Here is a 72,089-nt window from a genome sequence, read left to right as displayed (position 1 = left end):
TGTTGTGGTCTTAATAATGTATTTAGGAATGTTGTTTATGGATAAGGAGTTATTAATGTGACTGAGATTTTGTTTAAGTAACGTGATTTAAAGAAAGGAATTTAAAACTATTTCAAGTGAAATTGTTTTTATAATATGAATTAGCTATTTGTATTTACTCTGTTTATTGCGGCGTTCACGTTCCCTACTGAGAACGTGTGCCTTTGTTTTCACCCCAAAGTTTTTAAAAAACCTTTTTCAGAGGTACAGACATGATGGCTAATTGAAAAGCTACGGACGAATAGAAGGCTTGTTTGGCTAGTTGCTTCTGGGTTTATTTCCCCTCGCCCTTGATGTCGTAAAGTGTTGTATTTTTACAGAGGGGGTGGGTTTGTATTTAAGTCTTGTATGAATAATTATTATGTATTAATATTAATTATGTGAGTATATATTTATCTGACATAGTTGAGTTTGAAGTATATACCAAACTAAAAGGAATTTCGTTTTTCTTAAAAACTATCGACTAGTTAACATGTAGAGGCTCAATATTAAATAGCTAATAAAAGGAAAATAGAGTCGTAATGCTTTATTCTTAGTACGATCATAACGTGCTAAAAGTTAAGGTGTTACACATAGTCGCAAACGGGTCGTCAATCAAAGCTCCAATTTGTGAGAAAAATAGATTTGAAGGTGGAAGTAAATAGTGTTTATTCGGGGTTAGGGCTCTTCCTCTCTTCTCTCGCGCTCTCTATCTCTCTTTTACCAAATGTGTCTGAAGTTAGAGATGGAGTCACTTTTAGGGCTAGTTAAGTGAGAGACATTTTTATCTTTTCGCCCATTAACTCTACTTAGGACCAAATTTTTAAAGATAAGTGTTTCAGTTCATATTTTAAATATTTTTTGATTATTTTTATATTTTTATTTTTCTCTTACGCAATATTAGACAGTCCTAAACGTATACAGTTAATTATAATATTAGTACGTATTTTTTAAAATAATTATATTTTTGCACTCCAAATAATTTTCTGAACTAAAATTTAATTGATAAATTTTTAAATTAAAAATTTTAATTTTAAATCCAGTCCGGACGGTTTAAATCCTTTTTAACTAAACTTTAATTACATAACTAATTAGTTAATATTTTACCGGGTCTTATAAAAAACTTGCGAGAATAAAGAGAGCGCTAGATGTTTCTAGAATTAGAGTGATTGTGATTTTGTTACACTTCCCTTCAGCTTACAATATACATTAGTGTGATTGGTTACTTGCTATCTAAATCATCCTTTCATAACAACTCTAGCTATCTTTTTAACTGACTTTAACTAACTTACTGCCTTGAGACTCTATATCCTTTCGAGAATATTAGCTATTCAACATTCCAATTTTTTCTTGTTTGGTACCAACTTTTTTTTTTCTTTCGGTGTTTGACTAACCATGTTTGTTGTTCATGTTAACCAAGGCAAAAGGGCAAGCCACCGTCCAACACTAATATTTTATTTTCGTCACAATTTGGAGGGAATTCGTGTCATGCTTTCAACCATCCTAAATATCAAACTTGTATCACTAAACCTTAGAATCCACAATCACTAAACCTTAAAATCCACATTCTATTTGGATCAAGTTTGATGATTTATCAGCCAATGATATGTATGACTTTTGGATGATTATCTTAGAATTAAACTCTTCTAATACAAATGACTTAAGTATATATATAATATATCTAATAAAGATAAGGCAATTGCAAAAGTTACTTGAGGTGCAAGATAAGCAAGAATCAAGATTACGAAGATAGACATACATTAACTAAATCGGTTGGATTAATTAATAGGTTTAATTACTCTGTTGGTCCTTATAGTTTTGCGAAATTTTCAATTAGATTTCTATACTTTTTTTCTTTTAATTGGGTCCCTGCACAAATTTTTTTTTTCAATTAGATTCCTACTGTAACAAAACCGTTTGATTTAACGGAATATTTCATTCCTAAATTGAATATTTTCTCAATTTTTTAAATTCATAAATTATGTCTCCCTTTTTATTTTGAGAAAGACAAAATTAACCCTTTACTCTTTGTCCACCTTTCCGTCTCCCTCCTCTACTCCAGCCTCTCTCTCTCACCTTCATTCTCACCATTTTCGTTCTATCAGAAAAGAAACCAGAACAACTAGCTCCTTCTCTACCATTCCCTCTTCTTCTTCTTTGTCTTCTGTGTCTTTCTCATTATAGGGACGATCGTGGCCGACTGGATTTTACAGCCATAGTCGGAGACATAGTCGGAGACAGAAGCTCTGAAATGTCGCCATTATTTGGATTTTAGACATAGATTCACATTTCTGCAGAGCCTAGGAACTGAAATCGGGAAGCTTTCTCCATCTCATGCGACAGGGGAACTAGATTTAGGTGAGAAACTAAACAAAGTTAATCAGAGCTGGAACTGGGTGCGTTTGATTCTCCTCATTGCAACCTTGCAGCGGTGAATCCAATTTTGATGTTCGTTTCTATCTGCTGGCTATAGCTTCTCTGATTCATCTCTTTTTCTCTCCTTCCTTACGTTTTCTTCTTCTGCAAGAAATCAAAAACTCGCTTGTTTATTTTCTTCGGTTGCGGTAGTTCCAGAAGGAATTGATTGTTTCTCAAGTGTAAGTTTACGGTGAGAGATATTGATTTTCATTCCCCTTTTCTGTATTTACAACTTCTTCTTCCACCTCCTTGTTCAATTTTTTCACATTGTCTTGGTTTCAGAATTGGGGGAAAACAATTCGAACTTGGAGGCTCCGATTTTCAATGTAAAATTGGATTACCAAAAATATTTCAATAATATCTGCACCTCCCTCATTTTTTTGCCATAGTCCATCTTTCGATGCTGACTCAGTGAAGGACTAATATCAAGTATTTAAGAATTAGCTGTGATTGCTCTTTAGTTGTGGTGTTTGTTATATTTTCTTATCTTTTGTGTAGCCAGTTAATTGATCAACATAGTTAATGATGTTCTAGATATGATGATATTTCAACCTTTCTTCTTTATCTTGGTGTCCCATTTTAATCTCTTTGTTTTTTAGGAAGAATTGATTGACTAAAATTGGGAATAAGGAGAAGCTGAATGTTTTAGGAGTGTTCTATTCGTATTGTGTTACTTTTTTTTTCAATTTTTTTAGTTTTTTTCAGTTCCTGTCTCTCAAGCTGTGAATTCTTAAGTTGTGTGAATTTGTAGTTTAGTTTCAGTTTTGCTTAATTGTTTGCAACTTCTGTTTATTTCTCAAATTATATTCTAAATTTATATTCTAAATTTTGTTGATGGCTATGATCCATGGATTCTTCAAAATTAAGGATGTATTGTATTGCACTCATATCTTTCAAAGAGTATTTGAGCCACGAAAATTGGAGTTCTTGGGTTTGACTGATAGTGAGCAGAATGTCATGAATGGGGTAAGTTTTCTTCTCTCTTTTCCTAATTATGAATCAAAGCTTTGTAACTCTAATTGCATATAACATAGCTGCTTAGAAGGGCTAATAGTTGGATTAATTTCTGCTTTATAAATTTAATTTCTTGACGTTTTTGGTGCTTTGAAGAATGTGTTTATACACGAGAAGTGGCAACTGAAGCCTAAGAATTTTGCATTCTTAGGTGGTAAGGTCCTAAACCTTTAGATAACCATTGAACAAAATTGTGGCTAGCCATTGATTTAAAGTCCTATCTCTAGTCTTATGCTTCTGTTTGGGAGATTGATAAACTTAGAAAGGTATTGATTTCAAGCTATGCTCTGCCTCTGACATAATCTGTAGTTGTGAACGTGTAAATTACTTTAAAAATTTAATACTAGAGTATGTTTGGTTGGAGGATAAAAATGGGTTAAAAATTTCCAGGATGATCTAAAGAACTATAATTACTCTGATCCTAAATGTGGCATGAATACACTATTTTCAATTAAGATTTAAATGTTTCTTGTTTAGTTCAAAAATTTGTTCTCTGCCTTTGTTTCAGAATGCTTTGGTGTTGGTTTGTGATTGTAGGTGGTCCAAAAGTAGCATGTGCTGGTTGTGCTGGCTTTGCGGCATTCTCAGTCGTTATAGAGAAGTTCTTAGACAGGCATGAGTAGCTACCTATTGAATTGAAGTCACCCAATTTTACATTCATTAGGCATAGCATGGATTTTCATAATGATAATCTTTTGTCCATTTGCTAAAGGGCGCACACAAAATTGTAGTATTTTATTTTACATTGATTATTGCTTATTTGTATACAATATCAATTGGTGGATGCATTCCTCCAATTTCAAACTAGATGTAAGTATGCTCTTAAGTATTAATGTAAAGTTTATTATGCTGTCGTTACTTTTGTGTGCATTCTTTTTTTGGTAGCTCTAATTCCAATTCCATTTTTTTTTAGGTTCTTAAGATAAGGTATTTTGAAAGTAAAAAAAAAAAAAAAGTACTTTTGGTACAATTTGTATATAAATAAGTAAAAGAATGATAGTGACAAAATAAAAGGGATTATAGAAATATTTTTCATGTCTTAAAATCATTGAATAGGGATTATAAGAATATCTTTTATTGAATATTTATAGTTTTATCGAATTTTCAATTAAGTCCTTATATTTTTTTCTTTTCAATTAGGTCCCTAAGGGTATAAAAGTAATTTCACAATTCACTAACATTTTTTGACGTTTAACGTTAATAGGGACTAAATTGAAAAAAAATTAACGTATAGGGACCCAACTAAAAGAAAAAAAAGTATAAGAACCTAATTAAAAATTTTGCAAAACTATAGAGACCAACAGAGTAATTAAACCTAATTAATATTGTTAGTGCTAGCTATAGTATGCATGAGTGCTTGTATTGTTGTATGCGTATATAAATGAGCATAGGCAATGTACATGCAACAATCAAATCATAATTCAATACATTTTCCTTTTCTCTTGTTATTGCTTTCTGTTTCTCTTCTGCATAATCTGCCACACACTAATGCACTAGCAATTCTATTAATATCAAAATCTTAAAATTGTTTTTTTAGCTTTAAACTTCTAGTATTTAATACTTTAAATATGTAATTATATAGAAATAAAACTAACTTATAATTGGCTAACACTAGCTAATTTTAGGGTTTAAAATTCATAATCGAAGATTTAAGATTGAGGATAGATTTATAATTTGAGATTTAGAATTTAGGTGAAACAAAATAATTTAAAAAAAATTACTAATATTAATCAAAAAAAATTAATTTCTTAATATTACTGTATATAATATTAGAGAGCTAATTTTTTTCTTAGCTAACGTTATCTAATTTTTATAAAATTATTTTATATATTCCAAATTTTAGATCTAAAATTATAATCTTTAATTCTAAATTCTAAGTTATAAAATTTAAATTCTAAATACTCAAAAAAAATAAGAATGTTAGAATTAAAAAAGAAAAAGTTAGTAATTAGTATTGACTATTCAAAAAATGATTTCGTATACTTTCTCTATGAATATTTTTGTCTAGATTTTTAAACAATGTTTAAAAAAATCAAAAATGCTATTTGTTTACTAAAATCAGTCACTAAAATTAGTTGTCAATATATTTGTGTATAAATACATTTGTAATTTAATTTATTTTCAATATATATTTATATTCCAGCATGTATTTTATACTGGTGGCTGATTTTAATGAATAATTTTGATGTACACGTCCTTAGCATAACTCTAAAAAAATATATTTAATTTTCGATTGTGTCTTTGTCCGTGTCTTTACAACTAAACACATTTTTATCTAATATCTTTGTGTTTATGTTTCAAAAGTATTATATAAATATAGTGATCGAAGAAATATTAAAAAAAACAGGTAGTTGCATGCAGTGAACAAGAAAGTTAGGAGAATATTAATATTATTGTAAAATTAAGATGAATTAATAGAAATAGAACAAAAAAATTCTAGGAGAAAATAAGAAAATTTTATTATTAATTTTTAATATGTTACTTAATTTAACATAATATATTTACACTAATATTACATACACAATATTCTTTTGAAAAGAGTTAAAAGACTAGCTATTTGAGATAGATAGCTTAATGTGTTTTATTCTCTTGTGTTATTCTTGATGTGTCATGAGATCTTTTCTGTAAAATTTATTTAAAGATAAAGATTTTAAAGTAAATAATAGTAGAATATTATTTACTTAACCTACTTACTAATTAGTGAAAATGCATTATGAAAACCATATCTTATTAATTGATAATATTTCATATTTTATTCTGATAGGACACTCATATTCTATACTTTATTTTGTATAATAATATTCCATAATATGATATCTAAAATAATAATCATTTTATAATAAATATTACTTGCTGCATCATATTTTATATATTGGAAAAAGATGAGATAAAGCTGCCGAAGAATCCTGGCCACACAAAGTTGAAGTACAATAAAAATTGAGTATATATTCATTTTGGTCCTCAAAGAATTTTAAACTGGACATTTTAGTCCCCAACTAAAATTAATTATTCAATTGGTCCCTAACAATTAACTCCGTCAGTCACTTAGGTCCTTTACTCCGTTAATTTTAACGGAGGACAAAATAGTCCCTGACAACTCTAACAGGAGACAAAGTGGTCCCTGATCTCCTCTGTTCGGAAACGACAGTATTCTCTCCCAATTTTCATCATATCTCGCATAACACTAACAGTCTAACACTGTAACTTCAAACTACACAATGCACACTCTATAAATTTAATGTTCACAAGAAAAAAAATCCTCCACGGGTTGAGTTGCTGATGTTGTTTGTAATTTTAGAAAGATTGAATACTAGAAATAGATTATGTAAGTTTAAGATTGTACCAGAAGCGGAATCCTTTTGTGTCTTATGTAAGGATAGATTGGAGACGGTACATCACTTATTTTTTTCATGTGATCGTATATGGAAGTTGTGGGGATCAATCTTGGTGGATTGGAGTGTGATTTGGGTTTGGCCAGGAACCACCAAAGAATGCTTTGAGGTGTGGATGGATAGAAAGATAAGGAAAGATATGAAGAAAGTGTGGATGGTGTTATTTTTTTCGAATAAATAACAATTTGTACCCATGAAAGATGAAAACGCTGACATATGTATCCACACTAGATTGAAACTAAACTTGTACCCATACAAGATGCCCTCCGTGTGACAAAAGTACCCTGTCTTTGGAGGGTTGGAGTGCCACGTAGGGTACTTTTGTCACACGAAAGACATCTTGTATGGGTACAAGTTTAGTTTCGATCTAGTGTGAGTACATATGTCAGTGTTTTCATCTTTTATGGATACAAATAGTCATTTATTCTATTTTTTTTGTAATATGGTGCACATGGAGATGTAGAAATAACATTGTCTTTAATAATGGAGTGTTGGTATTAGAGAAGTTAAAGGAGGAAGTTGTATAATGCACAAATTGATGGTGTCAAGATCGACAATATAGGAGTAATTGATGTACTTATGAGTGCAAATATCAACTCTAAGGTGAATAAGAAGACATATGAAGTTGATCTTTGATGCATGATTTACTGATCTATGAAAAAGGCCAATAATTCTGCAGAGTAAAAGTTGGAAGGAGAATGATCATGATTTGATATTGTATAACTGATCGGGTTCATCTTGAAGTGTCTTTGGAGGAGCTAAAATCATTATATTCTTTTGCTCCCTATTTGCTGTTTTATGCTAGTTTTTATGTTTTCTTTATAGTTATTGCTCTGTTTTTGTTACTATTTTTTGGAACTACACCCATTTTGTTTGGAATTGGGTGGAGATGTAATTATCTAAAAAAAAAAGAAAAAAAAATCCTCAACTTGTTCTCAACCAATTCATACTCAGGAAACTAATGCCTATGTCTCTCAACTAGTTGTCGTTTTCGACGGATCCTATGAATCCAGACAGTAAGTCATTTGTTAAGACTCTGAAAAAGAAGGAATGAAGCACTCGGTGTCTATTTCAAATGAGAATTTGCATATGATGTCGAAGAAGAATCTTCTCATGATGTCCTAATGTCCAACAATCTATATTGCTTATTGGAGAGTGGAGAAAGGCGTGCCCTTAGAGTAGTTGTGGAACTTGGTCTTGAGGATGTCGTAGACGTTGTCGGATTTGGAGGTGATGTTATCAAAGACGTGGAAGTGGATGCTTTTGGTGGATGAAGTGCAGAGGAGCTGGATGTACCAGTCACAAAGATTTAGGAAGTGTGTGGTCCATGACATGTTGAGGTAGGTGTGACACATGTGACAATTACACAATGGATTAATCTTGGAGCTAAAGAGGAGGAAGAAAAAGATGGAAAAGAAGAGTATGAAAGTGAAGAAGGAGAGTATGAATGTTAGGGTTATGCAAGATATGATAAAAATTGGGGAAGAACAATGTCGTTTTCGAATAAAGGGGTCAGGGATCCTTTTGTCCCTTGTTAGAGTTGTCAGGGATCATTTTGTCCCATATTAGAGTTTTCAGGGACCATTTTGTCTTCCGTTAGAGTTGACGGAGCCAAGGACCTAAGTAACTGACAGAATTAATTGTTAGGGACCAATCGAATAATTAATTTTAGTTGGAGACTAAAATGTCTGGTTTGAAATTCTTTGAGGACCAAAATGGGTATATACTCATAAAAATTAGGGTTAAATTCGATTTTGGTCCCTAACATAGGGGTTGAAAATTTGTTTCGTCCCCAACTTTTTTTTTGCTACAAAATGGTCCCCAAAATTTCAGTTTGTTTTAAAATCGTCCGACGGACGAAAATACCCCTCCCTCCCATCTTCTTCCTCAACACCCATCTTCTTCCTCAACATTAACCAGAAACCAGAAGCAGATGCACAAACCCAAAAAAACAACAATGGATCTAAGCAGCATCAAAATTCCAAATTCAAGCCAAATCAGAACTCAGAACTCAGAAAAATCATCATCATCAAAACTCAAAACTCAAAAAAAATCATCATCTGAACTCAAACAAACAACAATAAAAATAACAAGAAATAGAAGAACAACAATAATAGAAGAACAACAACCCAGAACTCAAAATCATCATCATCTTCAAAACTCAGAACCCAAAATCAGAAAAACGAAAACCCATAACTTAGAACTCAATGGATAATGGAATCAAAAGAACAACAACAACACAGAAACCAGATTGATAATCATAAGCATGCAGAAGCAGCAGAACCAGAAGAAACCAGAAACCAGAAACCGGCGAGGAGCAGTGACCCCGGCAGCCGAGCGAAGAGCGGCGGCGTCCGTGAAGACCGGTGGCGGCGGCGAGGACCCTTCCCCTTCCCCCTCTTCTTCCTGAAACCCCCCTCCCCTATCTTCTCCCTTCGCGTTCCCTTCTCCCTTTCCCCGAGGAGCAGAGCGGCGGTGGCAACGAAGAGCGGTGGCGGAGCAAAGAGCGGCAGCGATAATGAAGACCGGTGGCGGCGGCGAGGAGAGTAGAAGAAGAAGAAGAAGAAGAAGAAGAAGAAGAAGAATGTGGTGGTGCGGTGGTGCAGTGCGGTGCCGGAGAGCGGCAAGGCGGCGGGCAGCGGTGCGGTGGTGCGGCGGTCCCCCTTCCCTCCCCCCTCCCCCTCCCCCCTCCCCCCTTTTTCTCGCGCCCCTTGCTTTCTTTCTCTCCCCACCCCCTTCTCATATCCCTTTCTTTCTTCTTTTTTTTTTATTTATTTTATATTTATTTTATTTTATAATTTTTTTAATGAAGGGTAATTTGGTAATAAAAAAATAAAATTGGTAAAAATGACGATTTTAAAACAAACTGAAACTTGGGGGATCATTTTATAGCAAAAAAAAAAGTTATGGACGATTCCGATTTTCGACCCTACGTTAAGGACCAAAATTGAACTTTAATCCTAAAAATTATTACCAGGTTCACAATCACGTAGAAGGATTTTTGTGAAGCATTTTTGAGGGGAAAAAAAAAGAAGTGAAGAATATCATGAATCAATAAAATTGAACTCTTCCTTGTATCACAATTGAAACCCAGCTCCTTTTAGTATTTTATTTTTTATTTTTATGTATACTAAGAACAAAAATAAGAGAACAATTACTGAAGAATGAAAAATCACAACTAGAAGATATATGTTAGTGTGCATTTTACTGTCAAAATTAAAAGCTATCAAGTTTGGGCATTGAAATTTTAACTTCTCACATGGTAATCACAAAATATGTGAAACATTTGTTAAATATTTCACGCAACACTGTCCAAAAAAAGAAAAAAAAATTTCACGCAAGAAATCCAAGCCATTCTCCATTTTTCTTGGCCAACCTTATCAATCCTTGCCCTGTTTTGCATCAGCTCCTATTGATTTGCAGAATTCAGTAATTACCTAATATTTCAGAAACAATGATACTCAATTATGTCATGTATATTCACATTAATTTTATTTCAAATAAATGGCTTAAGAGTACCAAATTTTAAGAACAGTTTCCTGAACAACATTTTTTATACTTCTAAAATTAAAGAATCTTGAAGCCTATTTTAAAGATTTTCCGCACAAATATCAACTAGAGTTAAGGGTAAGAAAACAGCTTTAGATTCAATTATTTTAAATTCAACTTGATCTGTTAACTTTAAACTACTTAAAGTTACTTCAAATGTTTCTCAAAGTTACTTCAAACCCATTGATTTTTAAGCAATATCATATAATCATATTAGTTGAACAACATCAAATAAAGTTTAATTCATATTTAATAAATTCATCAAATAGGCAGTATATTGCATAATACCGATTCATTTATGTACCAAAATATATATTTCACATAAAATATTTTACATATTGGTGTATTACCTACTCGTTTTCATATCAAAACATATTTTCTTTCATGTAACTATGGTTTAGTTACGAGTGTAAACTAAAATTTAGGAAAAACTTTTTCCAAATTCGTTTTTTGTCCCATACTTTAGTTATCTTAATATTCTCAAACACTTGGGCTATTTTTTAAACTCATTTACCATTCAAAGATTCTTATTCTAACCTCTCTTCTAAACATAAACCTTTATGGTTGTATACTTGTATTTGCATCTAAGAGTTAGTCTCCTTTCATGTTTTTTTTTGAGTTTATATTTCGTTCGACTCTTATCCCATATCCAAAGAAGTCAAAGTTGATGACGAGATAAGAATAAGCTGTTGTTGATGGATGTCATGAGTTTGGGAGTATTTATGTTCGAGGTTCGAAGGATTGAGAAATCTGAAGTTGAAATTACAAAGAAAGGAAGAGATTAGTACGTGTTGGAATTTTTTGAATAAAATAATTGAATTATTATCTCTCTAGCATTACTCTTTATTTATTAAGATCTCCCTTGGTTATAGTATGTCAAGAGTATTTAGGCTTAGTTTGAGTAAACAACTTAATTAAACTTCTTTTAAAAAAATAGCTTAAACAATAAATATTTATATTAAAAGTGACTTATAAATAAGTTATTTTGTATTTGGTTTTGTAGTTTTAAAAGTACTTATTTTAAAAGAAATGTAATAAAAAAAATTATTATGAGAGAATTCATTTTTTTAAATTTCTCCATAAACACTTAAATAGTTTCTTAGAAAGCTACAATTTAGTTTTGAAAATTGCAACAGATATTAATACTACTACTTTTCATAAGTCAAAAGTTCAAAAAAATAACTTTTGAAACTTTTCAAATGGGCCCTTAGTGTTGTAATAGTCGGCTTTGTTCTTTGAATTTTGATCTTTTTAAATTATACTTTTGTTATAGGAATTAGATCAAGAGAGTGAGATTCCATCACCAAAAAATTTAAAAAGTAAATCTTCTGGAGCAAGTAACAAAGCAGTGTGATTTTTTTTATGATGGAAATTTGATGTATTAAGAGAGCTACATGTTAAGATATTTAAAATTGAAAAATCATGTTATGTTTGATATTTTATATATATAGGAGTTATTAATTTTGATTTCCAATACTAAAAAACTATATATTATGTCTAATACTTTATTTATGAGTTATATAATATTTTGTTCATAGATTATGATTTCTTGTTATTGTGAAATTTAAAAAAAAAATATTTACTTAATGCGGTAAAAAAGATGGTTAAATTGTCTTTTTAAACGATAAAAAATGTCATTTTTATCTGGTAAAAAAGCGACTTGTAATTGCCATTTTAAACAATTAAAATGCCATTTTAACTCATAAAAATGACCGTTTCAAACAACCATTTTAAATAATAAATATTCCACTTTATCATGGTAAAAATGACGGTTCATAAACGCCATTTTAGATAATATGAAATACCATTTTAACCCAGTAAAAATAGTAGTTTGAACCGCTGTTTTAACCAACCAAAAAATGTCATTTTATTTGAAAATAATGATGATTTGACCGTTGTTTTAACCAACAAAAAATGGCATTTTATCTGAAAATAACGTCGATTTAAACCGCCGTTTTAACATGTTAAAAAACCATCATTTTAACCATAAAAATTGTGGCAGTTTTTCAAAAATTGCTGTAATAACCAAATAGCGCTTAGAATTACGGCGGTTTTTCTTAATTGCCATTCAAAATAATAATGACAGTTCAAATCGCCATAATAACCCTAAAAAATCGTCGTAATTATCAAATTTTTTTGTAGTGAAAGGCTATTTTAGTAATATAATGTTCAACTAATTTATTCTAAATCTAAATTTTATAAAATAGACGGTACAATAAGACACAATATATAACAATTCCATAATATTATGACTCTTTATTAATCAATTGTTATTTTTTGTTTAACACAAAAGTTGAATCCACAACAAAAGGATTCCATTAACAAAAAAGTCACAACAATTTCTCTTATATAACAAAATTAATCTGAATTCATATTCATGCTATTGTGTTCATAGGCAAATTTATAAAATTTGATTTGAGTCTAATTTCATAAACTCAAATCAAGATCTGATCATAATAAATAAATAAGATAAATTTATAATTTCTCAATGACAATTATAGATGGCTCTGATATCACTTGTTGAAAATTCTTAGAATTTCTTAATCCCAAAATTATACATATTAAATCATTAAAAAAGAAATACTTGAATGCAAAAGCGTACCTGAATTCATAAGCATGATTAAGAGAGTTTGGTTGTTTTGATTCTATGATTTTTCTCAACTAAAGCCTTATTCCTAATAGGATTGAATAACAACTCTTTTGATGGAAAAAATGGTTGCAGATGTGCCTTTGATGTTTTATGGACCAAAACTTTGAAATTACCATTTATATTTGAGTGTGACGTTCATTAAACTCTAAAAATCAAATAAAATAATCTAGTTTTATTCTCATTTAATTCTAAATCAAAGGTAATAATAACTTATTTAATTCAATATTTACGATAATAAATAATATCATTGTTATATAAATTATTTAATATGAAATAACTTAATTTGTCACCATAAGTAATATGTGTATAGTCATAAATAGATTAGGAAATTATCCTAACAAAACATGATCATATAATGGCTCAATTTTATCGTTATGGAAGCCTTGTATGTGATGTGCCCGGATATGGATTCATAGGGTACAAGACAAATTTGTGGGACAGTTTTTTGTGAGTGTCAGGATGTAGAACTTGGACCGTGGGAGTTGTTTGATTTAAAATTTTTGCTGAACAAATCGGATGGTCCAATTTGGAAGAGGGGGAAATTTGAATTTCGGAAGAAGGAAATCGGATTGTCCGTGTTCTATGTATATCAGAATTTTTATATGATTGAGAAAATCAAATCGCACGGTACAATTTGTGATGAGAGAACTTTTGCGTGGTCTACAAATTTACGGATAAATCCTCATTGCAAGTATAGTTTCTAAACCTTCAAAAGTCCTTTCATACAAACGTTTTGGTTGTCACAAGTAACAAACCCCTAAATAAATTGATAACCAAAGTATTCAAATCTCGGGTCGTCTTCTCAAAGAACTGCAGGGAAGTATGTTCTTATTATTAGTTATGGAGATTGTAAATTGGGGTTTGGAGAATGAGGAGTGGATAATTTAATTAGCAATTAAAGTAAATGAAGAACAAGTAATTTAAATGGCAAGTAAAATAAATAAATGACTGTAAATAAACTTTTTGGCAAGGTATGAGAAATTAGAGATCCTATCCTAGTTATCCTTATCAATGATGATGAGAATTGAATCTTAATTCCACTTTGTTAACCTTTACTAAGATAAAGGAAGGTCAAGGGATTAATTGGTTTGATCTTCGAATCCTATTTATTTCCTAAGAAAATATTGGGATTATTGAAGTTCAATTTAATTAACAAGATAACAATTATCAATCATGTTTGAGTTTGATAACTCCTGAGTTACTAATTTCTTAACCAAGACCAAAAAGAGAAAAGTAAATCTACTGGAATAAAAATGTCTTCAGATGGGAATAACAATAATGTAAATAAAAGAAAGCAATATTAAACTGAAATACCTCAAATAACATTAATTCAAAAGAGTAATCTATAATATGGAAGAATTCATAAATTAAATTGCAACATCAAATAACCAACTAAAGTAATGGAATGAATAAAAAGTGAAAGGGAAGCTTAAAGTAAAGGAACATTGAACCTGGGATCGAGAGTCACTCCTAAAACTAAGAGAAATCCTAAATCCTAATCCTAAGAGAGAAGAGAGAGGAGAGAACCTCCATCAAAACTAAATCTAAATCATGGAAAGTGACTAAAAGTGGTGTCTCTCTGAATGGATGTATTCTCCCACTTCATAACTAAATCTAAATCATGGAAAGTGACTAAAAGTGGTGTCTCTCTGAATGGATGTATTCTCCCACTTCATAACCTCTGGTCTATGCCTTCTGGACTTGGATTTGGGCCAAAAAGAGCTTCAGAATTCGCTGGGAGCATTTTCTACAATTTCTGGTGCGTGACCTCTGTCACGCGTCCGCGTGGGTCACGCGGTCGCATCATTGGGAGTTTTTCTTGTCACGCGGTCGCGTCAGTCATGCGACCGCGTCATATGTATTTCGCTCGAGGCGCGCGGTCGCGTCAGTCATGCGGCCGCGTCGCTGCTTCTTCGCGCTTGGCATGCGGCCGCGTCGCCCATGCGATCGCGTGGCTGCCAATTTCTTCGCAAACTCCGTTTTGTGCTTTCCTTCCATTTTTGTATGTTTCCTTTCCATCCTTTAAGGCATTCCTGCCTTAGAAGATCTGAAACTACTCAACACACTGATCAAGGCATCGAATGGAATTAAAGGTAATTAAAATAATTAATTTTAAAGCATAGGAAACATGTTTTTCACATACATCACATAATAAGGAAGGAAAAGTAAAACCATGAAATTAATATGAATAAGTGGGTAAAGGATTGAATAAATCACTTAGATTAAGTACAAAATATATCATAAAATATGGGTTTATCAACCTCCCCACATTTAAACAATAGCATGTCCTCATGCTAAGTCCAAGATAAAGAGTAAGGTAAGGTTAAAGTGGTGGAATGTCATGCAATGCAATCTAATCTAAATGCAACTACCTAGATGCATCATGCAATTCTAATTTTTATTCACTTGTATATAAAGCTTGCATGTGGTTGAATTAATTCACATTCTCAATGAGTCATATATATATATAGCCAAACCTTAGGTAATGATAAAGCACTTTTACAGTTGAGATGGGAGAGAAAAATATTTTATAAACTTGCAAGACAATTAATAATTCAAGCAGAGATATATGTTAATGAGCTATTGAACCCTCACTGGATTTTGTGTTTACTCTCTAACCACTCAGTATTTATTGGATTAATCACTCTATTCTTCTTTTTATTCTTACTTTCTATAACTTTGTTTTTCATCTAACCAATCAACAATTATAGAATATAGACATACCAAAAATCATGAGGTCTTTAATTAAGGTTGTAATGGGGCCAAGGTAAAGATAAGGGTATATGTATAGGGCTAAGTGAGCTAATAAGTGAATCCTTAATTAGTCTAAGATCTCACCTAACATACATACTTTGTAAAGCAAAGCTTCTTTACCTATTTCCCATATTTTCCCACTTTTGATGTTGCATGCTCATGTTTCAATGTTTATTTTTATCCCATGTGCATTGCTTTATTTCACATTTGGGGAATTCTTTTATGTCCCCTTTATTTAAATACTGAAAATAAATTTTTTTTAATGCACATGGTAATTCAATTATTTTGATTTTACATGAGCATGCTTCCCAAAACTTTTATTTTGAATTATTTTATTCTTTTCAACTTTTCTACCCTTTTGTTTTTATCATCCATGTTCCCAATAGGTTTTTCCACATTTAAACCATACACAATTTCTATCTTAAGCTAACTAAGGATTCAACTTGAGATTTTTATTTTGTTTTTCTGCTTAAGGCTAGTAATATGGTTTATAGAATAAAAGGGGATTTAAAGGCTCAAGGGGGTGATGAGCGGATAATTTATACGCTTTTTGGCATTATTTTTAGTATGTTTTTAGTAGAATCTAGTTACTTTTAGGGATGTTTTCATTAGTTTTTATATTAAATTCACATTTCTGGACTTTACTAAGAGTTTGTGTGTTTTTCTGTGATTTCAGATATTTTCTGGCTGAAATTGAGGGACTTGAGCAAAAATCAGATTCAGAGGTTGAAGAAGGACTGCTGATGCTGTTGGATTTTGACCTCCCTGCACTCAAAATGAATTTTCTGGAGTTACAGAACTCAAAATTGCGCGCTTCCAATTGCATTGGAAAGTAGACATCCAGGGCTTTTCAGCAATATATAATAGTCCATACTTTGTCCAAGTTTAGACGATGCAAACTGGCGTTCAACGCCAGCTCTCTGCCCAATTCTGGCGTCCAGCACCAGAAACAAGTTGCAAAGTGGAGTTCAACGCCCAAACTGGCACAAAAGCTGGCGTTCAACTCCAAGAATGATATCTCCACGTGTAGACTTCAAGCTCAGCCCAAGCACACACCAAGTGGGCCCTAGAAGTGGATTTATGCATCAATTACTTACTTCTGTAAACCCTAGTGACTAGTTTATTATAAATAGAACTTTTTATCATTGTATTCGTAGTCTTGGTTACTCCGGTTCCCCTCTGGGGCCGAGACCAATGAACTCCATTATCACTTATGTATTTTCAATGGTAGAATTTATGCACTCCATAGATTAAGGTGTGGAGCTCTGCTGTTCCTCAAAGATTAATGCAAAGTACTACTGTTTTCTATTCAATTCATCTTATTTCACTTCTAAGATATTCATTCACACTTCAACCTGAATGTGATGAACGTGACAATCATCATCATTCCCTATGAACGCGTGCCTGACAACCACTTCCGTTCTACATTAGATTGAATGAGTATCTCTTAGATCTCTTAATCAGAATCTTCGTGGTATAAGCTAGATTGATGGCGGCATTCATGAGAGTCCGGAAAGTCTAAAACTTGTCCGTGGTATTCCGAGTAGGACTCTGGGATTGAATGACTGTGACGAACTCCAAACTCACGAGTGCTGGGCGTAGTGACAGACGCAAAAGGATAGTAAATTCTATTACAGTATGATCGAGAACCTCCAAGATGATTAGCCATGCAGTGACAGCGCATCGGACCATTTTCACAGAGATGAATAGGATGCAACCAACGACAAGGGTGATGCCTCCAGACGATTAGCCGTGCTGTGACAGAGCATTTGGACTATTTTCCCGAGAGGATTGAAAGTAACCATTGGCACCGGTGACATCCTTACACAAAGCCAGCCATAGAAAGGAGTAAGACGGATTGGATGAAGACAACAGGAAAGCGGAAGTTCAGAGGAACGAATGCATCTCCATACGCTTATCTGAAATTCTCACCAATGATCTACATAAGTATTTCTATCCTTCTTTTATTACTAAATTTCAAAAACTACATAAGTATTTTATATCCGCATGACTGAGATTTACAAGGTGACCATAGCTTGCTTCATACCAACAATCTCCGTGGGATTCGACCCTTACTCACGTAAGGTATTACTTGGACGACCCAGTGCACTTGCTGGTCAGTTATGCGAAGTTGTGAAGATATGTTTAGACCATGGTTCTGTGCATCCGTTTTTGGTGTCATCGCCAGGGAATCAATTTCGAACAATAATTCACAACCTGAGTAACAATTTCGCATACCAAGTTTTTGGCGCCGTTGCCGGGGATTGTTCGAGTTTGGACAACTGACGGTTCATCTTGTTGCTCAGATTAGGTAATTTTCTTTTTGTTTTATTTTCAAAAAAATTTTTCAAAAATCTTTCAAAAATGTCTCCTTTGTTTTCGAAAAAACAAATTTTAAAAAAAAATATTTTCAAAAATATATTTTTCTTCAGAATTTTTAAGAATGAATTCTAGTGTTTCATGAAACATGTTGAATCCTATCTGGCTGTAAAGCCATACCCAAACTGCTTTGGAATTGGTCTTCAACTAATCACCTCAATGGATGTAATTTACATACTAAAGCTTGGCTGGCTATTAAGCCATGCCTGACCCTTTGATTGGAGCTTTAGACTAAAAGATTCCTGGAATTCATATTAAAAATTTTGGAATCCTTATTTTTCTTTTCCTAAATGATTTTCGAAAAAATTAAAAGAAAATACAAAAAAAAATGATAAAATCATAAAAATAAAAAATATTTCATGTTTCTTGTTTGAGTCTTGAGTCATGTTATAAGTTTGGTGTCAATTGCATATTCATCTTGCATTTTTCGAAAAAATTCATGCATTCATAGTGTTCTTCATGATCTTCAAGTTGTTCTTGGTAAGTCTTCTTGTTTGATCTTTGCATTTGCATATTTTGTGTCTTTTCTTGTTTTTCATATGCATTCCTGAATTCTTTATGTCTAAGCATTAAAGAATTCTAAGTTTGGTGTCTTGCATATTTTCTTTGCATTAAAAATTTTTCAAAAATTTGTTCTTGATGTTCATCATGATCTTCATAGTGTTCTTGGTGTTCATCTTGACATTCAGAGTGTTCTTGCATGCATTCATTGTTTTGATCTAAAAATTTTCATGCATTGCATCATTTTCATGTTTCTCTCTCTCATCATTAAAAATTCAAAAAATCAAAAAAAAAATCTTTCCCTTTTTCTCTCTTAAAATTTTGAAAATTAGATTTGACTTTTTCAAAAAATTTTAAAATCTAGTTGTTTTTATGAGTCAAATCAAATTTTCAAATTAAAAAAAAAATCTTATCTCTTTCAAAATCTTTTTCAAAAATCAAATCTTTTTTTCAATTTTTTTTAGTTATTTTCGAAAATTTCAAAAATATTTTTCTTAATTTTACATCATATTTTCGAAAATAACATCATCAATTAATGTTTTGATTCAAAAATTTCAAGTTTGTTACTTACTTGTTAAGAAAGATTCAAACTTTAAGTTCTAGAATCATATCTTGTGATTTCTTGTGTATCAAGTCATTAATTGAGATTTTAAAAATCAAACCTTTTTCAAAAACTAATTTCTATCATATCTTTTCAAAAATATTTTCTTATCTTACCTTTTTCAAAAAAGTGATTGCAAAATATCTTTTCTAACTTTCTAACTTCTTATCTTTTCAAAATTTGTTTTAACTAACTAACTAACTTTTTGTTTGTTTCTTACCTTTTTCAAAACTACCTAACTAACTCTTTCTCTCTAATTTTCGAAAAAATCTCCCCTCTTTTTCAAAATTTCTTTTTAATTAGACTAATTATTTTATTTTTATTTTTTTATTTGAATTTTTGAAAAACTACTAACCTTTTTCAAAAACTATTTTCGAAAATCACTAACTCTTTTTCAAAAATTATTTTCGAAAATTCTCTCCCTCTCCCATCTTATTCTATTTATTTATTTATCTACTAACATCTCTTCATCTCACATCTCTGCTCCTATCATCACCTTTGTGTTTGGATTCTTCATTCTTCTTCACCCCTATTCCTTTTCTTCTTCTACTAACAATAAGGAACCTCTTTACTGTGACATAGAGGATTCTTCTTCTTTTCTTTTTCTCTTCTCTTTCTTATGAGCAGGGACAAAGAAAAAGGCATTCTTGTTGAAGCTGATCCAGAACCTGAAAGGACTTTGAAGAGAAAACTAAGAGAAGCTAAATTACAACAATCTAGAGACAACCTTATTGAAAATTTCGAACAAGTAAAGGAGATGGCAGCCGAACCCAACAACAACAATGCAAGGAGAATGCTTGGTGACTTTACTGCACCTAATTCCAATTTACATGGAAGAAGCATCTCCATTCCTACCATTGGAGCAAACAATTTTGAGCTGAAACCTCAGCTAGTTTCTCTGATGCAGCAGAACTGCAAGTTTCGTGGACTTCCATCTGAAGATCCTTTTCAGTTCTTAACTGAATTCTTGCAGATCTGTGATACTGTTAAGACTAATGGAGTAGATCCTGAAGTCTACAGGCTCATGCTTTTCCCTTTTGCTGTAAGAGACAGAGCTAGAATATGGTTGGACTCTCAATCCAAAGACAGCTTGAACTCTTGGGATAAGCTGGTCACGGCTTTCTTAGCCAAGTTTTTTCCTCCTCAAAAGCTGAGCAAGCTTAGAGCTGATGTTCAAACCTTCAGACAGAAAGAAGGTGAATCCCTCTATGAAGCTTGGGAAAGATACAAGTAGCTGACCAAAAAGTGTCCTTCTGACATGCTTTCAGAATGGACCATCCTGGATATATTCTATGATGGTTTATCTGAGCTATCAAAGATGTCATTGAATACTTCTGCAGGTGGATCCATTCACCTAAAGAAAACGCCTGCAGAAGCTCAAGAACTCATTGACATGGTTGCTAATAACCAATTTATGTACACTTCTGAGAGGAATCCTGTGAGTAATGGGACGCCTATGAAGAAGGGAGTTCTTGAAATTGATACTCTGAATGCCATATTGGCTCAGAATAAAATATTGACCCAGCAAGTCAATATGATTTCTCAGAGTCTGAATGGAATGCAAGCTGCATCCAACAGTACTCAAGAGGCATCTTCTGAGGAAGAAGCTTATGATCCTGAGAACCCTGCAATAGCAGAGTTAAAATACATGGGTGAACCATATGGAAACACCTACAATCCATCATGGAGAAATCACCCAAATCTCTCATGGAAGGATCAAAAGCCTCAACAAGGCTTTAATAATGGTGGAAGAAACAGGTTTAGCAATAGCAAGCCTTTTCCATCATCCACTCAGCAACAGACAGAGAATTCTGAGCAGAATCCATCTAGCTTAGCAAATTTAGTCTCTGATCTATCTAAGGCTACTGTGAGTTTCATGAATGAAACAAGGTCTTCCATTAGAAATTTGGAAGCACAAGTGGGCCAGCTGAGTAAAAGGATCACTAAAATCCCTCCTAGTACTCTCCCAAGCAATGCAGAAGAGAATCCAAAAGGAGAGTGCAAGGCCATTGAATTAATTACCATGGCCGAACCCACAAGAGAGGAGAAGGACGTGAATCCCAAGGAGGAAGACCTCCTGGGACGTCCAGTGATCAATAAGGAGCTTCCCTCTGAGGAACCTAAGGAATCTGAGACTCATCTAGAGACCATAGAGATTCCATTGAACCTCCTTATGCCATTCATGAGCTCTGATGAGTATTCCTCTTATGAAGAGAATGGGGATGTTACTGAAGAGCAAGCTGCCAAGTTCCTTGGTGCAATCATGAAGCTAAATGCCAAATTATTTGGTATTGAGACTTGGGAAGATGAACCTCCCTTGTTCACTAATGAACTAAGTGATCTGGATCAACTGACATTGCCTCAGAAGAAACAGGATCCTGGAAAGTTCATAATACCTTGTACCATAGGCACCATGATCTTTAAGGCTCTGTGTGACCTTGGTTCAGGGATAAACCTCATGCCCCTCTCTGTAATAGAGAAACTGGGAATCTATGGGGTGCAAGCTGCTAAAATCTCATTAGAGATGGCAGACAATTCAAGAAAACAGGCTTATGGACAAGTAGAGGACGTGTTAGTAAAGGTTGAAGGCCTTTACATCCCTGCTGATTTCATAGTCCTGGATACTGGAAAGGAATAGGATGAATCCATCATCCTAGGAAGACCTTTCCTAGCCACAGCAAGAGCTGTGATTGATGTGGACAGATGAGAATTGATCCTTCAATTAAATAAGGACAACCTGTGTTTACAACTCAAGGATCTCTCTCTGCATCCATGGAGAGGAAGCAGAAAAAGCTTCTCTAAAAGCAGAGTCAACCAAAGCCCCCACAGTCAAACTCTAAGTTTGGTGTTGGGAGGCCACAACCAAACTCTAAGTTTGGTGTCAAACCCCCATATCCAAACTCTAAGCTTGGTGTTGGGAGGTCGCAACAAAGCTCTGCACATCTGTGAGGCTCCATGAGAGCCCACTGTCAAGCTATTGACATTAAAGAAGCGCTTGTTGGGAGGCAACCCAATGTTTATTTATCTAATTTTATTTTTGTTTTTCATGTTTTCTTAGGTTCATGATCATGTGGAGTCACAAAATAAACGAAAAATTTAGAAACAAAATCAAAAACAGCGGAAGAAAAATCACACCCTGGAGGAAGCACCTGCCTGGCGTTCAACGCCAGAACAGAGCATGGTTCTGGCGCTGAACGCCCAAAATGGGCAGTATCTGGGCGCTGAACGCCCAAAATGGGCATCAGCTGGGCGCTGAACGCCAGAGTTGCACCCTGGAAAGGAGCTGACGCTGAACACCCAGAACAAGCATGGTTCTGGCGTTCAACGCCAGAAATGGGCAACAAATGGGCGTTGAACACCGAAAATGGGCACCAACCTGGCGCTGAACGCCCAGAGTTGTGTGCAATGGCATTTTACATGCCTAATTTGGTGCAAGGTTGTAAATCCTTGAACACCTCAGGATCTGTGGACCCCACAGGATCATCTCAGGATCTGTGGACCCCACAGGATCCCCACTACCTCCACTCACTCTCTTCTCTCTTCTCAATCATCCTCTATTCCCAATAAACACTCTTCCCCAAAACCCTTCACCTATCACCTCCATCTCTCTTCCCTATTAACCCTTCACCACTCACATCCACCCACTCTTCCCCATAAACCTAACCAATAAACTCCACCTACCTTCAAAATTTAAATCAATTTCCCACCCAAACCCACCCATATGGCCGAAACTTAAACCCCCCTCCCTTCCCTATATATAGCCCTCCATTCTTCCTCATTTTCACACAACACAACCCTCTCTTCTCTTCTTGGCCGAAACACACCTTCCCCCTCTTCTCCATATTTTCTTCTTCTTCTTCATTTTATTCTTTCTTCTCTTACTTGAGGGCGAGCAATATTCTAAGTTTGGTGTGGTAAAAAGCATAAGCTTTTTGTTTTTCCATTACCAGTGATGGCACCCAAGACCGGAGAATCCTCTAGAAAAGGAAAAGGGAAGACAAAAACTTCCACCTCCGAGTCATGGGAGATGGAAAGATTCATCTCCAAAGCTCATCAAGACCACTTCTATGATGTTGTGGCCAAGAAGAAGGTGATCCCCGAGGTCCCTTTCAAACTCAAAAGAAATGAGTATCCGGAGATCCGACATGAAATTCAAAGAAGAGGTTGGAAAGTTTTAACAAATCCCATCCAACAAGTCGGCATCCTAATGGTTCAAGAGTTCTATGCCAATGCATGGATCACCAAGAACCATGATCAAAGTAAGAACCCGGATCCAAAGAACTATGTTACAATAGTTCGGGGGAAATACTTGGATTTTAGTCCGAAAAATGTGAGGTTGGCGTTTAACTTGCCTATGATGCAAGGAGATGAACGCCCCTACACTAGAAGGGTCAACTTTAATCAAAGGTTGGACCAAGTCCTCATGGACATATGTGTGGAAGGAGCTCAATGGAAGATTGACTGCAAAGGCAAGCCAGTTTAACTAAGAAGATTGGACCTCAAGCCTGTGGCTAGAGGATGGTTGGAGTTCATCCAACGCTGCATCATCCCCACTAGCAACCGATCTGAAGTTACTGTGGATCGGGCCATCATGATCCATAGCATCATGATTGGAGAAGAAGTAGAGGTTCATGAAGTCATCTCCCTTGAACTCTACAAAATAGCCGAAAAGCCCTCTCCTGGGGAAAGGCTAGCTTTTCCTCATCTTATCTGCCATCTATGTTACTCAGCTGGAGCTTCCATAGAAGGAGACATTCCCATTGAGGAAGAAAAGCCCATCACTAAGAAAAAGATGGAGCAAGCAAGAGAGCCCATTCATGGAGCTCAAGAGGCGCAGGAAGCTCATCACCATGAGATCCCGGAGATGCCTCAAATGCATTTTCCTCCACAAAACTATTGGGAGCAATTCAGCACCTCCCTAGAAGAATTAAGTTCCAACATGGGACAATTAAGGGTAGAACATCAAGAGCACTCCATCATCCTTCATGAAATTAGAGAAGATCAAAAAGCAATGAGGGAGGAGCAACAAAGACAAGGAAGAGACATAGAAGAGCTCAAGGACATCATTGGTTCCTCAAGAAGGAAACGCCACCATCACTAAGGTGGATTCATTCCTTGTTCTTATTTCTTCTGTTTTTCGTTTTCTCTATGTTAAGTGCTTATCTATGTTTGTGTCTTCATTACATGATCATTAGTAGTTAGTAACTTTGTCTTAAAGTTATGAATGTCCTATGAATCCATCACCTCTCTTAAATGAAAAATGTTTTAATTCAAAAGAACAAGAAGTACATGAGTTTTGAATTTATCCTTGAACTTAGTTTAGTTATATTGATGTGGTGACAATGCTTCTTGTTTTCTGAATGTATGCTTGAACAGTGCATATGTCTTTTGAAGTTGTTGTTTAAGAATGTTAAATATGTTGGCTCTTGAAAGAATGATTACTAGGAAACATGTTATTTGATAATCTGAAAAATCAAAAAAATGATTCTTGAAGCAAGAAAAAGCAGCAAAGAACAAAGCTTGCAGAAAAAAAAAAGGGCGAAAAAAATAGAAAGAAAGAGAAAAAGCAAGCAGAAAAAGCCAAAAGCTCTTAAAACCAAGAGGCAAGAGCAAAAAACCAATAACCCTTAAAACCAAAAGGCAAGGGCAAATAAAAAGGATCCCAAGGCTTTGAGCATCAGTGGATAGGAGGGCTTAAAGGAATAAAATCCTGGCCTTAGCGGCTAAACCAAGCTGTCCCTAACCATGTGCTTGTGGCGTGTAGGTGTCAAGTGAAAACTTGAGACTGAGCGGTTAAAGTCAAGGTCCAAAGCAAAAAAAAAAAAGTGTGCTTAAGAACCCTGGACACCTCTAATTGGGGACTTTAGCAAAGCTGAGTCACAATCTGAAAAGGTTCACCCAATTATGTGTCTGTGGCATTTATGTATCCGGTGGTAATACTGGAAAACAAAGTGCTTAGGGCCACGACCAAGACTCATAAAATAGTTGTGTTCAAGAATCATCATACTAAACTAGGAGAATCAATAACACTATCTGAACTCTGAGTTCCTATAGATGCCAATCATTCTAAACTTCAATGGATAAAGTGAGATGCCAAAACTATTCAAGAGGCAAAAAGCTATAAGTTCCGCTCATTTAATTGGAGCTATGTTTCATTGATAGTTTGAAATTTATAGTATATTCTCTTCTTTTTATCCTATTTGATTTTCAGTTGCTTGGGGACAAGCAACAATTTAAGTTTGGTGTTGTGATGAGCGGATAATTTATACGCTTTTTGGCATTGTTTTTAGTATGTTTTTAGTAGAATCTGGTTACTTTTAGGGATGTTTTCATTAATTTTTATGTTAAATTCACATTTCTGGACTTTACTATGAGTTTGTGTGTTTTTCTGTGATTTCAGGTATTTTCTGGCTGAAATTGAGGGACTTGAGCAAAAATCAGATTCAGAGGTTGAAGAAGGACTGCTGATGTTGTTGGATTCTGATCTCCCTGCACTCAAAATAGATTTTCTGGAGCTACAGAACTCAAAATGGCGCGCTTCCAATTGCGTTGGAAAGTAGACATCCAGGGCTTTCCAGAAATGTATAATAGTCTATACTTTGCCCAAGTTTAGACGATGAAAACTGGCGTTCAACGCCAGCTCTCTGCCCAATTCTGGCATCCAGCGCCAGAAACAAGTTGCAAAGTGGAGTTCAACGCCCAAACTGGCACAAAAGCTGGCGTTCAAGTCCAAGAATAACCTCTCCACGTGTAGACTTCAAGCTCAGCCCAAGCACACACCAAGTGGGCCCCAAAAGTGGATTTATGCATCAATTACTTACTTCTGTAAACCCTAGTGACTAGTTTATTATAAATAGAACTTTTTATTATTGTATTTGTAGTCTTGGTTACTCCGGTTCCCCTCTGGGGCCGAGACCAATGAACTCCATTATCACTTATGTATTTTCAACGGTAGAGTTTCTGCACTCCATAGATTAAGGTGTGGAGCTCTCCTGTTCCTCAAAGATTAATGCAAAGTACTACTGTTTTCTATTCAATTCATCTTATTTCGCTTCTAAGATATTCATTCGCACTTCAACCTGAATGTGATGAACGTGACAATCATCATCATTCCCTATGAACGCGTGCCTGACAACCACTTCCGTTCTACATTAGATTGAATGAGTATCTCTTAGATCTCTTAATCAGAATCTTCGTGGTATAAGCTAGATTGCTGGCGGCATTCATGAGAGTCCGGAAAGTCTAAACCTTGTCCGTGGTATTCCGAGTAGGACTCTGGGATTGAATGACTGTGACGAACTCCAAACTCGCAAGTGCTGGGCATAGTGACAGACGCAAAAGGATAGTAAATTTTATTCCAGTATGATCGAGAACCTCCAAGATGATTAGCCATGCAGTGACAGCGCATCGGACCATTTTCACAGAGAGGAATAGGATGCAACCAACGACAAGGGTGATGCCTCCAGACGATTAGCCGTGCTGTGACAGAGCATTTGGACCATTTTCCTGAGAGGATTGAAAGTAGCCATTGGCACCGATGACATCCTTACACAAAGCCAGCCATAGAAAGGAGTAAGACGGATTGGATGAAGACAGCAGGAAAGTGGAGGTTCAGAGGAACGAATGCATCTCCATACGCTTATCTGAAATTCTCACCAATGATCTACATAAGTATTTCTATCCTTCTTTTATTACTAAATTTCGAAAACTACATAGCTATTTTATATTCGCCTGACTGAGATTTACAAGGTGACCATAGCTTGCTTCATACCAACAATCTCCGTGGGATTCGACCCTTACTCACGTAAGGTATTACTTGGACGACCCAGTGCACTTGCTGGTCAGTTATGCGAAGTTGTGAAGATATGTTTAGACCATGGTTCTGTGCATCCGTTTTTGGTGCCATCGCTAGGGAATCAATTTCGAACAATAATTCACAACCTGAGTAATAATTTCGCATACCAGTTGGCATTTGATGGTGGCTACCGATGGGTTAAATGACGACGAACCTAGTGAAATGCATCAACTCAGTCTTGAAGGGTGCACGCAATCTCCCCATTACTGCACTTGTGAAGGCAACATTCTACAGGCTTAACGAGTTGTTCACCCGAAAAAGACCCGATGCGGAAGCACGGATTAATGCTGGCCATGTTTTTTCTGAGCTCGTGACCTCAAAGTTGCATGCAAACTAACTTGCATCAGGAAACATCCAGGTTAATTGCTTCGACCGGCAGAATGAGGTCTTTGAAGTGCGTGAGAAGCCAAGTGGACTGGAGTATGCTGTCGACCTCCGTCGTCAACGATGTGACTGTGGTGAGTTCCAGGTGGACTGGATTCCTTGTCGACATATGTTTGGATGTTGTGCAAATCAACGACCGGATTGGCAAGTGTATGTGCATCATGTGTATAAGATGGATCAAGTTCGGCGGTGTACCGAGCTAGGTTTAGGCCACTAGGGAATCCTACTACATGGCCTGCTTACAACGGGCCTCGATTCGTACCGAATCCGTACCTGAGATGCGTTACCAAAGGTCGCCCCAGGATGACGCACTTCTTGAATGAGATGGACATGCGAATGTTACGTCGTCCCAGGCGATGTAGACTATGTGGGGCTAAGGGACACAATCGTAGCAATGCTGTTAGTCAGCTGGTGCAAATACCGATAGAGATGCTCAGTAGATTCATGTATTATGATCTTTGAAACATTGTAACTTATGACAATCTATCATGTGACACATGCGACTTTATGAATTGTCCAAACATTTTAATATATTATGATATTTGAAGCATTATATTATGATATCTGAAACATTATAACATGTCCAAGTAGTCCATGACATAGATAGTAATCAAACATAGAACAGGTAATTAATACATAAAGAAGTTAACTACACAATAATTACTTTCTCATTGTCCATTTTACATCCTTCACAAGATTTTTGCATCTCTTGACGGCCTTTTTGAACACAGATGGAGTGTACCAACTAGCGCTACGACGCGATGGATCAACCCTTAAATTGTAACCTTTGCCTATGTCATTCAGAGTACGTACCTCACCTGTATACAATTTAATTAAATAATTAGATAAAGTATATAAAGTAATCAAACCATTAGAGATACCACATATCAATATAATATGTTCAACCAACCAAACAAGTATATCATTTAGTCAAACCAAACAGAGATACCATTTATAAATACAAGATAATCAACTGATTAAACAAGTAAAGCAAAATATACAATATAATACCATCATTATGGGATTCTTCATCCTTGTCAGACTCCTCTATTTCATCCTCCTCATCGTCGTCTTCGTCATCTGGGCCATCTACTAGATACCCATCGGTCTCTTGCTTAAGTGTCTTAGCATTTTCATCAATAAAACCCATAGAAACACGGTTAGGGTTTTGACTATTAATAATTTTGCGTCCACCGTCACTTCTACTAGAGTCAACAGATACGAACCCTCCAGAAGCACCCGACGAAGTCCGGCACGGATGCCTCGCGTCCAAGGAATACCTACCCGCCATGAACTCAGGCTGATGGCCATATTGTGATTGTCCTGCATCTGCAGCCATGAACCTAAGTAACTGGTTAAAAGAAGCTCCTTCTCCTGAGTCAAATTGTGACATACCCCAATACTATTGATGTATTGGGTACGACGGGGTCAACTGTGTTTGAGGTACATACTGGCTTGAGGACTGAGGTTGTTCTTGTGGAAGTGGATTTGGAGGTGATGCTGGCAGTGATTGTGGCTCTTGATCTTCATTGTCATCATCCATATCCTGATTACCCTCATCATTCTCTTGAACCACAAGATTCGACAAGTTCAAATGGTTCCCAAATTTTGTTCGGTACCAGTACATGTAAGTATCCAAGGGATGCTGTGAAGGCATGGGAAGCTCAGTAAGAACATGGTTATACCTGTTTGTCCACTGCATTAGGGGGTGGAAAAAGGCCAGGCGGCCGGCCAGTGGCCTGTAGCGTGGCCTGTGTTTGGCTTGACCTGGCCTAACCTGTTATAAAATAGGCACAGGTCCAGACTCACAAATTAGCCTTATTGGCCTATCAGGCCTGCCTGGGCATGTTAAAATATAATTAAATATATAAATAATTATTTATTATAACAAAATTATGAGATATTTTTGTATATTTTAAATACGTTAAAAGTTTAAAATTTTTTATAAATATTAAATATATGACATATTACATATAAATATTTTTATTAAAAAATAATTTTTTTAAATAATATTTTTATTTTTATAAAAAAAATTATCAGGCCTTTTAACAGGCTTCAGGCCAGGCCAGGCTGCATAACAGGCCAGGCCTAGTACTTTATAATGAGCCTATAACAGGCTGCAGGCCAGGCTCATGCCAATTAACTGTATGACAGGCCAGGCTTGTAAACAGCAAAGACTGGCCTGGCCTGGCCTGTTTCCACCCCTACACTGCATCACCCAAAATGAATGAGTCGTGGCTGTGGCCCAGTTAAGATTCTTAGGACCAGTCAGGACTTATCAATGCGCCTTGTCCAGATTCCGTTCCTGATGAGGAATTCCCTGAACAAAACCGAACTGTCGCCTATACCTATCTGTTGCATGCCACTCGATGCATTCAAAAGATACCAATGACACCTTAGCGCTCCACGCAACCGACTGAATGTCTGCAGGAATTATGTTCGGATCCACGCGATACACAACATAAGCAACCCACACAAACTGAGAAAAATAAAGGAAATTCATTATTACAACCCACATAACAATAACAATAACAATAACAATAACAATAACAATGAGAATAAGATTTACACTGACACTAAACCCAAAACAAGCACTTCTTTAATGAAAACACACCTGGCCTTCCTGAAATTCATCAAAGGCCTTCCTAAAGTGAGTAAGCATAAGATATTTATATCGTCAGTCTCCACGCTCACAATTACGCCACCTAATATGACATATTTCATTAACACAATTAGATTCTAAATTTGAAGATACGGGGTAAATGTAACATAATATTACCTATTTGCAAGTGGAAAACTGCGGAGTTCCCTAGGAAGCGGCGCTAGATATGGTAGTCGGATCCAAGCCCAACCAAGCAGAAGTGTTAACTGACCATCGATTTCCTTACAGTCAAAACGAGATGCCCTACATAATACCCTGTAGAGGTGTGCTAGACATGCCGATCCCCAACTATACTGTCCAATACTGCCAAAATCACGAAGCAAAGGTAGAAACTTCCAGCGCACAGATGCCCCAGACTTATCCCAAACAAGATCGTCCCGATCAACAACATAATGTGGCACTTCACGTACCTCTGTATATTGTTTTCATCAGTCAACTGTAAATTTCCTTTTAGATCCCGCGGCCACGTTAGTTTTATGCAGCTTCCTCTACAGTCTGACTTACGCGGTGCAACTCCAAATTGGGGTAAACACTCCACCTCCAAGGCTTCAAAATTACTCATTGTCATCTCTGTGACTGGAAGACCGTCCATCGAAAGATCAAGAATTATAGTCACATCTTCAAGCGTCACAGCACATTCACCAATCGGAAGGTGAAACGTATGTGTGTCTGGGGCGTCACAACTCGGACCGTGCGTTTTGCCCTTAACAACTCGGACCGTCCGTTTACCAAGCAGGAACTCGCATGATCCGACTGTGAGATATATTTTCAAAATATGTGAAAAGCTATTTTGAAGAGTTACATCTCTTCATAGAGTTGACTTATTCAAAAGTTGTGCCTGTTAAAAGGTTGTAATTATTTGAATAGTTATGTCTGTTGAAAGGTTGTAACTATTTGAAAAGTTATGTCTGTTGAGTACGTAGCTGCATGTTACATGTACTCTGTCTCTATAAATTTTTCTCATTTCATTATTGCTGCACAATCCATCTCAATACTTTCTTTATGCGCAAAAGAAAGAATAGAGAATATTATTCTATAAATTATCATTTAGTGTAAGGCTTGACTGTGTGAGTGCATAAACAAGTCAAGTGTTTTTCATTGTATTCTACAGAAAATTCGCCAGTAACCCATTTTACACACCATTGTACATTGGTGGGGGCGAATTAAGCCTAAAGGAAAGTGTGTGTAACATACGCCTTGAAGAATTACGCTATTTGATTCACTATCCCCTTCTCTCATAACTCACAATCTTTAGGCTTAATTATTCACCAATAAAACAAAAATGGCTGCTGCATCAATTAAGGAGATGACGTCAAATTTTGTCAAGTTAAAAAGATTTGATGGTAGAAATTTCATACGATGGCAAAAGAAGATGCACTTCCTTCTCACAACACTAAAAGTGGCATATGTTCTTACCATACCAAGACCACCAAAAGTTGAAGAAGAGGCCATTGTAAAAACACGAGCCAGGCAAAAATAGGACAACGATGACTATATATGCACCGGGCACATACTTAATGGCATGGCTGATGCACTATTTGATGTCTATCAAAATGTTGGGAGCGCAAAAGAACTATAGGACAAATTAGAGACAAAATATATGACTGAGAACGCAACAAGTAAGAATTTTCTTGTCACTCGCTTTAATAATTATAAGATGGTTGATGGTAGATCTGTCATGGAACAACTGCATGAAATTGAGCGTATTTTAAATAATTTTAAGCAACATAACATGCACATGTATGATACCATCATTGTATCTTCAATTATTGACAAACTCCCTCCATCATGGAAAAAATTCAAAAGAACTATGAAATATAGAAAGGATGATGTTTCTCTTGAGCAATTAAGTAATCACCTTCGTCTTGAAGAAGAGTATCGTAAACAAGATGATACTAAAGAGCAAAGTGCTCATGCTAATCTTCACATAATGGAAGATAGAAAATCTAACAAGCCCAACAAAAAGAGATACCGAGATTTTAATAAATTTTAAGGTAACAATGGTGATTTCAGAAAGAATAAAAAGAAAAGAAATTGTTTTCATTATGGAAAACTAGGACATTTTAAGAAAGAATGTCATTTCTTAAAAAAGAAGAAAGAAAAGAACGACACAGCAATAAAACATAATCTTATTGCTGTAATTTCTGAGATCAACATGATTAAAGACATTGGATCATAGTGGATAGATTCTAGTGCAACTCAACATGTATGCAAGAATAGATATTTTTTCAAGACATTCAAAGAAGAGAATGGGACTATTCTGTACATGGAAAATGCATCAACTATTCAGGTAATGGGCAAAGGAATGGTGGAACTTGAATTCACTTCTGGAAGAGTACTGACTCTTACTGATGTATATTATGTACCCGAAGTCAGAAAAAATTTAGTTTATGTCCCTCTACTTAACAAGTATGGGTTTAAGTCTGTATTTAAAGGAGACAAATTTATTCTGTCTAAGGGTGGAGTGTTTGTTGGTAAAGGATATCTATGTGAGAATATGTTTAAATTGAATATTGTAAATAATAATAATAATAATAATAATAATAATAATAATAATAATAATAATAATAATAATAATAATAATGTTTCTGTTTATATTGTTGAGTCCTTTGATTTATTTCATAATCGTTTAGGACATGTTAATTTTCATAAATTAAATGATATGATAAAATATGATCTTATTCCAAAATCAATTAAAAATTCAGATGTATGCACAACTTGTATGTTAACCAAAATAACAAGATTTTCTTTTCAAAGAGTACAAAGAAATTCAAAGTTATTAGAATTAGTACATTCTGATGTATGTGATTTGTATGGTTGGCCTACTATAGGTGAAAAGAAATATTTTGTAACTTTTATTGATGATTTTAGTAGATATTGTTATATATATTTGATGCATTCGAAAGATGAAGTCTTGAATAAATTTAAGATTTTTAAAACCAAATTTGAATTGCAACATAAAACCTTTATTAAATGCTTACGGTCTGAGTGTGGAGGAGAATATTATAATCCTAGTTGTTTTGAGTCCACTGATTTTATTCATCAAACCACTTCAGAATTTGTTGCTTGGCAGTAGCAAGCAAGGAAGCTAAATGGCTTAGAGATTTATTACATGAAATTTCAGTTTGGCCAGAACCAATGGCACCAATTTCTATACATTGTGATAGTTAAGCAACATTATCAAAGGCTTATAGCCAAGTTTATAATGGAAAATTTAGGCACATTGGAGTAAGACATAGCTATGTTAAAAACCTTATTGGTAATGGAGTTATATCTATAAATTTTATAAGGTCAAAACAAAATCTTGCAGATCCTTTGACGAAAGGATTGACAAGAAATTTGGTGTTTAAAACATCAAAAGGGATGGGACTAAAATCTGTATTTTAAATAATTACCAATGGTGGAAACCCAACTCACACTTGAGTAACATCAAGTCTTGAGTTCAATGCGGTAAAGTATACTATTAGAGTAATTACAAGTACTCATAATTATTTCTTTCATCCCAAGTAAAAAGTATTTGGAACCATAATGGTATAAAGGAACATGATGAGATTTGCTCTTAATAGACCTATAGCAAGTACATTATTGCTGAAGTATTTAGTTATGAGATACTTTTGATAGAGTCTACCTATATGAGTGTGAACTGAGGCTGGTTCTTAGAGTTAAGATTTTACTCTTAAAGCACTCACGAAATGATACAAGACACAAGGTCATGTAGTATACTAAATGTGTCATATTTAATATAACATCTAAATGATACCGAAATTTTATGTGTCATCAGTACACGGTTATTCATATGAGTTAAATGGTTCAAAACTTGTCTGCCATTTTAAATTCGGATGAGTGAATACCACTGGTTACTAGGTAAAAGTTCAAATCGCAAGATACCTCTACTGAAAGCATAAAACTTCAAGAATGATAGGATTGAAAAGAAATTTTGAAAATGGTGGGGGGATTGTGAGATATATTTTCAAAATATGTGAAAAGCTATTTTGAAGAGTTACACCTCTTCATAGAGTTGTGACTTATTCAAAAGTTATGCCTGTTAAAAGGTTACAATTATTTGAATAGTTATGTTTGTTGAAAGGTTGTAACTGTTTGAAAAGTTGTGCCTGTTGAGTACGTAGCTGCATGTTACATGTACTCCGTCTCTATAAATTTTCCTCATTTCATTATTGCTGCACAATCCATTTCAATACTTTCTTTATGCGCAAAAGAAAGAATAGAGAATATTATTCTGTAAATTATCATTTAGTGTAAGACTTGACTGTGTGTGAGTACATAAACAAGTCAAGTGTTCTTCATTGTATCTTACAGAAAATTCGCCAGTAACCCATTTTGCACACTATTGTACATTGGTGGGGGCGAATTAAGTCTAAAGGAAAGTGTGTGTAACACACGTATTGAAGAATTACGCTATTTGATTCACTATCCCCTTCTCTCATAACTCACACCCACTTGTGTACTCTAACACCACACGGATGTAAAGCACTTGTGTGTTCTCCATATCCTAGTCCAACTCCATTGTTGTCTCTATATTTAAATTAAAATAGGGTCATGTAACCTCAGCAATATATTTAAGTTTAATGGTGTATTTGAAAAGTTTTAGAAGTTATTTTTTTATTTTTGATTTATAAAAAATAATAATATTAATGTTTTGTATAATTTTTAAAATTAAATTGTAACTTTTTAAAAAATTATTTAAATATTTATAAAAAATAAAAAAAATAATTAAAAAATTTTTTATTATATTTTTTTAAATAAATATTTTTAAAATTAAAAAATCGAATATAAAATAACTTATTTATAAATTATTTTTAATATAAATATTTATTATTTAAATAATTTTTTAAAAAAGAACTTAAAAAAATTGTTCCAAATTCTAACAAAGCCTCGTCTCGCCTCTTGCTTTATTCAAGTCTCTCACCCTCTCCACACACAAACCCTAACAGAGCTGCATCTTCTTTCTATCCCTTCCTTCATCTCTCATTCTTGCCGGACGGCGCATCTCACGATAGGCACTGCCGTAGACGCATTAAAAGTTTCTGTATAGGGCTTTTCGAACACACCCACACACAGAAAGAAAAAAAATCCCCAATTTGGGAATAGAGCTATGCCTACCTCAAAGGAAATTTGGTTCTTGAATGTTCTTGTTCCTTCAATTATTGTTCCTCTGCTTTTATCTCTCTTGTTTCTGAACCTTATGCCAAAGGAAACTGCCATTAAATCCTATGAGATGTTTGGAGTTGAGATCGAGAAGAATCCACCTCTTTCCACACTCATTGAGCTTGATGTCACAACCTGAAGGCGTAACTATCTTTCTACCCCCTCATGTCAAACTATGTTCATGTTTTTTTTTTTTTGGCTTTTAATGATGCACGTAATGAGAAGTTTTAAGTTTTTGGTCCGGATCAATATTTTTTTTTACGTGTTTCACTCCACTGTTTTGAAAGTAGTTGTGGAGTGGTAGTAGCATAAGTTTCCGTATAATTATCTTGATTTAAGTTTATTTTTGCTTATGATGATGTTTCTGCTGAAAATAGTTTGCATAACAAATTTTGGGTCTTGATTAAATTTTATGATTCACTATCCGGTAATGCTAAATCAAAATTTCCTCTTGGTCTTTCGCTAAATCTGATTCTAAATGCTTTTGGCTAACAATATGCTCTTGCTACCCCATCAAAATTTAATCTTGCTAATTGAGATTAAACGTTGCAACAAAAATGTTCTCTTAAAGATTTCACTCTCGTTTGCTTCACTCTGCCGCTATTTTTTTCTTTTATTGGATGAGTTTTGAGTAAAATATGAATGACTGGAAAAAAGTTGCATTTTCCAAAATTAATTTTGCATTTTGATATCTCAGGACCTAATTCCAAAACTGAAGTTGGATTGATATAAATATTTTTTTCCATTTTGATAGCTACCACTTGGTTATAGGAAAATGTTGATACACTATTTTGAATTTGTGTTTCAGGATGTCTGAGTAACTGCTGTGTGAAGTTTAGGATGTAACCAGGTTTTCTGGTGGTTACTAAATATAATGAAAGGGATTAATGGCTGAGCGATTGTCTTTTGTGCGTGAGTTGGCGACATGGTGATGGCCCTGTGAAGAAGGGGAAACATGATCTTAAGAAAAGGGGCAGTGTCTGTATGTGCTTTGAAGCTTTGCTTACTTTTTGTGTTAAGCTGCAAATGGCCACCATTTTTCATGTCAGTTTTGATCAAGTTGTGATCTATTTGCTAATTAAATTTGTTTTCATTGATTTTATAATGCATACATTGTGGCAGATTTGATGTTTGGGAGTAATCGTTTCGTTGAAGACATACTTCAAGAGTAATTAATTTATGATTGTATGGTGATTTCTGTGTAGTGCTTTATGTACCTATTATTTGCTTCTGGGATTCAGTTGCATCCGGAAGAGCTAAATGTTGCTGGTTAAAAAGTGTCGATGTGTGCTACACCCATTGGGTTGGGATGAATTGCATATGGTGATTTGATACATAAGTCATATAGCCAGCTAGATCAAAGTAAATCGAATATATCAAGTTGGGTTCCTCTCTCATGGAATCTGCCTTTTCGCTTTTCGATACATTTCTTTTCTCTTTATTTGTGTTCTCAGTGAATAGTGTTTGTATTGTCTGTTGATGCTTAATTATTGAAAGCTTCCAAGTGGAACCATTTTTTGGCAAAAATTGCTGGTAATGTAGTGCGGAGATGTCTCTGAAGTTTCTCTGCACCTCCCATGACCAGCTACATCAGTATAACCCAACGTTACCCCTGTATGATGCATTTTTTGTGTATCATCTCTGTCAAGGTTGGAACATGTTGATTAGCTTGTTTATCTTTCTTTTTTAGGCTATGCAACGTGGACACTTACATGAAATAATGATGGTATTATATAAGGTTTTCTAGAAAGATGTTCAATACTTAAATGCCATGTGTTTTAATTTTTTTCTTAATTTCTTTGGATTGAGGGGTTTTTGAGTGAAGAAAAGAAAAGATAAATTACATCTTTTGCAATTTGAGCTGATGCTTTCATGATCTGATGCAAGAACCGAGTTTGGTTTGAAATGAATATAGTTCATTTTTGACACACCACTTGGTTTTAGGAAAATGATTATCACTTTGTTTTCAATCTTGTTTCAGGATATGGTGATGCTGGAACAAGTTCAGGATGTCATTGGTTTGCCGGTAGAAGTTGTGCTGAAATATGTTGACAACACGGGCTAAGTGATTAATGGTTGCCTCAAGCGATTGTGTTATGATTAGGACAAAGGTTTTGGATGTTCTTAACAAGAAGTTGTGTTGGATCCATTTCATACCATGACCGTTGATGGATGACTAAGAAAAGAAAAAAACAATTATGTGGTAAGTTATATAACTTTATGTACATTTGATTATACGTGGATCATGAAGTTTGATTATAAACATGAGTGAGTTTGATTATAGTAGGAATATTAAATTTGATTTAGGATTTGGAATTTTGATTAAAAATATGAGCGAGTTTGAATTTATGTCTTGGAGTTTCATTATATAAATCATAATTGGAGTATGAATTATGAATGAAGCTTAGGGTTATAATCTTGGAGTTTGATTATAACCTTGAACTTGTTTTTTGGTCATTTCGGTGTTTAGTTTGATATAGCTTAGGATTTGGAATTTTTTGCATTCACTCTTTTAGGATGGATTGAAAAAATTTTTTATGTACCAATTTTGTCCTTCATTATTCCTATATTTATTATTTGTTTTATAATGTTTTTTCTTCAATACTCTCCCATGCATATTATTTTTTTATAAAACTCTTATTATCATAGTTATCAGAACCGAACCGGTGATTGATCCAGTCATACGACTGGGTCACTAGGTTATTGGTTCAACCGATAAGTCATTGATTTATCCGGTTGATCCGATCATAATTAAATAAAAATATAAAATTATAGAAATAAAATTAAAAATTAAATACATATTTTAAAAAATATATTAATAACAATCAAATATCAATTCTTAGATATAATTTATGATGCAAAAAGAAATAATAAATTAGTCAGGAGTACAAAATATTTTTTTAAACAAAAGATAATACAATCAATATTAATATATCAATATGTTTATATATTATGTGTTGTTACTTGTTTGGTATTCATGTCAATCCATGCTTAAAAGGATAAAAAAAAAATTTCACTCATAGTTTATTACATAGTTAATTTTTGTCACTAAAAATGTTGAGAAGCAAGCTGCCGGCGGTTCAAATCATGCCATTTTTGGAGTATATTGGACGGAAGCTCCTACCATGGATTGGCGGCCTATGGGTGCATCGTGGACCCGTGCGGGTCTAGTTCAGTTTGGAGTGCGAATTGGTCAGTTTTCAATGGGTTTGACCGCTGTCGACTGGTTCAATAGCAGGTCTAGTCAAAATTACTAATTAAACCGGCCAGACTATCGGTTCATTGATTTTTCGGTTGAACTAGCTAGTCTGGTTTGGTTTTGATAACAATGCTTATTATTATTTGTTTATATGAATTTTTTAACTGTTAATGTTATTTTTTTGTATGTAATATTTTTTTGCTTTTTATTATAATTTTATTAGAATAAAAAATATTGAGAGTACTAAAAAAAATATTAAAATGTATTTAAATATCTAAAATAAAATTATAAGATAATATAAAATGATTATTTAAATTTATGTTTTGTTTTGTAATTTTTTATCTAAAAATAATTTTAAATAATGTAATCCAAATAATATTTACTTTACTATAATCTATTTTGAATGAAAATTACCAAACATAAACTGTTTTAATACCAACTCACTCTTAATCAAAATTTTTCAAACTTACTTTTATATAAACCTCTGTTTACAAATTACAATTTGCAAATGGGAGTTCGTATAAAATTTATTTTGTAAAATTGATTTTAATGAAAAGTAAATTTGTGTTAACGTGATTTATATTTTAACAATTTTTATATAAAAATGAATTATATTAAGATAAATGTTGTTTGCACAAGAAGCACGATCAATCTTGAACAATGTAATAACACTATAAAAATATGAGAGTACAATAAATTTTATAATGTCAAACAAAAAGAAAATATTCTATAAATTTTTTAGTACTATCAATATTCTTTAATTTAGTATTATTTTAAACTATAAATTTTCATTATTTATGATTTTATTGTTATTTATAATTAGTTTTTTATTTATTTTGTTCTTTTAGATAAGATCATCATATTATACAAAATTTTGATAATAAATGTAGTATATAATAATTATAATTACAAATTTTACAAATTCAAATAATTTTTTTTTATATAAAATGAAAACAGAGTACATTAAAGAATAGAAAAAAAATTCATATAGATAAAAAATAATAAAAATTTCATAAAATTCATTAACATATATCATGTGCATAAAAAAACATAAACATTAAAATATGAAAGAGAATACTAAAAATAATAAAAAAATAAAATATTCACCTTGTTAGTGATCGAAACAAATTGATTGAAACAAATATGAAAGATTTTGATGAAAAAAAAATTAGAACAACGAACTACGAAGAACTAGGAACTAGGAAGAACTATTGGGAAGCCATGAAAGTAATCGTTATTAGTGCCCTTTTTTAGAAAAAAAAAATGAAGGGTAAGATTGGTAGAAAAAAAAAAAATTTTCACCTAATTTTCCAATGGTAACTAGTCACCATAAACGTGAATGCAAAAGCAATAAATAAATTTTAGCTTCTTTTTCTGCACTTTTCTAAACTTTGTTTTTCTAAAAATTCTAGCAAATCCCGTGACTAAGATGGACACATTCATGGTGCTAAGAGTTTTATGCCAACGCCTGGGTCACAAAGAAACATGATACAAGTATGATCTCTATGTTCCATCCTCATCTCAGCAACAGATGAAGATAGCTCTCCTGTGGTCAACTGATCCTAGTAATCTCGGGGAGGAAAGTATATCCCCTAAGGTATCTCCGGAAGATCTTGTGGAGGTGGTTGAATTGGCTCTTGTTGTGGTCTTTGTCCATGCTCCATACCCTTGTGATTGGTCTCTCGACGTCGATCGAGGTATCATCCTCAATGCGAGTTCCAGCTGCTACACAGAGGCCGTAGATGAGATTAGGGAATGCCAGCCTTGCTTGAGTGGAGGGTTTGTCAGTTATTTTGTAAATCTTTTGAGCGATCACTTTATGTACCTCCACCTCATTGCTGAGCATAATGTAGTAAATCATCACTGCTATCTCGATTGTAACCTCAGAGCAGTTACCCGTAGGGATGATCGAACGTTGGATGAACTCCAACCATCCTCTAACCGCTGGCTTAAGCTAAAATTTACCCAGTTGGTAAGGTTTATCCTGAGCATCATTCCTCCACTGAGCTCCAGGCACGCAGATATTAGCAAGAACTTGTTCCAACCTTTGGTTAGTGCTAACCCTTCGAGTAGGGGTCATTTCGTGGCTCTGGCAATTGTAGCGCCACCTTCACACTTCCAGCGCTAAAATTCAGAATGTGCCCTCTGACCATAGTGTCTCAATTCTTTGGCTCTGGGTTCACGCTTGTATTATACCTTTTTGTGACCCAAGCATTGGCATAAAACTCTTGCACCATCAATGTGCCCTTCTCGATCACGGGATTGGTCAGAATTTCTCAATCCCGTTTCAAAACTTGGTACAGGATTTTCGAGTATTCACCGTCTTTTAGCATGAAGGGGATCTCGGAAATCACCTTCTTCTTCCTCATCACATCATAGAAATGGTCTTGATGGGCATTGGTGAGAAATCTTGTAGTCTCCCATGGCTCGGAGGTGGGGGCTTTTCCTTTTCTTTTCCTTGAGGATGCTTCAGTTTTTGGTGCCATGAGGAGTACAAAGTGGACCTTCCAACACCAAACTTAAGAATTTTGCTCGCCCTCGAGCAAAAAGAAATAAAAGAAAAGGAAAAGGAAAGAAAATAAAAGAAGTAGAAAGATGGGATAGGGAATAGGTCTCAGCCTTTGGAGAGGCAGCAAGGTGCCTGGCGCTCTCCACTCACTTTTGCACACACGCTCACTCTAGAGCGCCAGTATCGAAGTGCCTGGCGCTTCCCACTCACGCTTGCACACATGCTCACTCAAGAGCGCCAGTACCAAAGTGCTTGGCGCTCTCCACTCTTGCTCACTAGCAAGCGTAGCGCTCTCCTGGAGGTGTCACGCTCGCCCCAGCGCTCGCCAGTCATGCTCACAAGCAAGCATCTTCGATGCTACTCCAAGAAAGAATTGAAGACTTGTGCGTACGCACAATGGTGGATTTCGCGAGGATGCGTACGCACAACCCTTAGATACGTACACACAATGGTAATTATTTACCTGGCGCTCATTTTTCACGCTCAGCAACAAGTGCCAGGTGTAGCGCCAAAAAGCACAAGTTTGAAGGCCCAAAAGAGAGAGCATCAAGTGAAGACGTGGGGAGGCATTATAAATAGATGGAGCTTTGAACTTAAAAGAGGACTCGGAATTTCGGTTTTTAGAGATCCACGCTACACTTTAGATCACTTTTCTACTTATTTGTACTTAGTTGAATTTCCAGTTTTATGCATTTCCAATTTTAGAATATTCTTTATAAGAGAGCTATGATCCATTAAACCTCATTTCATTGGGGGAGGGAGCTTTATTGTAATTTGATGGATCAATAGTAATTTTTACTTTCTTCTTCTCTTCATCTCTCTTTGATTTATTAGAAAGAATTTTGTTCTTCATTCAAGTATTCAATTATCTTGGAAAGAGATTGAATGTATTTGAATTCTATGTGATCCTTGGAAAAGGAATCAAAGAATCATGCTTGAAGCTCTTTCTCATACTTGAATAGATTTGGGTTTTTGGATTGGATATAGTAACATGTAATCTAACCATTATTTGAATTTAAAAAAGTGTGGTATAATCAAGAATTAATCTTCATTTCTTCTTATGAGCAATTAGATCAAGAAATTGACAATTGTTCAAGTTTAGAGAGACTGAATCACCAAGGGATTGAGATTCGATCACTCATGATTGCCAAAAGATTAATGAGTTGCATGATTGAAAAAGAGATGAGAATGTGTTGATCTAGAGAATGCAATATTTCTTGAACCCAATGAATCTTCACTATTCTTATCTTCCCATTTTTAGTTTTGCTTAATTTCTGTTAACCAACCCCATTCCTCTTTACATTCCAGTCATTTAAATTTCTTGTTCTATTGCTTTCTTTACTTTATCTCATTTAAATTTTCAGCTCTTTACATTAATGCCTTTTAATTCAGTCATTTACTTTCAAGCTCATTTACAATTCAGTCATTTATTTTACTGCCACTCAATACTCTTAATGATCTGTTTGACTAGAATATCCAATTGACTAAAGTTGCTCAATCTATCAATCTCTGTGGGATTGACCTCACTTTAAGTGAGTTATTACTTGTCGACAATTCGGTATACCTGCCAGAGGAAAATTGTAGTGATACGTTTTCCGTCACCAAGTTTATGACGTCGTTGTCGGAGATTGATTTGAATTGACAATGACTAAATCAGAGGATACGCAGATTAAACACTTTTCTTTTATTTTGTTAATCAATTGAATTTCAGTTTGTTCATTTTACCATTACAGCAATTGTTATTCACTTGTTCATTGTATATTTTCTCATTTCAATTTTAGTCTACTAACTGTTTGATGCTTTGCATCACTCATCTCTAACTACACTCTTTTGGTAGAGCAATTCTCTTTACTTTGTTCTCTTGTTTTGTTTGCATTGTGTATGCCAGGAGGAAGGAGAGGAGCATCAACTTCTTTTGATTTTGAACTTGAGAGGACTTTCCTAAGATTAAGGAGAGAAGCAAGGGGCAAGGGGGTTACTGGTGAAGAAAAAATGGAAGAAGATTTAGATTTAATCATGGATGATGAAATGCAACACCACTATGGAAAAGGTGCTGGCAATCATGCCCCACCACCAGTTAGAAGGGTATTAGGCTCTTTCATCAATCCCAATCTTGGGAATTGTGGAAGTAACATCTTCACACCCAATGTGCATGTAAACAATTTTGAACTCAAATCTCAGTTGATCACCCTCGTTCAAAATAACTGCCAATTTAGAGGAGTTCAAGAAGACCCCAACGAGCATTTGTCTACTTTCTTAAGGATCAGTGATACAGTGAAGATAAATGGGGTCCATCAAGACACATACAGATTGCTTTTATTCCCTTTCTCCCTAAGGGATAAAGCATACAAATGGTTGGAGTCTTTTTCCAAAGAGAGCCTCACTGCTTGGGATGATGTGGTTAACAAATTCTTGATAAAATTCTATCTTTTTCAAAGGATCATTAGGTGCAAACATTCAAGCAATTGGATGGAAAGACATTGTATGAAGCTTAAAAAAGGTACAAAGACTTGATGAGAAAATGATTCTCAGTTATGTTCAATAAATGGGTGCAGCTTTAGATCTTCTATGAAGGTGTATCTTAAGAAGCAAAGAAGTCATTAGGTCATTTATTTGGAGGCTCACTCCACACAAAGATAACTCCCGAAGACGCAATAGAACTCATTGAGGCTGTGGTTAACAACTAATACTATTATGCTTTTGAAAGGAGCAATCATTCAAGGAGGGGAGTGATGGAGGTGAATCACATGGATGCTTTACTAGTCCAAAACAAGCTGATCACACAACAACTAGCAACCTTTACTAAGCACATGAAGGTGGCACAAGTGTCATCCATCAATACTCAAGCACCAGCCCATACCATACATGAAGGAGCCAACTTAGAAGAAGAATGTGAATGGAAGCAAGCAAATTTTGTAGGCGATTCCTCTAGGCAACCTAATGATTCTCATGCAAAGACCTATAATCTTGAATGGAAAAACTACCAAAATTTTGGGTGGGGAGGCTAACAAAATCAAAACCAAGACCACAGAACACAAAACTCCAACCATTCCAAAATTTTAACTAGCAATCCTCCAATAAGAAGCAATACCAAAACTCACACAATACCACTTTCAAACCTCACCATCAACTACAAAATAGCCATTTTCAACCTGACCATCACCAACAAAAAAAACTATTTCCAGCTTCCAAACCCCAACCCACTATCACAATCTCCTCTAAGGATAGACTTTCAAGAATAGAGATCATGCTTGGAAAACTTATGGAGGAGTCAAGGGACATGAAAGCATTTAAGGAAGAAGTAAGATCCAACATACAGAATCAAGGAGCCTCAATTCAGAAATTTAAAGCACAAGTTGGGTATCTCTCCAAGCAAGTACCCATGGCCACCCACACATTCTTTAGTGATACTATGACTAATCTAAGATAAGAGTGTAGAGCCATTACACTGAGAAGTAGAAAGATAGTGAAGGAAACATCTTCGAAGGAACTACAGGAAGACGAAATTGATAAGAACACAAGCAGTAAAGAAGAAGAGAAAGCACCTGCACCCACTCCACCAAAGGAGAAAGAAATCTTGAAGCCTTATGACCAAAATGCTGAAGTATTGGAGTTATGCTAAGTTCTTGAAAGAACTTATGACCAATGCCTCATTATTTTAGGGAGACCATTCCTAGCAACAGTTGGAGCAATCATTGATGTGCAAAAAAAAAAAAAAATGGTCCTAAGGTTATATGGTGAGAAAATGGTGTTTAATGTATTCAAAGTCATGAGCTATCCAAGGGAACCTTTTGGAGAATGTATGAGACTAGATACAATTGAGTCCTCTGTGCAAGAAGTCTTGGAAGAAAACAAACTTGAGGAAGTGTTAGAAGGAAATCAATAAACATGCAATGAAGTTTTTAAAGAAAACATGAGTAATCCAATTACACTAGAAAGAAAAAAAAGAGGAAGAAGAAGCACCCAAGTTGGAGCTGAAAACACTACTTCCCAATCTCAAGTATGCTTACTTGGGGAGTAATGAAACCTATCTTGTGATCATCAATTCTACCTTAAGTGAGGAGCAAATGAAGGAGCTTTTTAAAGTTCTAAAAAGGCATAAAGATGTTATTGGGTGGACTTGTTCTGATCTGAAGGGAATAAGTCCTTTCATGTGCATGCACAAGATATTTCTAAAAGAGGATGTCAAGCTCTCCATTCAACCACAAAGAAGGTTAAATCCAGCAATGAAGGAGGTAGTGCAGAAAGATGTATTAAAGCTATAGCAGGCATGGGTTATATACTCCATTTCAGATAGTTCTTGGGTAAGTCTGATCCAGATAGTACCCAAGAAAGAAAGCATCGCTGTAGTGCCTAATGAGAGAATGAGTTGATTTCCACAAGAATTGTCACTGGTTGGGCAATGTGTGTAGATTACAAGAAGCTTAACGATGCCACCAGAAAAGATCACTTTCCATTTTCTTTCATCGACCAAATGCTAGAAAGAATTGTTGGGCATGAGTATTATTGCTTTTTGGATGGTTACTCAGACTACAATCAAATTGTAGTTGATCCCAAAGACTAAGAGAAGATCTCCTTTACTTGTTCATATGGTGTTTTTGCTTATAGACGTATACCCTTTGCATTGTGCAATGCACCAACCACATTCCAAAGATGTATGCTATCTATCTTCTCGGACATGATTGAAAAGTTTATTGAAGTTTTTATGGACAATTTTTCAGTGTTTGGTAATTCTTTTCCTAATTGCTTTCACCACCTTGACTTAGTGTTAAGGAGGGTCAAGAGACTAACTTAGTTTTAAAATAGAAAAAATGCCATTTTATGGTAATCGAAGGGATAGTCTTTGGTCATAAAATCTCCAATAAAGACATAGAGGTGGATAGAGTTAAGATAGAGGTAATTGAGAGATTACCTCCACTTAGCAATGTGAAAGCAATTAGGAGTTTTTTGGGGCCATGCTGGCTTTTATAAGAAGTTTATCAAAGATTTTTCAAAGATTTCTAAACCATTAAGTAACCTACTTGTCTGTGATGTACCTTTTGTGTTTGACAAAGAATGCATGTTTGTCTTTGAAGATCTTAAGAGCAAGCTTTTCTTTGCACTCATCATAGCTCTACTTGATTGGGATTTATCCTTTGAGCTAATGTGTGATGTCTCAGACTTTGTTATTGGGACTGTGGTTGGACAGAGGAAAGATAAGCTAGTTTATGTCATATACTATGCTAGCAAGGTCCTCAACGAAGCACACAAGAATTACAGCACCACTGAAAGAGAGTTATTAACCATTGTGTTTGCTTTTGATAAATTTAGATCTTATCTCGTTGGCTTTAAAGTAACTGTTTTCACTTACCGTGTAGTACTAAAGTACTTGATGACTAAGTAAGAATCGATTACTACTTTAAGAATTCAACATCGAGATCAAGGATAGAAGAGAAGTGAAAAACAAAGTGGCAAACCACCTCTTAAGAATTTTATGTGAATATGATAAATCCTACGACCCTTATGTGAATGAATGCTTTCCAGATGAACACTTGATGATGATTCAAGAGGCACATTGGTTTGTTGATATTGCCAACTTCAAGGCCATTGGGGAGCTACCTTCCGAAATCAACAAGCATATAAGAAAAAAGCTGATCAATGACTCCAAATACTTCATATGGGATGAACCTCATCTCTTTAAAAGATGTTCTGATGGAATACTACGAAAGTGCATTTCATATGAAGAAGGGCAAGAAGTTCTCTCTGGCATTATCATGAGTCAAACTATGGAAGACATTTTGGAGGGAAAAGGATTGCAGCAAATGTGCTACAATGTGGTTTCTTCTGACCCACCATTTTCAAGGATACAAGGGATCTAGTGAAGAGATGTGATGAATGTCAGAGAGTTAAAAATCTACTAAAGAAGAATGAAATGCCACAAAACTTTATCCTTGAATGGAGCTATTTGATGTATGGGGAATTGATTTTATAGGATCATTTCCATCCTCATACTCAAATAAATACATTCTAGTGGCAGTGGATTTTGTATCTAAGTGGGTAAAGGCAATTGCAACTCTAACCAATGACAGCAAGAAGGTGATCAACTTCCGTAGGAAGAACATATTCAGTAAATTTGGGGTGCCCAAAGCTTTCATAAGTGATGGAGGGAGTCATTTCTGCAACAAACAATTAGAGACTCTCCTTTTCAAGTATGGAGTCAAACATAAAGTGGCTACATTTTATCACCCCCAAACCGATGGACAAGCAGAAATATCAAATAAGGAACTCAAGAGAATTCTTGAGAAAACTGTTGGAGTTTGAAGAAAGGATTGGTCTAAGAAATTAGACGACGCTCTCTGTGCTTATAAGACAGCCTTCAAAATACCAATTGGTATGTCTCCCTATCAATTGGTATATGACAAGGCTTGTCACTTTCCTGTAGAACTTGAACATAGAGCATTCTGGGCCATCAAGTTGCTGAATTTTGACAACCGTGTTGCTGGTGAAAAGAGCTGAATGAGTTAGAAGAGTTTAGTATTTAAGTTTTTGAGAATGCTAGGATCTACAAAGAAAAAAAAAACAAAGGAGTGGCATGATCAAAGGATAGCACTAAGAAGCTTTGAAGTGGGATAAAGGATTCTCTACAATTTCAAATTAAATTTTTTTTCTTAAAAAGTTGAAATCAAGGTAGTCAGACCCTTCCTAATCACCAAAGTCTCACCATATGGACATGTGGAAGATCATGGAGGAAAAATCACAAAGAACTTTCATTGTAAATGGACAGAGACTTAAGCGCTATCTAGGGGACATGATGGAGTACCACAGAATGCAACACAATATTATCCTTTGAATTTTTTAGTTAGTAGCAAGTAGTAAGCATTGCAATAACTAGTTTTCATATGCATTCAAGAACCAAAACTAAATGTGATAGAGGCTGATTAAGATTGCATGTAGCATATGATAAACACCAAGTTTGGTGTGTCCGAAGGCACCCTAAAATAGTTTCATGAAACGTTAACTATGTATATCTTAGAAACTTAATTTCTCATTCTTGCAGCATACAACAAAAAAAAAAAATTAAGTTTGGTGTTTCACACATGCCACACACACAATGAAAATTGAAATCACATTTTGATCTTGAAGCATATAAAAGCAACATTTTAGTTTCGAAAAATGTTAAAAAGTTTTTTTGTTTTCCCGCCAATAACAAAAAAAAAAAATTTAATTTTTTCGCTCCTTATTTTGAAAGGGAATCTCAAAGAAAGGATTGATGGATGTAAGCCTTCCAAGGCTAGGGGAACTCGGTCACTTTTGAAGGCATCACATGTGTATCTTGGTTCACGGATACATGGGGAAGAACACTTAACATGTATTGGCTATCAGTTTTGTCCTCTTTCCACTATATTAAACCAAGCTCGAAGCACAACTCCAACTAACCATATTCACTCTCAATCCTTGTCTCCATCTTAAATTACATGCATATCATCCGATTTTCAAAACTCCAACTATCACCATCCATTCTCACCACCCTTCGTCAATAAATTTTCACCTTCGCTTTTCAACCGAACCCCATCTCTCTTATAAATGGCCCTTGCTTTTTGTTTTGGTACTCTATAAGTTTAAGTCTTCCGTGTGAACAACTCCTTTCATTCCTCTCTTTGATTATTATCTATCTTCATTTGACTTTTTTCTTTCTCCCCATCCAAACCCAACCTACACTATTACCCCTTTATTTTGTTCCCATTTGAGTCTCTTTTCCAATCCATGCCCAACATGCATATGTCGCTCACTATATCTTCAAGTCTTGGATCACTATTGATCCTTTCCTCATAACTAAGTTGGTCAAAGGATTTTGGCTTTATTTTAAGTACTCTCTTGATTGAACTTGGGCTGAAGTCTATTTTCACCCCTCTCACATAGCTCTTGAATGGTGGATCACTTCCATTCTCTCTAACAACATTTGCATAGAATTTTTGTACCATTGTCAAGTTCACCCATGAAGGTTGGTTACAAAGAAGTTCCCATCTCCTTTTTCGGATTTCCTCCCTTATTGAAGAGAAGTCATTATTCTCAAGTTTGAAGCTTGCTTTGGGAATGGCTTCCTTGTCGACCATCCAACCATTGAATTGGAGTTGGTGGAATGGAGACTTGGATCTTCCTCTATCAAAGTCGGGATGCTCAATCGGTTGCTCTCCTTTTTTGCTTTTGGCATTAGAGGATGAGGCCATGAGAATGTCTATGAGCAATTGCCGATTCTACCATACCAAACTTAGAGTAGTGCTTGTCCTCAAGCACAAAATGAGGCTTAGTGGGAAGCACAAAGTGACGGACAAAACAAGGTCGAGATATGTTGAGGAAGAAGAAGATGTTAGGTGTATGGAGAAGTAAGAAGAAAGTAAGATAACAACAAGAGAAACACTTGGAGTGATGAAGGACGGGAACAAAATAAAGGGGTAATAGTGTAGGTTGAGTTCGGATGAGGAAAAGAAAAAAGTTAGATAGTAATCAAAAAGAGGAATCAAATGTAAGTTTATAAAGTACCAAAGCAAAAAGTAAGGGCCATTTATAAGAGGAGTGGGGTTTGGTTGAGAAGGGTAGGTGGAAATTTATTGATGAAGGGTGGTGAGAAGTTGGAGTTGTGGGAATCGGATGGTATGCATGTAATTTAAGATGGAGACAAATATAGAGAGTGAATATGGTTGGTTGGGGTTGTGCTTCGAGCTTGGTTTAATGTAGTGGGAAGGGACAAAATTGATAGCCAATGCATGTCAAGTGTTCTTCCCCATATATCCGTGAACCAAGGTACATATGTGATGCCTTCAAAAGTGACCGTGTTCCTATAGCCTTGTAAGGCTTTCATCCATCAATCATTTCTTTGAGATTACCATTTAAAATAAGGAGAAAAAAAAAATCAAATTTTGGGTTTGGTTATTAGCGGGAAAACAAAGGAAGTGTTTAACATTTTTCGAAACTTAAAATAATGGCTAGTTAAAAATGTTGTTTTTATATGCTTCAAGATCAAAATGTGACTTCAATTTTCATTGTGCATGTGACATGTGTGGAACACCAAATTTAGTTTTTGGTTATGCGTTGCAAGAATGAGAAATTAAGTTCTTAAGATAGACATATTTAATATTTCATGAAGCTATCTTAGGGTGCCTTCGGGCATACCAAACTTGGTGTTTATCATATGCTACATGCAAATCTTAATGAGCCTCTGTCACATTTGGTTTTGGTTCTTGTATGCACATGAAAACTACTTATTTGCAATGCTTACTATTTGCTACTAAATCAAAAATCAAAGGATACTAGACATGGGTTGTCTCCCATTAAGCGCTTCTTTAACGTCATTAGCTTGACGTTTCGGCTAACTTAGCTGAGGTTGTACTTCATCTTGAGGTCCTCCATCATGTCTCCTAGATAGTGCATAAGTCTCTGCCCATTTACAGTGAAAGTGAAAGTTCCTTGTGATTTTTCCTCGATGATCTCCACATGTCCATATGGTGAGACTTTGGTGATTAGGAAGGGTTCTAACCACCTTGATTTCTACTTTTCAGATAAAATTTTTAATATGGAATTGTAGAGAATAACTCTTTGTCCCACTTCAAAGCTTCTTGGTGCTATCCTTTGGTCATGCCACTTCTTTGTCTTTTCTTTGTAGATCTTGGTATTCTCAGAAGTTTGAATTCTAAACTCTTCTAGTTCATTCAGCTGTAACATTCTCTTTTCACCAGTAGCATGGTTGTCAAAATTCAACAGCTTGATGGCCCAGAATGCTTTATGTTCAAGTTCTATAGGAAGGTGACAAACTTTGCCATATATAAAATTGATAATGAGACATACCAATTAGTGTTTTGAAGGCTGTCCTATAAGCCCAGAGAGCGTCATCTAGTTTCTTAGATTAATCATTTCTTGAAGCCCCAACTGTTTTCTTAAGAGTTCTCATTCAGTTCCTGTTTGATATCTCTGCTTGTCCACTGGTTTGGGGCGATAAGGCGTAGCCACCTTATGTTTGACTTCATACTTGAGGAGGAGAGTCTCTAATTGTTTGTTGCAGAAATGACTCCCTCCATCACTTATGAGAGCCCTAGGCACCCCAAATCTGCTGAATGTGTTCTTCCTAAGGAAGTTGATCACCATCTTGTTGTCATTGGTTGGAGTTGCAATTGCTTCTACCCACTTAGATACATAATCCACTGCAATTAGAATGCATTTATTTGAGTTTAAGGATGGGAATAGTCCTATAAAATCAATTTTTCATACATCAAATAGCTTAAATTCTAGGATAAAGTTTTGTGGCATTTCATTCTTCTTTGGTAGATTTTTAGCTCTCTGACATTCATCACATCTCTTCACTAGTTCCCTTGCATCCTTAAAAATGGTTGGCCGGAAGAAACCACATTGTAACACATTTGCGGCAGTCCTTTTTCCTCCAAAATGTCCCCCATAGTTGGACCCATGACAATGCCTAAGGACTTCTTGCCCTTCTTCATATGAGATGCACCTTCGTAGTATTCCATCAGAACATCTTTTAAAGAGATAAGGTTAATCCCATATGAAGTATTTGGCGTCATTGATCAGCTTTCTTCTTAGATTCGTCTTGATTTCGAGAAGTAGCTCTCCAATGGCCTTGAAGTTGGCAATATCAGCAAACCAAGGTGCCTTTTGAATCATCATCAAATGTTCGTCTGGGATGCATTCATTCATACAAGGGGTGTAGGCTTCATCATCTTCACATGAAATTCTTGAGAGGTGGTCTACCACTTTGTTTTTCACTCCTTTTTTATCCTTGATATCGATGTTGGATTCTTGAAGTAGTAGAATCCACCTTATTAGCCTTGGCTTGGATTCTTGATTGGTTGGTCAACAAGTACTTTAGTGCTGCATGGTCAATGAAAACAGTTACTTTAGAGCCAATGAGATAAGATCTAAATTTATCAAAAGCAAACACAATGGCTAAAAACTTTTTCAATGGTGGCGTAATTCTTTTGTGCTTCATTAAGGGCCTTGCTAGCATAGTATATGACATGAACTAGCTTATTTTTCCTCTGTCCCAACAACCCCAATAGCAAAGTCTGAGGCATCACACATTAGCTCAAAGGGTAAATCCCAATCAGGTGGAGTTATGATGGGTGTATAGGAAAGCTTTCTCCTAAGATCCTCAAAGGCAAGCCTGCATTCTTTGTCAAAAACAAAGGGTACATCATAGACAAGTAAGTTACTTAAGGGCTTAGCAATTTTTGAAAAGTCTTTGATGAACCTCTTATAAAAACTAGCATGCTCCAAAAAACTTCTAATTACTTTCACATTGCTAGGTGGAGGTAATCTCTCAATTACCTATACCTTAGTTCTATCCACTTCTATGTCTTCAATGGAGATTTTATTACCAAGGACTATCCTTCAGTTACCATAAAATGACATTTTTTTCAGTTTAAAACTAGGTTAGTCTCTTGACATCTCGTTAGCACCAAGGCTAGGTGGTGTAAGCAATTAGGAAAAGAATTGCCAAACATTGAAAAATCTTTTCAATCATGTTTGAGAAGATAGATAGCATGCATATTTGGAATGTGGCCGGTGCAATGCACAATTCAAAGGGCATGCGTCTATAAGCAAAATCACCATATGGGCAAGTAAATGATGTCTTCTCTTGGTCTTTGGGATCAACTATAATCTGATTGTAGCTTGAGTAGCCATTCAAGAAACAATAATATTCATGCCTAGCAAGCTTTTCTAGCATTTGTTCCATGAAAGGGAGTGGGAAGTAATCTTTCCTGGTGACATTATTAAGCTTTCCTGTAATCTATGCACATTTTTCAACCAGTGACAGTTCTTGTGGGAATCAGCTTGTTCCTCTCACTAGGCACCACAGTGATGTCTTCTTTCTGGACCGGGCTTATCCAGGGACTGTTTGAAATGGGGTAAATAACCTCGGGTTGCCATAGCTTCAATACCTCATTCTGCACTACATCCTTCATTGCTGGATTTAACCTCTTTGTAGCTGATTGGAGGGCTTAGCATCTTTTTACAGGAGTATCTTGTGCATGCACATGGAGAGACTTATTCCCTTCAGATCAGAAAGAGTCCGCCCAATAGCATCTTTATGCCTTTTTAATACTTCAAGAAGTTCCTTCTCTTGCTCCTCACTTAAGGTGGAATTGATGATCACATGATAGGTTTTATTACTTCCCAGGTAAGCATACTTGAGATTGTGGGGTAGTGTTTTCAGCTCCAACTTGGTGCTTCTTCCTCCTCTTTTTTCCTTTCTAGTGTAGTTGGATTGCTCATGTTTTTTCTCGAAACTTCACTGCCTGTTTATTGATTTCTTCCAAACTTCCTCAAGTTTGTCCTCTTCTAAGACTTCTTGCACGGAGGTCTCAATTGCATCTAGTCTCATACATTCTCCAAGAGGTTCCTTTGGGTAGCTCATGGCTTTGAATACATTGAACATTATTTTCTCATCATGTAATATGAGGACCAACTCTCCTTTTTGCATATCAGTGATTGCTCCAGCTATTGCTAGGAATGGTCTCCCTAGAATAATTGAGGCATTGGCTTCTTCCTCCATGTCTAACACCACAAAGTCTGTTGGAAAAATGAAGTCTCACACATTCACTAGCAAATCCTCCACTGCCCCATGAGGAAGCTTGAATGATCTATCTGTCAACTGGAGTGCCATTCTTGTTGGTTTGGCTTCTTCGATCCTCATTTTCTTCATTATTGATAAGGACATCAAGTTAATACTAGCTCCCAAATCGCACAAAGCTTTTTCAATAGTGATGTCCCCTATGACACAAGGGTTTTGGAAGCTCCCAGGATCCTTTAACTTTTGAGGTAGTTTTTGTTGGATGACAGCAATACACTCTTCCGTTAGTACCACTGTTTCCTTGTTTCTCCAGTTCCTCTTTTTGGCCATAAGTTCTTTCAAGAACTTAGCATAGAGGGGCATCTGCTTCAATGCTTCAGCAAAGGGTATGTTGATTTGAAATTTCTTGAATATCTCCAAGAACTTGGAGAATTGGTTATCCTTTCCATCCTTTCTCAATCTTTGGGGGTAAGAGTCCTTTGACACATAAGACTTCAAAATTTCTTTCTCCTTTGGTGGAGTGGGTGCAGGTGCTTTCTCTTCTTCTTTGTTGCTTGTGTTCTTATCAACTTCCTCTTCTTGTGGTTCCATTGAAGATGCTTCCTTCACTATCTTTCCACTTCTCAGTGTAATGGCTTTACACTCTTCTCTTGGATTAGTCATAGTGTCACTAGAGAATGTGTGAGTGGGCATGGGTACTTGCTTGGAGTGATACCCAACTTGTGCTTCAAGATTCTGAATTGAGGCTCCTTGATTCTGCATGTTGGATCTTACTTCTTCCTTAAATGCTTTCATGTCCCCTGACTACTGATGTGAGAATTAATGTTAATCTAGAATTTCACAAAAATAGAATCTCGTTGCAAGCATAGTCTAGACCAACAATTGACTCTCAATCAAAGTTTAAATCAAGATGTCACAATTAAAATCAAATAACCAAGAGTATTTAAACTCTAGGGACGTTCTCCCTAGGAATTGCATTTAAGTGTCATATTTATTTGATATGAGATCAAGGGGGTTTGAGATTGCAAGAAATTAAAATGCAAGAAAGTAAATAAGCATACAAGGAAATTAAAACTCAAAGCAAGTAATATCAAAAATAGAATTCAAGTGACAAAAAGTCAAAAGGGGATAATTACGTAGAATTAATCCCAATTAGTCTATCCTAACATCGAGGATAAGTCAAAAGGACATAATTGATCATAATCCATAAGTCCTAGTCAACTCACTAATTAACTTAGTGAAAGACTAGCGTCAATGGAAACCAAACCAACTAACAATCCTAACACAATATGGAATGGACATTCATAACTCAAGTTCACCTAATTATCTAATTCCTAGTCAAGAATGTGAAAAACTATACAAAAATTATAAGAGACATTTTATCAAACACCTATCATGCATAAAAGGGAAAATATCATAAAATGCAATAATAATAAAATTCATAACTACCAATTGTAATAAAATGATAATAACAGCTCAAATAAGCATCAAAGAAATATAAAACATTAAAATTGCATTAATGAAACCAAAATTGACAAGAGTATTCATAAACAAAAAATGACAAAATTGAGAAAATGACAAAAGAAATTAAGAAGATCAAGACAAGAAAGCATAGAAACATAAGTGAAACTACATTAAAACAAGAATTAAAATCTAAAATTAAAAAGAAATTAAGACAAATTCTAAATTCTAGAGAGAAGGGGGAGCTTCTCTCTCTAAAAAACTAAGCTAAGACATGTAAAAATCTAAACCTAATTGCACCTCCTTCATCCCTCTTCAATATGGCTTGAATTAGCTTCAGAAATGAGTTGGATTAGACTCTGGAAGTCCAAAAATAGCTGCCAACAAGTTGCAATTAATGAGGTCACGTGCCACGATTTGTGCGTACGCACAGGGGGTGTGTACGCACACTTGCTGATTTTCTTCTTGTGTGCGCACAAGTGTGTGCATACGCACACCCAAACCCCATGTCCACTATGGACATATGCAAATCATTTTGATGCCCCAGATGTTAGCTTTTCAATGCTGCTGGAACCGTCTCATTTGGACTTCTATAGCTCAAGTTATGATCAATTTAGTGCGAAGAGGTCAGGATTGACAACTTTGCAAATCCTTCATTTCTTGAATTCTTCCACTTTGCATGCTCTCCTTCCACTTCTTCAAGTCATTCTTGCCTTCAAAACCTTAAATCGCTCAAATAAACATATCAAGGCATCGAATGGGAGAAAAGTGAATTAAAATTGGCAATTTTAAGCATAAAAAACATATTTTTCACAATTAAGAACAATTAGGAGAGAATTCCCAAAAGCATGCTATTTCAATGAATAAATGCAAGAAAAGTCAATGAAATGCACCTAATTAAAGCAAATAAATACCATGAATTGTGAATTCATTACATCCCCACACTTAAACAATAGCATCTTCTCATGCTATACCAAAGGAAGACAAGAAGGGGAATCAACAATTATTCAATGTAACTATCTATATACAATCTATCTATATGTATGTAACTGTTCTACCTTATACTATCTACCTATATGCATTTGCGTAGTCCAAGTAAATCAATTTCCAAGAAAGCATCTATATCAAGTATGGGCTAAGACAATCGTATCCAAGTTACATTCTCAATTGAATTGAGTCATATAAAACAATTTAACAAACTTGCAAGATAACAATGATTATAGGTGGAAATATGGAGTTGAGTAATTGAATCCTCATCGGATGTGTATATGCACTCAAGTCGCTCAAGTTTCTAGGGTCAATCCCCTCAATTCTCCTCTAATCATTCTTTCTAAAGTTTGTTATTCATCTAACCAATTAACAAAAATCTAATGTACATATGCAAAAATCATGAGATCTTTTTAAGGTTGTAATGGGGCTAAGGGTAAGGGTAAGTATATATATATAAAAATATGGCTAAGTGAGCTTACATTTGAATCTTTGATTAACCTAAGTTATCACCTAGCACATACACAACCTATACAATTCTAATATCTAGCTTAGCTATCCATAATCTCACTTTTACATATACACACTCACATATGCATTGATTACTATTGAATTTCACATAGGGATAATTTTGTCCCTTTTTTATTATTTCTTTTTTTTTTCTTTTATTTTTTTTTGTTTTTTTTAACATAATATATACACCAACTCATCAATGCGTATGGTTTCTATAATATTACATGAGCATGTACCCAAATTCTCAATAGTTCTCAATAAGCATAAAACACATTTTCATCAACCAAAGTTTTTATATCTTCCCCACACTTAAACATTACACACCCTCACTAACTTAAGCTATTCAAAGATTCAAATAGGATAATTAATTGTTTTTCGCTAAAGGATAGTGATGTGGCGATATAAAGAATAAAAGGGGATTAAAACGGCTCAAAGTGACAAACAAAGGTAAATGAAATGGTAGGCTATTTGAGTTAAGTGAGCTATAAATAAGTGATGACTTCAATTACATAAATGCATAAATATACATTAAACAATGGATATATAGAATTAAACAAATCAAAGATTGCAATCATAGAGAAGAACAACACACAGAATGAAATATGTGGTCAAATGATGTAACCATACTATAAGGCCCAAAAACTCACATGTTGTATGTTCTTTAACTCAAAAACCATGTTCCACAATGTATAAATCATGCAAGTTTCAAAAAATTTTAACTCAATTCAATTTGAATTTCAATGCCCTATATAAAAAGTAAGTTTTTTAGAAATTTCATTAAATTGACTAGCATTTATTTTATATATGTATATATAATGTGATTGGATGGAAAATGTCAAAAATCCTAAGTTTAATTCTTAATTTCAATCAAACCAAAATAGCAAGTGTATAGGAAATCAAACTAGGTGCAATCATCACATCATTCAAATCACAATCATAACTAAAGGCTAAAAAAAAAAAAATCTAAAAACATGTATAACTACAATATAATACTAGGCTATGTATAAACAAAATTAAAAGGTGCAATGAACTAAGTAAAAAGTACTAAATTAGTAAAAAGGTTTTCAAAAAGATGAAATATATACAAAGCAACTAAAAAGCATAATAAGAAACTAAACTAAAAGTGTTCGGAAATGAAATTTTTTACCCAAAATGCGCTGCTGAAGTTGGACAACCTCCCCACACTTAAGATGTAGCACCATCCTCGGTGCTCAAGATCATGCGGAGTGGAAGGAGTCGTCACGGCGTCGCCTCCACCTTCAGCTGGTGGGTCTCTTGCCTCCTCCGGCTCATGATGTTGGGCTTCCTCCTCCGCAGAATGCTTGGATGGAGTGGCTGCAAGAACGATGGTGGTGCTATAAAGCAGAGGACTAAGCCACAAAACAGCATATATATGAAGTGAACAAATAAAATAAATTTGAATGGAAGCATACATGAGATTCAAGTTAAAAGAAAATAGAAGTAACTTCCAATCAAATTAAGTAATCTAAGATAGCTAACTTGCTTGTTTATCAAATATAAAGAGAAGAGGGGAGCGTTGTTACTATGCACGAAGAAAAAGAAAACAGTTAAAAAGTTAAAAGTAATGTTAGTTAAAAAGGAAAAAGAAAGTTAAAAGTTAAGTGAAGAGAAAAAAAATTAGTTGAAAAAGAAAAGGAAAGGTTAAGAGTTAGGTGAAGGAAAAAAAAATAGTTAGTTGAAAAAGAAAAACAAAGGTTAAAATTTATATGAAGAAAAAGAAAAAGTTAGTTGAAAAAGGGAAGAAAAGTCAAATGTTAAGTGCATCGTAAAACGTTCCTTAATTCCAAAAAGTTTCCAAAGTTTCAAAACAAGCAAGTTTATATTCACTTCTCAACAATTCAAGATGCGAAAACAAGTAACGCAAATGTATGTGTAGAGCACATAATCAAAGAATAATTGGGCACATTCACTTTGCACAAGGTAGGACATTTTGGTGTTAACAAAAGTAAAACCTTGATGAACAAGATAATCAAGGAACATTCAAACACCAAAATGCCATGAAGCATGAAAATCACAAAGTTGAGATAAGAATTTAAAAGTTTATGCTCTATGTGACTTAAGGTAGTTTAGGCATGAAAAAGATGAATCAAATTAGCCACATAGGTAAAAAAAAATCTTCAACCTTGTGAGAGTATGCAAAAGAGGCTCCAATTTAAAAGAAATCAAAGTTTATGGTCAAATTGAATTTCATTTAAGGCTTATTCATTTACATGTTTTCACCTATAATCATCACTCTTCTTGCAAGTTTATAAAATCTTTAATAGCTCAATTCAATTGTGGTTTGGCTTGGTTGATTAATACCTTTAGCCCTTGTGCTTATATTGATATTCTTGGGAATTGATTTATTTTGACCAAGCAATTGCATTCATGTAGATAGTTGCATATAGTTTAGGTTGCATATAGTTTATTTACATTGAATAAATGTTGATACCCTTTGTTTCTCTCTTGGTTTAAGCATGAGGACATGCTTGGTTTAAGTGTGGGGAGGTTGATAAACCCCATTTTTAGGGTTTATCTTGTGCTTAATTTGGAGGATTTTATGACCTTTTACACACATTTATTCAATGAAATAGCATGGTTTTATGATTGGCTCCTAAATTGTGCTTAAGTGTGAAAACATACTTTTTAGACCTTTAATTTGATGATTTTAATTCACCTTTGATTCCACTAGATGCCTTGATGTGTGTGTTAGTGATTTCAGGTTGAAAAGGCTAGGAATGGATCAAAGGAATGGAGAGGAAAGCATGCAAAGTGGAGAAATCATGAAAAATCAGAGATTGGGAGAAATTCACTCCACGCGCACCCGCAGCAGACGCGCACGCGTGAAATGACGTGGTCGCAAGGCGACGCGTACGCGGACACGACGCGTACGCTTGGATGGAAAATTGTCAAGCGACGCGTACGCCTGACGTGCGCGTATGCGTCGATGTTCGCACGTGACCCACTTAAAGTGAATCCGCTGAGGGCGATTTTTGGGCTTCCCAGGCCCAAATCCAACTGATCTCTGATGCTATTTAACCCAAGGACTGAAGGGGAATCACAGGTCTAGTTATCATATTTTAGTTTTAGTCTAGTTTTTGGAGGGAAAGTTAGTTTTAGAGAGAGAAGCTCTCACTTCTCTCTAGAATTAGGATTAGGTTAGATCTAGATTAGAATCTCTTAGATCTAGGTTAATTTTATGATTTGATTTACTTTTCCTTTTGTAATTCTTCTTTTTCTACATCTCCTCTCTCTAGTTTAGCATTTAATTCTTGTAATTCTCTACTTTTATGTTGATGCACTTTTGTTTCTTCTATTTCTCTTTTAAAGCAATTTATGATTCATGTTCCTTTATTGTTGAATTGCTTAATTCATTTTACTTTCCTTTTATGCCTTCCATGTGTATGATGAAATGCTTGGTTGGATTATAGAGTAGATTTTTCTCCTCTTGGCCTAGGTAGAGTAATTAGTGACTCTTGAGTTATCTAATGCTTTTGTTGATTGATAATTAGAAGTTGCTAGTTGATTTGAATGCCTCTAAAGCTAGTCTTTCCTTAGGAGTAGATTCGGACTTGAGGAATCAAGTTAATTCATCCACTTGACTTTCCTCCATAGTTAGAGGTTAACTAAGTGGGAGCAAGGGACAATTCCCATCACAATTAAAGAGGATAGCTAGGATATGACTTCTAATTCTCATTCCTTGCCAAGAGCTTTTCTAGTTGTTAGTTTATTTTCATTGCCATTTACCTTTCTTGTTCCTAATTCCAAAAACCCCAAACATACCTCATAACCAATAACAAGAACACTTTATCGCAATTCCTAGGGAGAATGACCCGAGATTCCAATACTTCGGTTATTATTTTTAGGGGTTTGTACTTGTGATAAACAAATTTTTGTATGAAAGGATTATTGTTGGTTTAGAAACTATACTTGCAACGAGAATTCATTTGTGAAATTCTATACCATCAAAAATCCACTCAACAAAATGGCACCGTTGCCGAGGAGTTGCAATGGTGTTGTGTTATTGGTTATTGTATATATGTGAATATTGTGAATAGCTTGATTTTTGGATTGCTTGTTAGTTTTTTGCTAGTTTTAGGACTTTGTTTCATTCTTTCTTATTAGTTTTTGTTTCTTATTTTCTCTTTTCATTATGAATTCTCACTTTGGCTATGAGTTTGGTTTTAACTATGTTGTAAAAAATGAGGCCTACAAGGAAGATGTGTATCAAGGATGGGATAATCAAAGGTGGGAGGAGCCATATGCATATGATCAATCCTCATGGCAACAACCTCCACCAATACACTATGAACAAGAGCCATTCTATGATGCATATCAATCCAATGGTTATGGTGAATCTCCTTGTGACTTTCAAGAATCATCACCATATGCCTACGAACCATATCCTCAATATAGCCATCTACCACACTCACAAGCCTCTTTTCACCAAACACCTCCATATGACCCTAATTCATATCCACCATACCAACCACCTTTTGAACCATATGAGCCATACATGGAACCACCATTCCAATATTAATACTCCCAAGAACAACCTTCCTATTATGAATGTAACGACCCAATTTTCAATATGTCTAGATCATACCGAAAATTGAGCGCTACCAATTTGTCTTCCTAGTTAATTTCTATTATTTATCACGTGAGCCTGATTCGTTGTTAAAAGCGTAGTTAATTTGCGAGGTATATTTTTTTAAAAAACGTTTGGATTAATAAAAGGAATCATTCATAATCAACTCACAACTGATAACAGATAAAACAGTTATAAGCAACCACACATAAATACATCGCAAGTAGCTAGCAACATTCAGTGATCTAGCCCTTATTAGAGTATAGACCTTTAGTTAGAACACCCCTAGATATAGCTAGATAATAACTATATACATATACATACATACAACATCCCAGGTCCTGACCTGTTCAAGAGGTCCCTAAGCTAGCACCTAGGCTAGCCTAGACTCTATACTCACCTAGTCCCTCTAAGCTACTAAAGCGAGGGAAAGTACGTTCTACGTCTTCAAAGCTCAAGTCAGGTGGAACGTCATCGAAAGGTAGAACATCATCTGTTACTCCTCTACATGATCAGACATTGCCATATGACGTCTCTCTGGTACCTCATGAAGTAGTCACACAACAGGAGTCTCGTACACAGGATTTAGGTTAAAGTTCACGTTCAAACAGGGTGTAGACATCGGCTGGTCTCACAGTACATACATATAAACAGAGAATGAGATTCACCCTATACTCAGAAGACTACCTAGAGCAAAATTCTTTTTGGGAACGATCGTCAGCGAATTACCGAAGGGTACTCATGCTTCCATCTGAAGGGGGAAGGGAGAGAGAAGGGGTAAGAACTGGGGAGTTCTTAATAGGGCCGGGGTTATTAGTTAAGTTCATTAATTCCGTGTTGTTTAGCAGATAAATAGCAGAATACTGAGAAGCAGTAGACAGAAGAAACAGATAAATAGAGAAAATAGAGAAAATAAAAAGCAAAACACAAACAAAAGAATACTAGAAAACAAAACACAGACACAGAGAATAGAATGAAAACAAAGAAGGCATACATTCAAACAACAATCATAACAGAGGAAATGCGTAACCAAATATGATGCATGTCTAGACCTAGTCCAGGTAATGAGCTCATCTGTCGGTTACATACCCGCTCCCGACATTACCTAGCAACCTCTGTCTGAATAAGGCTTTCCTGTTGGCAATATCCACTGCAAGCAACCTTTGTCTTGCAGGGTATCCACTGAAAGCAACCTTTGTCTTGCAGGGTGGCACTTATTAGCCGATATACGCCCAACAGACTCACTGTAAGCAACCTCTGTCTTACAGGAGCGACAACATACTCACTATAAGCAACCTCTGTCTTATAGGAGCAACAACACACTCACTGTAAGTAACCTCTGTCTTATAGGAGCACACTCATCTCGATACCTCTGTAAGCAACATCTGTCTTACAGCAAAGCATTATAGCAAGGTATCCCAGGAAAGCGTTCTCAGTGGTCATACCACCATCTATCTGACTGCCTCTCTGCTGTAGATTCTTACATAATCATTCTCATTATCATCATTCATTAACATTCTCATTATTCATCATCACTTTCACATTCTTATGCAGTACCTCTTTCTTTCTCTGTTCAATCGTGCTATACAAACTCTACAGCTTTTACTTTTACAACATCTTAACTCAAACCATTTCTCTTTATCACATTACTCTTTTCTCTTTGTCTTTTTACTTTGCTCTGATTATTCTTTTCTCTGTATCCCTTTATTCTTCTCTGGTTACTCTATTCTCTGTGTTTCTTTACTCTGCTTTGATTTCTCTGCTTAACATATGTATTTAAAGCTTCTGTAAATGTCGGTATGAATAGTTAGTCTGTTCCAAGTATAGGTTCATTAAGTCAATACTAAAACAGTTTAACTTTTCATATTATACCTAACCCTAGTCGGAACTCAAGAACTAACTATGTTGCCCTAGTTCGTTCACTAATCTCTGTCTGTTTTTCTGTCATTAAAACTTTACAGACTTTTTCTTCGACTTTTATCTTTTCTTCAACTTTTTATCTTTCTTTTATCTTTGCCTCACTAACATGTTATTACCACTCCCTAAGTGTTTTATGAAGGTAATTATGAGATTCTGCGCTTAAAGTTGTCTTTCTAAAGCTTTTACAGAAAACTGCATTTTTCGCATTATTTTATTATTTTTATTAAAATATTATTTTTAATTAAATATTATTATTTAATATTTTATTATTATTTATTATTTTATTAATATATTTTCGAAAATTACCCCACTTTAACTTTTAACCTTTAAAAATTCACTTTTTACCATCCGTAACTTTTAATATTTCTACTTTAACCACCCTAACTTTCAGAAATTACAAAATAACCCCTCAAACACCAAAATATTTACTTCCTTGCCATTTTCAAGATCTAAAAGGTGTTCTTCATTGTTCTTCACCACACTCAAAGTGTTCTTCATGTTCTTCGTATATTCTTCAGATTCTTTCTCTGTTTTTACCCATTTTTCAGTCTTTTCAATAACCGATTTTCACCATAATTCAAAATAAATTAGCAGCCAATAAAACCCCATATTTTCTACATGATTTTAAGACAAATTGATCCCCAATTTAGGGCCTAGGGTTTCATTTTCCAGCTACTCGAAGAACATAAACTCAAAGCTTGAATTTCATCAAATTTCATCAAAATTTCACCAAATTTTCACCAAGAATCAATCATATACGCAACCGATTTTTAGCACAGCCAAATCATACAACATTCACACAACTCAAACACAAATAATCAAGATTAATTTCATGACACCCTACCTGGATTTGCTGCTCCAAATCTGGTTACTCATTGAAGTGTTCTTAAAGCACTTTTTCCTCCTAAAACACATCAAGAACAACTTTAAAACTCTAAACCATCAACTAAACGAACTTCAGCAGCATCTTAGGAAGGTTATCCTCACCTTAAACGTGCAGGAAATCAGAGATCTTTGGCCCACAAGTCAAGCTAAGCAAGAGATCTAAGGAAGAACATCAAGAAAACACTTGTTTAAGCATGCTTCCTTGAAAACCGAATTGAAGAGGGAGGGAGACAGCCATCTCACCTTATTTCCAGCCTTGATAAGTCACATGGTTATGTAGAGGAAGAAGAGAGGATCATTTTGGTGAAATCGGAGTTTTGATTTGAGTTTTAGTTCAGAAGAAATCAAGCTTTGAAGATTAAGTGTTCATGAAAGTTTCTCTCTTTTCTCTCTTGTTATTTTCGGCCAAAATGGTGAAATGAGACAGCCTTGGAGGTATTGGGGGTGTAAGGTGAGTTGTGATTGGTTGGCTTGGAGGTGGATTAAAATAATATTAAAATATCTCTGGTGTACAACTACTAAAATTAGGTGTATCGGAACACTCGTAAAAACATCACTAAAAATTATTTTCTGAGCTACTAGCATAAATGACACTAGTAACATATTTATTATGAGAATAGAACATGTATGATGAGGCCTTAGCATTGCTAAAGTCATCAGAGAGTGCTGGTGCTAAGCTACACCAGTAAATCGTAAACTTGGTTAAACTGATTTCCTGTTTTTAACTAAAACAGACCAGGTAACCTTATAATATCATTCAAGAATCTTCCAATACTAATATAATACTAATATTATACTATTATCTCTCTTCTCTCATGAATCGAGTCCGGTTCATCAAACTGAGACTATTTATGAAAAACTGAATCGAAACTGCTAACCGATATGGTTCAAAAACTAGGATCTTCGTGACCGCGTTATCAAGCTTGCCTCAGAAAAGGTTCTAGCTTAAGGATGACATAATGAAAATGAGGATTGAGATTCTTGATGATACATTATAGGTGTTCCCTATACTGATCTTCCGGAGTTCTCCGTACTTTCAGAAAAGATCTCGCGTACTCGAAAATCAGGGTTGTTACATTCTTCCCTCCTAAAAGAAAATTTTGCCCTCAAAGTTTTAGCCGCATGCAACAATCCTTCTTCAAGCGGTCTATTTCCTTCAAGCCATCCTAACGAAGAGATCGAATCATTCCTTACAGCATCCAAATCTCACACGGCCATAGCCATGAAGATCATAACAACTATGAAGATAGTTGTGGCTCACGTCGATTCTTCGTTCGGAGCTCGATTAAACCATGCCTATTCACAGTCATTGAGGTCTTATCCGCACCAAAAAATCAACATTAAGGTGATCAGTCTTAATATCTCAAGCTAGGCACGAACATTCCCAAAATGAGCACTCATAGACATACATGCCAAATGTACCTTGAAGATACCCTAACAGCATGAGACACACAATTAGAGTATGCAATGAAGCATAGTCAGTCCACTCTCCAGGCTCTACTGGGAACGAACTGCTCTGATACCAAATTGTAATGACCCAATTTTCAATATGTCTAGATCATACCGGAAATCGAGCGCTACCAATTTGTCTTCCTAATTATTATCTATTATTTATCATGTGAGCCTGATTCGTTGTTAAAAGCGTAGTTAATTTGCGAGGTATATTTTTTTAAAAAATGTTTGGATTAATAAACGGAATCATTCATAATCAACTCACAACTGATAACAGATAAAACAGTTATAAGCAACCACACATAAATACATCGCAAGTAGCTAGCAACATTCAGTGATCCAGCCCTTATTAGAGTATAGACCTTTAGTTAGAACACCCCTAGATATAGCTAGATAATAACTATATACATATACATACATACAACATCCCAGGTCCTGACCTGTTCAAGAGGTCCCTAAGCTAGCACCTAGGCTAGCCTAGACTCTATACTCACCTAGTCCCTCTAAACTACTAAAGCGAGGGAAAGTACGTTCTAGGTCTTCAAAACTCAAGTCAGGTGGAACATCATTGAAAGGTAGAACATCATCTGTTACTCCTCTGCATGATCAGACATTGCCATATGACGTCTCTCTGGTACCTCATGAAGTAGCCACACAACAGGAGTCTCGTACACAGGATTTAGGTTAAAGTTCACGTTCAAACAGGGTGTAGACATCGGCTGGTCTTACAGTACATACATATAAACAGAGAATGAGATTCACCCTAGACTCAGAAGACTACCTAGAGCAAAATCCTTTTTGGGAACGATCGTCAGCGAATTACCGAAGGGTACTCATGCTTCCATCTGAAGGGGGAAGGAAGAGAGAAGGGGTAAGAACTGGGGAGTTCTTAGTCGGGCCGGGGTTATTAGTTAAGTTCATTAATTCCGTGTTGTTTAGCAGATAAATAGCAGAATACTGAGAAGCAGTAGACAGAAGAAACAGATAAATAGAGAAAATAGAGAAAACAAAAAGCAAAACACAAACAAAAGAATACAAGAAAACAAAACACAGACACAGAGAATAGAATGAAAACAAAGAAGGCATACATTCAAACAATAATCATAACAGAGGAAATGCGTAACCAAATATGATGCATGTCTAGCCCTAGTGCAGGTAATGAGCTCATCTGTCGGTTACATACCCGCTCTCGACATTACCCAGCAACCTCTGTCTGAATAAGGCTTTCCTGTTGGCAATATCCACTGCAAGCAACCTTTGTCTTGCAGGGTATCCACTGAAAGCAACCTTTGTCTTGCAGGGTGGCACTTATTAGCCGATATACGCCCAACAGATTCACTGTAAGCAACCTCGGTCTTACAGGAGCAACAACATACTCACCATAAGCAACCTTTGTCTTATAGGAGCAACAACACACTCACTGTAAGCAACCTCTGTCTTGCAGGAGCACACTCATCTCGATACCTCTATAAGCAACCTCTGTCTTACAGCAAAGCATTATAGCAAGGTATCCCAGGAAAGCGTTCTAAGTGGTGGTCGTACCACCATCTATCTGACTACCTCTCTGCTGCAGATTCTTACATAATTATTCTCATTATCATCATTCATTAACATTCTCATTATTCATCATCACTTTCACATTCTTATGCAGTACCTCTTTCTTTCTCTGTTCAATCGTGCTATACAAACTCTACAGCTTTTACTTTTACAACATCTTAACTCAAACCATTTCTCTTTATCACATTACTCTTTTCTCTTTGTCTTTTTACTTTGCTCTGATTACTCTTTTCTCTGTATCCCTTTATTCTTCTCTGGTTACTCTGTTATCTGTGTTTCTTTACTCTGCTTTGATTTCTCTGCTTAACATATGTATTTAAAGCTTATGTAAATGTCGGTATGAATAGTTAGTCTGTTCCAAGTATAGGTTCATTAAGTCAATACTGAAACAGTTTAACTTTTCATATTATACCTAACCCTAGTCGGAACTCAAGAACTAACTATGTTGCCCTAGTTCGTTCACTAATCTCTGTCTGTTTTTCTGTCATTAAAACTTTACAGACTTTTTCTTCGACTTTTATCTTTTCTTTAACTTTTTATCTTTCTTTTATCTTTGCCTCACTAACATGTTATTACCACTCCCTAAGTGTTTTATGAAGGTAATTATGAGATTCTGCGTTTAAAGTTGTCTTTCTAAAGCTTTTACAGAAAGCTGCATTTTTCGCATTATTTTATTATTTTTATTAAAATATTATTTTTAATTAAATATTATTATTTAATATTTTATTATTATTTATTATTTTATTAATATATTTTCGAAAATTACCCCACTTTAACTTTTAACTTTAAAATTCACTTTTTACCACCCGTAACTTTTAATATTTCTACTTTAACCACCCTAACTTTCAGAAATTACAAAATAACCCCTCAAACACCAAAATATTTACTTCCTTGCCCTTTTCAAGTTCTAAAAGGTGTTCTTCATTGTTCTTCACCACACTCAAAGTGTTCTTCATGTTCTTCGTATATTCTTCAGATTCTTTCTCTGTTTTTACCCATTTTTTAGTCTTTTCAGTAACCGATTTTCACCATAATTCAAAATAAATTAGCAGCCAATAAAACCCCATCTTTTCTACATGATTTTAAGACAAATTGATCCCCAATTTAGGGCCTAGGGTTTCGTTTTCCAGCTACTCCAAGAATATAAACTCAAAGCTAGAATTTCATCAAATTTCATCAAAATTTCACCAAATTTTCACCAAGAATCAATCATATACGCAACCGATTTTTAGCACAGCCAAATCATACAAAATTCACACAACTCAAACACAAATAATCAAGATTAATTTCATGACATCCTACCTTGATTTGCTGCTCCAAATCCGGTTACTCTTTGAAGTGTTCTTAAAGCACTTTTTCCTCCTAAAACACATCAAGAACAACTTTAAAACTCTAAAACCATCAACTAAACAAACTTCAGAAGCATCTTAGGAAGGTTATCCTCACCTTAAACATGCAGGAAATCAAAGATCTTTGGCCCACAAGTCAAGCTAAGCAAGAGATCTAAGGAAGAACATCAAGAAAACACTTGTTTAAGCATGCTTCCTTGAAAACCGAATTGAAGAGGGAGGGAGACAGCCATCTCACCTTATTTCCAGCCTTGATAAATCACATGGTTATTTAGAGGAATAAGAGAGGACCATTTTGGTGAAATCGGAGTTTTGATTTGAGTTTTAATTCAGAATAAATCAAGCTTTGAAGATTAAGTGTTCATGAAAGTTTCTCTCTTTTCTCTCTTGTTATTTTCGGCCAAAATGATGAAATGAGATAGCCTTGGAGGTCTTGGGGGGTGTAAGGTGAGTTGTGATTGGTTGGCTTGGAGGTGGATTAAAATAATATTAAAATATCTCTGGTGTACAACTACTAAAATTAGGTGTATCGGAACACTCGTAAAAACATCACTAAAAATTATTTTCTGAGCTACTAGCATAAATGACACTAGTAACATATTTATTATGAGAATAGAACATGTATGATGAGGCCTTAGCATTGCTAAAGTCATCAGAGAGTGCTGGTGCTAAGCTACACCAGTAAATCGTAAACTTGGTTAAACTGATTTCCTGTTTTTAACTAAAACAGACCAGGTAACCTTATAATATCATTCAAGAATCTTCCAATACTAATATAATACTAATATTATAATATTATCTCTCTTCTCTCATGAATCGAGTCCGGTTCATCAAACTGAGACTATTTACAAAAAATTGAATCGAAACTCCTAACCGATATGGTTCAAAAACTAGATTCTTCGTGACCCCGTTATCGAGCTTGCCTCAGAAAAGGTTCTAGCTTAAGGATGACATAATGACAATGAGGATTGAGATGCTTGATGATATATTATAGGTGTTCCCTTTACTGATCTTCCGGAGTTCTCCGTACTTTTAGAAATGATCTCGCGTACTCGAAAATCAGGGTTGTTACAATGAACCCTTTCTCCAAGACAATGAACCCTCTTATCCACTCCAATCCTCAATGGATGAAACCCTTGGCCTTATACTTCAAGGGAAAGGAGAGATGCAAAGGGAGACTTTTGTGGCTACCTTGACCGAGGTAGTAAGCCGATTAGCCTCCCAATGCTTGAGCACTCAAAGCACTCCCATGACCATATGTGGAGAATCAATTGAAGAGCATAGCAAGAAGGAGAGATTGGGAACTCCGGTGGAGAAGGAGGAATGCTATGTTGTGTTAGAACAATTAGAGGAGCCTATGATTGTTGAAGAGGAGGAAGAAGTGGTTGAAAACTTAGGGGATGCGGAACCTCCATGGGAAGCTAAAATCATAGAGAATTCCTCCAAGAGGATTGAATTTGATGTTGAGGAGGAGAGTGCACAACCTCCAAAATAATTCTTGAATGAAGAATTGGAAGGAATGAAGCAAGGACGGAGCTCCCTTGGAGATGAAGATCATGCGTCCAATCTTCTTGGTAAAGAATCCTTTGAACTTGAAGAACCTTCTCCCAATGAGATAGAAAGCAATGTGGAGGTAGATTTCTCTCAACCTCCCATTTATGATTTGAGTGACGGAGAAGAGTTAGATGAAATTGATGAACAAAGGATTGAAGTTGAAGAAGTTTGTGAAGAGGTGAAAGTGGTCAAGGAAGAACATAAGGGAGTAGAGCTTGCAAAGACATTAGAGACACCTCTCCCTAAGCCATCACCATCCATTCTCTCATTCAAGTCGGTAACCCTCTTATCTCTAAGCTTCATTATCCCACTTGAATATGGTTTGCTTAAGACGGATGGTCAACTTAGAAATATTTGTGGCTTTAAAAGCAAAAGGGAGATGGTTAGTGGTTGGCATTGTAAATCAAGGTTCATTGTGGTGACATGTTCAAAGCTTAATAGCAAGGGTTGGTATAGAGCTAGATCGCTTGGGTCTAGGATGATGTTTGGTCACTTCATTGAGAATTCATCTTGCTCACTACCCGGATGGACTAATAATAAAAGTCAACTTCAAGACGGGTATGAAAACAAAGTGTAGGATCCCAGATTACAAGAAGAGGGTCGACTTTGGGAGCCCCAAGCTTGTGAAGAACCCCATCAAGACTTGGTGCCACTCATGAAAAATCTTGGGGCACCATGGAGAACCAAGCATTGGTGGGAGTTCCAAGAAGAATTCAAGCACAAGCCACCTTGAGAGGAGCTCCCCATAAGTCCAACTTAAGGACAATAAACAAAAGTGCTAGGGGGGAGACACCCCACCATGGTAATATCTTTTCATTTTCTCTTTTGTAAATATTGGTAGAATTAGTTTCATTTCATATTTAGATTAGTTGGTTGACTTTATTTGGTAGTCTAGTGTGTTAAATATGGTTTTAAGGTGTTTTGGTAGCTGTTTGGAGGTTTGGAATGCTTGGTTTGGTGCAAAAATATGAAATATTTTGAAAAACAAAGCATCAATCCACGCGCACGCGTGCCCCAAGTTTTTTGGCCAATCCACGCGCATGCGTCGCATACGCGTACGCGTGGATACAAATTTTCCCATTACATACATTAACCCAAGAGTTATGCGAACACTACGCGTGCATTGTGCCTGAGGCACAAACCAATTCACTCGTACGCGTACACGACGTGTACGCGTCACTTTCGAAATAACCCATCGACGCGCATGCGTGATACACACGTACGCGTCGCGTCCATTACACCATCATCCATGCGCTCGCGCCCTGCATGCGTACGCGTGGAAGCTCTTCCTTCACTACACTTCCTTTCTTATCTTCTTTCCCTTTCTTTCCTTCTTCTTTCTTCTTCCCTCCTCCTACCCTTCATCTAACACTTCCAAACACCATCTATAACCACTTCTTTTAGTTAGTTAGGTTTGTAACACCCTAACTATCAAAATGTCACGCTTCCGGCTGCGCCACTCTGATAGCTCGAGTATTACCACGACTTATATAATATTTAAGACTAAAATATGAGCCTGTTTAAAACTTAAAATTGCATAACACTTCGATAACTCTTTTTCGTGAAAACCTAAACATACATGCACATATATATAAGTATATATATATATATATATATATATATATATATGTACACACATACATAACACTAGTTTACAATTATACATATCATAATTTCCTATCCCTCTTACAAGCTTCATAAAGATAAATGTGAGGGAAAAATAATAGCTACGGTGATACAAAAAGACAAAAAAAAAACAGAAAATAAACATAACTCTCCTGAAGCTTCGTCTTCCATATCCTGAAAAGGAATAACCTGTAGGGGAGTGAGAACGTCGTCCTCGCTTGTTCTCACTATAGGATTACAAAATTTGCTATAACAAGATACGTAAAGATAAGATCATTCTTAGAGTTCAGTGATCATTGCTCGTCTTTTGAGTCTTTCCAAAAACCATAGGTTCACATTCGAAATCCAGAAAATTCCTTTTTGAAGACTTGCTAAATTTCTCAAATATTCTAAAACAAAACCTTTTTCCTTAAAAAAAATGTCTGAAAAGTTTTTTCCTAGACCGCAATCATGAAAGCAGTTACCTACGAGGTATAAATGATCATCCCGTTCCAAGTATAGGTTCATTAAGTCTATGCTGAACCGATCAGATACTTTATACAGAACTAGGACTCAATATACCAATCACGGCCTCAAGCCCATCC

General features: G+C 35.2%; 1 protein-coding gene, 1 long non-coding RNA gene and 1 other non-coding gene across 5 annotated transcripts; 1 reads left to right on the top strand and 2 right to left on the bottom strand.

The window, feature by feature from the left end:
- Positions 1-20,432: 20,432 nt before the first annotated feature.
- On the bottom strand, positions 20,433-20,540 carry LOC148573832 (small nucleolar RNA R71). Its single transcript, XR_015905761.1, has one exon. It is a non-coding gene; the product is annotated as a small nucleolar RNA R71 (small nucleolar RNA).
- A 7,508-nt stretch (positions 20,541-28,048) lies between these two features.
- LOC148573831 (uncharacterized) lies at positions 28,049-28,908 on the bottom strand. Its single transcript, XM_088505841.1, has 3 exons — positions 28,527-28,908; positions 28,180-28,333; positions 28,049-28,079 (listed from the first exon to the last, which is right to left on the bottom strand). Exons 1-3 carry the CDS (start codon positions 28,906-28,908, stop codon positions 28,049-28,051), a joined length of 567 nt encoding a protein of 188 aa, XP_088361967.1.
- Positions 28,909-35,069: 6,161 nt separating this feature from the next.
- On the top strand, positions 35,070-59,884 carry LOC107625282 (uncharacterized). Of its 3 annotated transcripts, none has more exons than XR_015905297.1 (3): positions 35,070-35,486; positions 36,152-37,546; positions 42,940-59,884. It is a non-coding gene; the product is annotated as an uncharacterized LOC107625282 (long non-coding RNA). The 3 variants fall into 3 exon arrangements; XR_015905296.1 differs by lacking the exon at positions 42,940-59,884 and adding an exon at positions 38,409-38,739; XR_015905295.1 differs by lacking the exon at positions 42,940-59,884 and having other exon boundaries at positions 36,152-38,433.
- Positions 59,885-72,089: the final 12,205 nt, after the last annotated feature.

Source organism: Arachis ipaensis, chromosome B2, assembly GCF_059453495.1.
Source record: "Arachis ipaensis isolate K30076 ecotype BB chromosome B2, ASM5945349v1, whole genome shotgun sequence".
In the NCBI taxonomy this organism is placed as follows: domain Eukaryota; kingdom Viridiplantae; phylum Streptophyta; class Magnoliopsida; order Fabales; family Fabaceae; genus Arachis; species Arachis ipaensis.
Note: the sequence above shows the minus strand (reverse complement) of the source record. Positions and strands in the feature narration are given on the sequence as shown.

Excerpts from the sequence above, each read along its gene's own strand:
- LOC148573831 (XM_088505841.1), bottom strand. The coding sequence starts at position 28,908 with ATGTCACAATTTGACTCAGGAGAAGGAGCTTCTTTTAACCAGTTACTT. Across the intron at positions 28,334-28,526 it reads TGAAGAATCCCATAATGATG|GTGAGGTACGTACTCTGAAT; the intron begins GTATTATATTGT and ends AATTGTATACAG. Across the intron at positions 28,080-28,179 it reads GTAAAATGGACAATGAGAAA|ATATCATAATATAATGCTTC; the intron begins GTAATTATTGTG and ends ATAATGTTTCAG.